The sequence below is a fragment of the Bubalus kerabau genome, chromosome X (genome assembly GCF_029407905.1).
Source record: "Bubalus kerabau isolate K-KA32 ecotype Philippines breed swamp buffalo chromosome X, PCC_UOA_SB_1v2, whole genome shotgun sequence".
Lineage (NCBI taxonomy): Eukaryota > Metazoa > Chordata > Mammalia > Artiodactyla > Bovidae > Bubalus > Bubalus kerabau.
Window position 1 is genome coordinate 100409177 of NC_073647.1, and position 53830 is coordinate 100463006.

The window sequence follows — 53830 nt, forward strand, 5'->3', positions numbered from 1 at the left end:
CTCACGTCCTTGAATAGGACATAGTTAGGAGGCTGGAGAGATAAGAAGACTGAACATAAAGAGATGACTTGGGGATGATAATTTCTAAAAAGCAGACGAACAGTAGCATCTCTGGGACTGAAGGTTCAAGAGAAACGGGCTAAAGGCAGAGCTTTCTGAGTGGGGTAGGATTCTGGAGAACCAGAATCAGAAGAACTTCCCATTGCCTTGGCTGGAGGTGGGTGCAGAAGTGAGAAGGGAAATGCGTGCCATGTAGGACCTGATGGGTGAGATGGGCCGTGTGTTACAGACCAGTGGACAGTTTAAGGCATTGAAGTAAATGGACATCATGTCCTCTCTTGAGGGACCCCAGACTCTAGGGTTCCGTGAGGATATTTGTGTGTGGGATAAGGGGTTAGGAATTTGTTAATTTCTTTTTTAAAAAGAAATACAAATGCCCAGCTACATCTCATTTTATTTTATTTGTTTTATTTTTTGGCCGAGCCTCGAGGATCTTAGGATCTTAGTTCCTCAACCAGGGCTTGAACCCCAGCCATGTCAGTGAAAACACCGAGACCTATCCACTGGACTACCAGGGAATTTCCTGTGAGTTTCATTTTTTAATGTGCAAGGAGTTAATTTCCAAACCTGATTCTTTTACCTCTGCATCTTCTATCCCATATCTCTTTGTCTCATGCAGGCAAGTGAGGGCATCTCTTGGAAAAGGATGCAGACGTGTGTTACTTGTTCAAGGATCCGTATGCTACTGTCATTAAAGGAAGGTCGTTCTGAACGTTTGCAAACACCCACTCCCGCGTGGGCCAGTGCTGACAGCTCCTGCTGGAGCAGCTGTGAGAAAAGGAGGGCTTGCAGCCCAGAATGAGGCCCTTCCAAACCCAGCAGCCAAGATAGTGCTGGTGAGGGGGCAGAGCGGGGAACCAGGAAGCTGGAGTGGGGACTGGTGTGTGTGCCCACAGGGGTGGGCATGGGGTTGACTTCAAACCTTCCAGTCGTGGGAGGGGCAGCCTGGGTTCCTCTTTAAACAGAGATGATGGTAACATCCACAAAGTGGCTGACCCCGGGCCGATGGAGAGTGGACACTCGGTAAGCACCCACTCTCTTCTCCTCTCCTTTGGACGGTCCTCTGGGCTCATATCTTTGTGTGACAAGACTCTCGCCTCCTGATACGCTTGGAAGTCGGTGGATAGCTGATCAAACTGGGGAGCTGCCAGAGTCCTCCCTCCTCTGCCAAGTCCTGCTTCTGATGCGGCCCACCTGGCTGCCTTCTGCCTGGGCAGGTGAGATGGAGGCAGCAGATGGGAGAGTTATTTTTAGCCTTCCAAAGAGGATGATGTCTGTGACTTTGAAGGCCACATACCCGTGGCGCTGCTTATCAGACATATGTTCATCCACCCAGCGTGCAGTGAAGAAGAAATCTCACTAGGAAAGGGCCAGAAAGCTCTTGGACCAGGCACAGCACCAGCACCCTATGGTTGACCTCAGCCGGGCCCCCAGGGTGAGGTCCAGCCTGTGGAAGCCGACTCTCGAAGGGGCCGCCTTTCCACACGGCTCTGCAGCTCTGAGCCCACCATCCTTCCCCGCACTTCTCATTTTCAGGTCCTGGTGAATTGCTCCCAATCTCCCCACGTATTTTCCTGACACCCCACGGCAGTGTTAGCCCCCCGTGCAGGCCGCCCCTCTGTCAGTCGTCACACACTATTTTTCACACACACTTTGTTCACACACTCTGACGATCACCTGCCTCCTAAACCGCAACCGAGACCTTGCCGGGCCAGGGCCCTGCCGGATTCCTGCCTGCAGGGAGGGGGTCACCTTACAGAACTGGGCGCCTGCTGGGTGTTTGTTGAAATGAATGAATTATGTGAATTTGTCCATCAAATGTGACGACTAAGACAAGGAGGAATCTGTCAAATTTGTGACGGCTCTCCATCCCCTTGGCTCCCCCAGAGGACTTTCTGATATTGCATTGATTGCTTTAAAAAGATGAAAATGCATTCAAATGACTTTGGTTTTTGAGAATTTCACAGCCACCTGCAGAAGCCACTGCACATCTGGGGGATCCCCAAGAGAAAGATGAAAACCCTTGTGCCTCATCCTCAGGTTGGAGGACACTTGTCTCAGGACTTCCCTGGTGATCCAGTGTTTACAACTCCACACTCTGATGCATGGTGTGTGGGTTCAATCCCTGGTTGGGGAACTAAGATCCCACATGCTTCCCAGCCAGAGAAAACGAACAAATAGTTTGCCTTAAAAAAAAAGAAGACCTTTATCTCAGGGTAACCGGCTGTCACCCACATGACACACCAGCAAGGGACACAGGAGCTGGTCAGCCGGGAGCCTGGGGCGAGTCACCCTGGCAGAAGCCCCTGTCCTGGGTCACTCGTGGGCTGGGGACAACTGGCTCCCACTAAAGAGGTGCCTTCACAGCGGATTAAAGCAGTCCTAGGAAAGCTGCAGCTCTAGGAATTTGGGGTCAACCCAGGGGCCCCCCAGAGTTCAGATTTTCATCTGATGTCTTAAGCCTTCTCTGCCCTGCGCTTGATGAACACTGATTGGATTAAAGTGTCCCCAAGGCTGGGACTGGTATATACCCTTCTTCTCCACAAAACTAAGACTACGTACCTTTACTTTCCTCTGGGCTCTCATGGGGATGCCCTACTGATACCCAAGGGGTCAGGGAAGAACCGAGTGGCTGAAGGGGGTCTCCGCTATGTTTGGTGGCCTCCACTCTGGACGTGTGTGGCTTTTCTGCTCTGGTTGCTGAGCAAGGAGGCTGCGCTGTGGACTCATGGATAAACTGACTCAGTCTCCATTGCTTCTGATGGATCAAGGTTCACTGGAATTAGAGCTTCAGAGATGCTCCAGGGAAGATACTCAGAGAAACTAGGACCATTTTAATGGGAAGGTAGGCAGAGAATCTAGGACCATTTAAAGGGGAAGGTATGTGGAAATGGGGCTTCCCTGATGGCTCAGTGGTCAAGAATTCAGGAGATACAGGAGACATAAGTTCAATTCCCTGGGTCAGGAAGATCCCCTGGAGAAGGAAATGGCAACCCACTCCAATATTCTTGCCAGGATAATCCCATGGACAGGGGAGCCTGGCGGGCTACAGTCCATGGGGTCACAAAGAGTCGGACACGACTTAGCGACTGAACAACAACAAATGCAGATATGGCAAGAAAAAGACGAATTAAGCTCCAGCCTGGACTCTGAAGGATCCTCCTTGTAAAATCTTGGAGCCCGATTTTGAATAACCTGGTGGTCGTGGTGCCAGCAGCTGGGAGAGGCTGGGGGGAGCGGTGAGATTTGCCTTTTGTCCTGTCCCTGGATCTTCCTCGTTGCATCACCAAAATGAGATACCCAGGGCTCTGAGAACATGCTGCTTCAGAGTTTGAAATTACAGACTCGTGGCCACCCAAATGGCTATTTGCAGTAATAACTACTCTAGCACAGGTTGGAAAAGCCTAGTAAACGTTGCCCTGGTTTGAAATCTTCCCCTGATCCCCACCCCAGCACCTCCCCAGTGCAGAACAGGTTGAGAGGCATAGGGACTATTTTTTGTTTGTTTGTGTTTCAGAGCCAAGCTGTCTGGAACCAGTGTCTGGAAGAGCCTCTGCCCCATCCCAGCAAGTGTACCCAGCAATCAGCAGCCGCTGCCGGACCCGGGGCTGCCTGGATAAACATTTACTGTGAGATCCAGAGGGACTATCAGGGGCGGGCCAAGGATGTCACTGTCTGAGCCTCTGCTAGTCGCCATCGGTCCCACGATGACCTGGCTCATTGACCTTTGAAAGTGTTAGTCGCTCAGTCATGTCTGACTCTTTGTGACCCCATGGACTGTAGTCTGCCAGGCTCCTCTGTCCATAGAATTCTCCCAGCAAGAATACTGGAGCGGGTTGCCATTACCTTCTCCAGAGGATCTTCCCGACCCAGGGATCAAACCTTGGTCTCCCGCATTGCGGGCAGATTCTTTACCGTTTGAGCTTCTAGGGAAGGGGAATTCAAATACACTGGGAAGGAGAGAGAACAATCTAAATCAGAGACTCTCAACTGTGTCTGCACTTTAGAGTTTCCCAGGAGCTTTTGATAATTCAGATCCCCAGGCTGTGCTCCAGAGAGTTAAGTCAGAACCTCTGCGTGCGGGACTCAGCCATCCTCTCCAACCTCCCCCAGTAGATACAACACTCAGCCTTGGTTGAGAAACTCTGACTTAAATGTGCATGTGAGGTACCTGCCAGCCATCCTACCCATGGCTTACAGCCCCATGGTGAGGACATGACTCTTCTATTCCATAGAGAGGCAGGTTCCTTGTGTTTTTCATGCCATGAGTTACAGCTCTATGCTGAGTACAATTCTGGGATTTAATGATCATGTGAGCAAGGTCCTGGAACTTCATCTAATTCAACCAAAGCAACTGGACTTTATGGATAATTGAAGGGATTTTCAAATAGCATGTTGACCTAGCGAGGCTATACTTACATCCAGACTATCGGACCTCCGCCCTGGATGACTCCCCTGCGTTCCTCTCTCTGTGGATAGTTAACCATTCACCAGTGGCCCTGCCAGAAATCCAGGCATCGTTTTGTTATCTCCTTACAATCCCTCTGGCCTTGGGCCGCTCCCAGGTCTCATAGGTGCTGCTTCCAATCTTCCTCCAGGCCCTCTGCCCCTGCTTTGGGCCAGTTCTTCCTCTCCCCCTATTACCAGCACCTCCTGAATGGCCTCTATCTCTGGTCTCATTCCCTTCTCTATCATCTGCTTGCTTTCAGATGATCGTCCAGAAACAAACTGCCCTTGTAGGCCCCTACTTTTATTTTATTTATTTATTATTTTTATTTTGTTATTGGAGTATAGTTGCTTTACAACGTTGTGTTAGTTTCTACTGTACAACAAAGTGAATCAGCTATATGTGTACATATATCCCCTCCATCTTGAGCCTCCCTCCCACCCACTACAGGCCCCTGCTTAAAATCTACCAAGAGCTCCTCTCACTGCTTTTCTAAGAAAGCTTATGCATCTGGGCATGCCCTTTGGTGCTCTGATGGCCAAGCACTTTTCCTGCCCCATCTCCCATCACCTTAAGGATTCTATATTCCAAACACACAGAACTCTGCTTTTTTGACAACATGTGGGATTTTAGTTCCTCAACCAGGGATTCAAACCATGCCCCCTGCATTGGGAGTGAGTCTTAGCCATTGGACACCATGGAAGTCATGTTCATGAGACTTTGCTTAGGCTGCTCCCTCTGCCAGGTATTCCTTTCCCTCTGCTGTTAGATTCCTTCTTACTTGTCTGTTAATAGCCTATGAGCCGGATCCTCCCTGTTCCCCAGGCCCCTCCCCTGTGTACATCGCTCAGCTGAAGCACTCTCAAATGTTGATGCCCTTCTGCTTCTTCCCATGAGTCGGTGAGCTCCTTGAGGGCAGGAGCTGGGTCTTCGCGTTGCTGGTGCCTACATAGTCAATCTAGATAGCATATTAAAAAGCAGAGACATTGCTTTGCCAACAAAGGTCTGCCTAGTCAAGACTATGGTTTTTCCAGTAGTCATATATGGATGTGAGGGTTGGACTATAAAGAAAGCTGAGCACTGAAGAATTGATGCTTTTGAACTGTGGTGTTAGAGAAGACTCTTGAGAGTCCCTTGGCCTGCAAGGAGATCCAACCCGTCCATCCTAAAGGAGACCAGCCCTGGGTGTTCATTGGAAGGACTGAGGTTGAAGCTGAAACTCCAATACTTTGGCCACCTGATGCGAAGAATTGACTCATTGGAAAAGACCCTGATGCTGGGAAAGATCGAAGGCGGGAGGAGAAGGGGACAACAGAGGATGAGATGGCTGGATGGCATCACCGACTCAACAGACATGGATTTGGGTAAACTCCGGGAGTTGGTGATGGACAGAGAGGCCCTGCAGTCCATGGGGTTGCAAAGAGTTGGACATGACTGAACGACTGAACTGAGCTGAACTGAACACAGTCTCTGGCTTAAAGGAGGCCTTTGTGGCTAAGGCTGAACTGGTGCCATTACACCCCTCCCCTTTCCCCTTGTTGATCTGAGACCTGGCTCAGACTCGCTTGGCAAGTGCAAAGCTCTGAAACAGGAAAAGTGCGCCTTGGGCCCCTTCCATCTCTGTTATCCAGTTGTTCCCTCTTTCTCTGGGGCCTCTCTTAACTGTTCCCAGCTCCTTTATTTTCCAATTCTGCATCTCCCTATCAAAGGAACTCTCAGATTCTTTCTTTCTCTATCAAAGTTTCCTCGTGGAATAAGTACATTTGCTCTGAAACACAAATAGCTGTTCCCTTTCTCCACGTATCCGTATTTTAACAAAGTCAAAGAAATTAATTTCTAAGTGTGAAAACATCAGCCCATAGGAGGACAAGTCGGAGGGAAAAAACAGAGGGTGAGACAGCCTTCTGTGGAGACTTTCTTCCAAGATGGTCATGCATCCTTTTTTTTAACCAGAGGATGGATTTTAGGGCTGAAGTTGACTTATCGTCTGCCGTACAGAGAACAAATAGAGGAGAGAATGAAAGCAAGCAGGCAACTGGGAAGGCAGCAGGCAGAGCCTCACTGAGGCTGCGGGAGGCAGAGCAGAAGGGAGACAGTTGTCATCAGGGAGTGAAGAGAAGCGAGCACGGGGTGGGAGGGACTGGGGGAACTGCTCAAGACCTAGACCTCCAGCCCTGGGCAGAACCTTTTAGGTGGATCCCCGCAAGACTCCCCCGACCGAGGGAGACAGCGTTCTGGGTGGGAGTCCTATGATGAGCTACAGCACACTCTGCTTCCACAGTCTCATGCTGGCCATGATTCATGTCCCTGGCGACTGCAACTGCGGTGACATAGAGACCCTCATGGTGGGTAGTTTGGCGCCCCAAGGGACCGAGTACTTCCTGTTGATATCAACCGCTGTGCAGCTTTCTGGTGGACAAGTTGCACGTTTTCCCTGGGGTAGAAGTGCAACAAAATATATAGGAGTCCCCTTTAGGCTTGTAGCCAGCAGCCAGTGGTCCTTGGGTCCGGCCATCACGGTATGTATTCCTGCCTCATGGTCCTGCACCCAGAAGTGAGTGTGGCCACTCAGTGAAGGATGCTCAGACCTACCTGACACCTGCTCTCTCCTTCGACCACAGCAGCTGCGGTTTCCTCCATCCCCTTCAGAGGCAGGAGATTTAAGCTGGACCACAGCAGAACAGGTAGCAGCCACTTAGCTTCAAGGGGCTCCAGGGGTCTCCCTCTCTCCCTTCCCTCATATTAGCTTGCTTAAGCCCCTAATTCCTTATTAGGAGTCGACCTTTGGTCTCAAGGGACTTCCCAGGTGGCTCAGCAGTAAAGAATCCATCTGCCAATGCAGGAGACGAGGGTTTGATCCCTGGGTCTGGAAGATTCCCTGGAGGAGGAAACGGCAACCCACTCCAGGACTCTTGCCTCGAGAGTCCCATGGACGGAGGAGCCTGGCAGTTTACAGTCTGGGGGGTCAAAAATGAGTTGGACACAACTGAGTGACTGAACATGCCCTTGGTCCCAAGACATCACCTCTTGTGAGGGTGCAAAGAGCCTACAATCCTCTTCAGATACTTGGGTTCCATGTGCTCTTGCCAGATCCCTCCTTTCCTCCAAGAGGAGGCCAGCGGGAGGTGGTAGAGGATGGGCAGCAGGCAGTGCTGAGTGGGAGGAGAGCACAGATGTCAGGGGACGGGGAGAGAGCGCGAGGACCCAGCTCACCCCTTCCCCATCAGTCCCGAGCCGCAGTGATCGCGGTTTCTAAAAACCCAGCCGGGACATTTGGGTGATGAGAGATTTTTGTACCCATTCCAAACTGAGGGGGAAGTCTTGAATCTGTAGTTTGGACGTTGAAATGGTATAATTTCCAGGCCATTTGGACGGTTTATGGGGTCAACGGGGTATTTGAAACTGGAACTGTTCTAGAGAATCCAGGCTGGCCACTGACCACACTGCGGTGGTGGGTGATTGGTGGGTCCCCCTGGCCACTGCCTTCCGCTGACCTTTGCCTCATCCTTTAGTCCAGATCACTCAGAGGATGGGGACAAACAGGTCCACCTTGGGGTCCTGCCCTGGTCAGATGGACCCTCCTTGGGGCACAGGCCCTGGCTCAGCTCTAACATGAACCATGGTTTCCCCAACTGCTCAGGGAAGTGGGGTGAGGATCCAGAAGCTTCTCAGCTCTCCTTGTCTTGAGGTCTAAGTGTGGTGTTTTTCTTCTGCGGGAAGGAAAAGAAGGAAAGAGGGAGCGGAAAAGAGGACCGGGTGGGGCAGGAAACCAGCAAAACACAAACAGAATGGGAACACACCATCCAAAGTCCCTTCTGGATTTCTTGGAGGAGACTGCGAGGGTCTGGTTTTCAGCCAACAGCTTGGAGGCCAACGCTCAACGCTCAAAGCCAGAATTGAGCTGGCTTTGCCTGTCATGGGGAAGAGGCAGGGGTTCTCCAGTCGGACAGGATATAGGATGGGTAGGATGACATTGTGAAATACTCCACGTCTACATCTATACCCAGGGCTTCCCTGGTGGCTCAACAGTGGTAAGGAATCTGCCTGCCAAGGGAAGATCCCCTGGAGAAGGGAATAGCAAACCACTCTAGGACTCTGGTCTGGAGAATCCCACGGGACAGAGGAGCCTGGCGGGCTCCAGTGCATGGGGTTGCAAAAGAGTCGGACACGACTTAGCGACTAAACAACAACATGTCTACTCCCACCTCGGCTTGGAGACCAAGGGAAAGGTCTGAACACCTCATTGGCAGGTCTCATCTCTTCCCAAAGACTTGTCTTTGTGAGTTAACCTCACCCTTGTTGGAGGATCTGAATCGTGTCCACCTTCATTCTCCCCCAGGAGGCCTGCTGGTGCTGTTCGTGTAGCAAGAGCTCAGGAAACTTGGCTGGGGCCTCATCACCTTCCCTTTGGTTGCAGAGGTTGTGGTTCTGAAGCTCGGAGGGACCTCCCAAAGACTGTGCTCCGTTCAGAGCCGCGAGGCCGCGTGATTGTAATCAGGTGGGAGCGGAGCCCTCAAGTCCACCTGTGTTTCCCAGTGACCTTGGCAGAGGCACCTCGTCTCTCTGCCACGCCCCTCTGTCCAGCTCCCAGGGCTTCCTGGGCACACATAAGCGCTCCCACCAGTGCAGAAAATGCTCCAGACTCTGAGATGACACATAGGCTGTCCAGGTGCAAATGACTGCTACTCGACTGCTTCAGACACCCTCCCTTTTCCCTTTTAAGTTGTCTTTGAAATGAAACTAAAAAAGGGATATTTGCACAGAGGTTTCCCTCAAGGCCATTTCTAATACACCTGGTAATCAGCCCTGGCTTTCAAAAGTATGGTTATGATTGCCGTAAAATTATTGCATCATTTGACTAAAATCCTTCTGTGAATGTTTCTGATAAAAATTTCTAATTAAAAAATGTTTTCTAAGGAGACTGTTTTCCTCCCCTTTCATCTGAGGGGTGGGGCCATCTCATTGTTGCTGGTTATGGAGATGATAGAAGGCTTCCTTGACTGTTTCCCACACCTCTTCTTCTGAAGACCTCAAGATGATTTCAGGATCCAGGAGAAATTCGTTTTGCATCTAGGATGAAATTGAGGCACTGTGGATGCGGTGGGGTTGCTGTAAAAGGTGTGCCCCCAAATTATGCAGTGATCAGTCCTGGGGCTAGAAAAAAGGCATCAATCTCCTTTATCTTCCTTTGCTTTTTAGGAAAGTTGTTGTTTAGTTGCTAAATCTTCTCCAAGTCTTTAGTGACTTCGTGGGCTGTAGCCAGCTAGGCTCCTCTGTCCATGGGATTCTCCAGGTAAGAATGCTAGAGTGGGTTGCTGAGCCCTCCTGCAGGGAATCGTCCTGACCCAGGGATGGAACTTGGGTCTCTTGTGTCTCCTGCATTGGCAGGCAGGTTCTTTACTGCTAGCGCCATCTGGGAAGCCCAAAAATTATGAAAATCTTTTCATCAGCTTTATCGCAGTGTAATTTACCTGCAATGCATGCCTGCCAAATCTCTTCAGTCATGTCTGACGTTTTGCAACCACATGGACTGTAGCCGGGCAGGCTCCTCTGTCCATGGGATTCTCCAGGCAAGAATAATGGAGTGGGTTGCCATTTCCTCCTGTAGGGGATCTTCCCAACCCAGGAATCAAACCCATGTCTCCTGCATTGGCAGGGGGTTCTTTACCACTAACGCCACCTGGGAAGCCCCAAAGGCTGGCTTGTTAGGAATGGGATGGTAGTTCATACAAGTGAATGCCAATCTCCCAATTCATCCCATCCTCACTCCTCCCCTTGCTGTCCATACTTTCCTTCTCTATGTCTGTCTCTATTTGTGCTTTGCCAACAGGTTCCTCTGTACCATTTTTCTAGATTCCACATATATGCGTTAAAATACGATATTTGTTTTTCACTTTCTGATTTACAGCATCCTGTAAGACAGTCTCTAGGTCCATCCACATCTCTGCAAATGGCATAATTTCATTCCTTTTTGTGGCTGAGTAATATTCCATTTTATATATGTACCACATCTGTTTTTTTTTTTAATTTTAAAATACTTTAACCAGGAACTTCTTTCTTTTCGTTTCCATTGGATCATTTCTTTTTAGATTTCACGTATAATGGATGTCACACGATAGTTCACCTTATCTACCTGACTTATTTCACTTAGTATGACACTTTCTAGGTCCATCCATGTTGCTGCAAATGGCATTATTTCATTCTTTTTAATGGCTGAATATTTCATTGTATACATGCACCATATCTTTATGCACTCCTGTGCGGATAGACATATAGGTTGCTTCCATATTGGAACTCTTATTTAACTGGATTTTATCTGATCTATCCTTAGTGTTGCCAAATTTAGTAAATAAAAACACAGCATTCCCAATTAAATTTGAATTTCAGATAAATGGCAAATACCTTTAAACCAACTTATATTTTGTGTTACTTATACTATGTCCTCAATATTGCCTGGGGTACACTTATACCATGAAACTATTCATTGTTTATCTGAAATTCAAATTTGCCTGGGCAGCCTGCATTTTGTCCATCAACCCTATCAGTTTGCTGAGATGCCCCCACTCCTGGAAAAAGTTTAGCTGTTGGTCCAGCTGTGGCTTGCTTGGAAGCAGATACTGGGTGGGAACAGGGTCTGTGTGGAAGTACAGCCCCTCTGAAAGGCTGGGGAGGCAAACTGAAAACAGTACCCCTTCTGTTCCAATAAAGAGGCAGACCAGATTCTGTTTATTCAGTCAAGTTCACAGCCAGAGGTGGAAATAATATACAGGTCTAGAAACGTGTTCTTGGCTTCAAGACAAGGGATCTTTAAAAGCAAAGGAACCATTAGATGCTGATTAAAATGTTGGTATTTGGCCAGGACATCATGCATTTTCCGTTTTCGGGCAGCAGTAGATGGGAGAAATTCAGTAGAGAGGTAGGAAGGGAGAAGGTCTGAAGACAGAGGACGGAGGGTGGAAAGTGTTGGGACAGGCTGGTCCAGACTCCAGGAGACCCAGAGTCTCAGCATCTGCATGGAGCTGGGACTATCCCCAGGGGAGGGATGGCTGTCCCAGCTGGCTATCCCCAGGGCAGGAGGGACAACCCCAGCACTGCGTGTAGATGTTTTCTGCATGAGGGTTCACACACAGGCACTGAGCTACCCAACAGGATAGGTACCCCTCACAGCACCCTCAGATGGCAGATTGTTAGCCCACCGCATGGCCAGGGCACACAGAATTCACACGCATTCCAATAGATCCTGGAATCAGTCATCTTGTGAATTTCACCAGGCTATTGCATGATGTATTTCTTACATTAAAGGTGTCTGTTTCTTTGATGCAAACATTTGTAATAAGCCCGTCTTTAGGAACTACCTCCAAAACTAACAAGTGGTTCAGGAACTTTCCTGGCGGTCCAGTGGTTAAGACAATCGCCTTCCAATGCACGGGGTGCAGGTTCCATTCCTGGCTGGGGAACTAAGATCCCACATGCCTCATGGCCAAAAAAACCAAAACACAAAACAGAAGCAATATTGTAACAAATTCAATAAAGGCTTTAAAGATGGTCCACACACACACACAAATCTTAAAAAAAAAAAAAGTGGCTCAGACCTACCTTGACTTCCAGGGATGCCTACTGTCTCAGACAGCCCTCAAGAACTCTGTGCCCCCAGCGTTCCCACCTCAATTAAGTCATTGCAAAACAGTCAAGATGCTAATTAAAGTCAGGTTTATGTTCATGGTCAGCTGGGTGTGCCTGAAATGGTCTTAGGTCCTCCCCATTGGCTCTCCCAAATCTCTGTTTGCTGACTCTTCAAATTATGTGTTCCCAAATTACTTATTCCTTTATATAGGAACAACTCTCAGTGTGAAAGAAGATGGTGAGGAAGTGGTAGAAGACCTGAGAGTTGGTGCCCAACTGGGGTTCACGTTTCTGTATAAAAAGGAGCCTGACCCCAGAACATAGATTTCAGAGTCTGCAAGTCACTCCAGGTTTGCAGCACAGTCCAGAGTGCAAGGCTCTGGAGCTTCCACTCTCGGGGTTGATCCTGGCTCTGTCAGGGTCTAGCTGTGTGACCTACAGCAAGTTACCTGACCTCTCTGTGCTTGGTTGTCTCATCAGTGAAAGAAGGATAACAGTAATATCTTCCTTACGGGTTTGCTATGAGGCATGGAATAACAAATACATGCAAAGTGCTTATGACAGAGTCTGGCCCGAAATGAAAGTTAAGTTAGAGTTAGCTTTAATAATTGGAACTTACTGGAACTTCCCTGGTGGTCCAGTGGCTAAGACTCCGTGCTTCCAAGGTAGGGGCCGGGGTTTGGTCCCTAGTCAGGGAACCAGATTCCACATGCCACAACTAAGGGTTCACATGTTGCAATGAAGATAGAAGAGCACATGTGCCACAACCGATGCCACACAGTCAAATAAATAAGTTAAAAACAAACAAAAAAAATCATGCAGAGTTTCTTTTTTAAAAAAATAATAAATGGCCCTTACTGTCTACCTTCAGCTGTTTGCTCCGGCCCTCCAGTTCTGCACCTAGAAGGCTACCAGCCAGGTCTCACCTGATTTAGGAAGACTTGGGGGAGTGATGGCTTTTTCAAACACTCTCTCAAGGAAAGAACACCATTCCCGGAGGATCGGTGATGAATTATTTCTATAAAACCATAGCAAAATGAGCTTCCCTTGTGGCTCAGCTGGTAAAGAATCCGCCTGCAATGTGGGAGACCTGGGTTTGATCCCTGGGTCAGGAAGATCTCCTGGAGAAGGGAAAGGCTACCCACTTTAGTATTCTGGCCTGGAGAATTCCATGGACTGTATAGTACTTGGGGTCACAAAGAGTCGGACACGACTGAGCAACTTTCACTTTCATGGCAAAATACCTTCTGAAGCACTTGTATTTGAAGAGATCAAGAAAGCCTGGGTTTTGGGCAAGTGATCTGGGGAATTTTTAGGCATTGTTTGTCAATAGCATCCAAAGATGCTGGCGGTACCCGAGGGGTGGCTGGGGCTACAGCACCTTAGGGGGCAGACGTAGGATCTCGTGGGGGTTGAGTTAGCCTGGGGAGTTCCTGCGGAGGCAGGAGCTGTGCTACAGGCTAGAGCAGGGATTCCCAAAGCGTGGTCCCTGGACGAGCAGCATCAGTGTTCCCTGAGAACACGTTAGACATGTGAATTCTTGGGCCCATCCCAGACCTATTTAATTCGAAACTCTGGGGATGGAGACAGAAATCATGTTTTAACAAGTTCTCTTGGTGATTCTGGTGCTAAAGTCCGAAAATCTCTCTGGTCTATAGAATAAGTAAAGCCAAGGTTCAGATAACTGAGGTGAAGTCAGAGCCAAGAGCTTGGAGGAGGGTGAGATGGAATTCGAGCCAAATCAGAGAGTGGAATTTCTGGGAAATTGCTCTGAACACCCGTGGCTATTTTCAGGCAGGCTTTATCTTCTGCAGGTGCAGCCTGGGGATGGGTTGGGCTAACGTAAAGGGCCAGAAGCAAAGTGCATCGGTAGAGAAGCGTTTGCAGGTGTTCCTGCAGGTCATTCTGATTCTTTTGGTGTGACAAGCTGCGGACTGTCACTCTTTCTGCATTCAAAAGATTAGTTCTTGTCAGTGCTTTTCTGAGCAAGCTGGCCTGGCTTGAAAATAACATGTTAAAACCAGAATTTTGCCATCAGATTGGGGCCTTTAGGTCAGAATCTAGACCTCTTCTCCAGGGCAGGAATCGATTCTGCAGTCTTCCTGATAAAGGGTCAAGGATCTCCCTCCAACACTGTGGCTGGTTAATTCCATTAATTAATTCCATTTGTTGCAAAGTCTTTCCTTTGGATGGCTCAAGGCACCTATCACCTTGCATAGAGTAAGCTCACACATACTAATTGAAATGTGAAAGCCTGATATTGAACAGATATCTGATCCATGTGACTCTCCCTCCTGCCTGGAGCAACATAGAACATGTCTGCTCCTGCTTCCATTCAGAGATGCCCGAATGCTTTCCATGGCCTCTTCTCCAGGAGGAATGTGTCCTGAATTTCTTCCAAGGTCCTAGTGTGAGGTGGATTTCAGAGACCCAGAAGGCTCCAAGTGCAATGACTAAGGAGCAGAGATGTGAAAGAAGGGTCCAGGCAACAAAGCTGTGGATAAAGTGAGAGGGAGTAAGCTGGGGAATACAAGGAATGGGCAGAGGTCAGAGTAAGGGTGGGATTGATGAGGCAAGCTAGCAGCTAAGCCCACGGATGCTGGGTGACTGCTGGGGAGCTCTTTTCTGTGGGTCCTGTATGTCTTGCCAAGGCTAGGAAGACTTGGGTGGGAGCTGAGTAGGACCAACCAGGCTCAGGTTGAAATTACGGTCACTCAAACCCCCAGGTCCTCTGTCTGTGAATTGATGCCAAGCCAGCAATCCTGTGCTTCCCCATTGGTATCTTGGACCTAACTTCAGGGCTTTACCTAATCCTTACTAAATTTAATCTTGTTTATTCTAATCAGCCGAAACCATTTGAACTTTGTTTCTGGAATGTGTTATCTGTCCCTTTCAACTTTGTCTCATTCGTCAAATTTATAAACTGACTTTGATCTCAGTGTCTAAATCGTCGACAAAAAATGTTGACCAGAGGCCATTAGAGACTGCCTTTTCAATCAAAACTATATTAACCGTCACAATTGGCACAAGCGACTATGGGCTAGCTATTTGTTCTATTGGACACCTTAACTATGTGTTCATTTATTTGCTTGTCCATGGGCAAAATGCTACTTGGATGATGAAGGGATCTTTTTCTGACAGTGCTGGGCAGAGGACTGGGTTCAAAATGCCTATGGCAGGGCCACTGTATCCGCAAGCCCTTTTAAGGATTTATCTGACTTGAGGCAGCACTAGGCTACGGTCTTTTACACCATGGGACCCCTCTCCTCCTCCAGCTGCATCTGACTGGAACTGACTCAAAAGCAGGTGACTCATGGGCTGCCCATGGCCCAGTGGACTGGCCCAAACCAGTAACTACTCCCAGGAATTTGAATTAAGACAGGTGGCGAGGCCAGGTGTTTAACAAGAGGAGCTGAGGCTGACATATTGCCCACAGAGGCAATGAAATTATTAATCTGGAGTAATAAAGTGTCTGACTCAGCAAACTATGAGAAGATAATAACTATGAGGAAGTTCGGACTTTAATTTGTAGATATGACGAACCAGTATAATTTGGGGAACTCTTTTGCTACGAAACACCTAAAAGTCTTGGCTATGATAGAACAAGTACTCTTTTCAATACACAGTTGAGCTTATAGAAAAGTAAAAGAAATCCCCAAGGCCAGAAATGTAGAGCAAACAGAAAGCCAGACTGGTAAGTATGGGCTTCCCCGGTGGCTCAGAGGTAAAGAATCTGCCTGCAATGCAGAAGACCCTGATTTGATTTCTGGGCCGGGAAGATCTCCTAGAGAAGGGATAGGCTACCCACTCTGGTATTCTTGGGCTCCCCTGGTGGCTCAGTCAATAAAGAATCCACCTGCAATGTGGCAGACCTAGGTTCAATCCCTGGGTTGGGAAGATCCCCTGGAGGAGGGCATGACAACCCACTCCAGTATTCTTGCCTGGAAAATCCCATGGACAAAGGACTCTGGTGGGCTACAGTCCATGGGGTCACAGAAGAGTCGGACACAACTTAGTGAGTAAACAACAACAAATAATGTGATCAAAGACACAGCAGTCCTGAGAGGAGGCCAGCTTGTTCTGAGACCTGGTAATGGATAGGAGTTTGGTCTGAACCCCCTCAGAGAAAAAGCCTTGGACCCGCATCAAGCAGAGGGGTTGGAACTGAGGCTCTTGCCTAAAACTAGAGTCATTTACGGGCAACATGCTCAGTAAAATAATGGACTAAAAACAAAAGTCCACTCATCAGCAGAAGGAGCCAGCAAAGATGCTTGTCTTCTTTGGCTTGGGTCTGGATGGGAAAGAGTACCCCCTGAGAATCTGTAGTCACAGCCTGTACCTTGCCTGAGTTTGGTTCTAATTTATACTATCTGGGTGGTCCAGGAATCCTCAGGCTAAGACATTAACATACAAATGGCCCAAGGCTGATGATACCTCCTGGGAGACTGGCAAAAGCAAACACAAAATCCCACTGGAAGGACACACCCTGACACAGGATTCTCACAGATGGAGTTCTGTCGAATACGGGCTCAAGAAATTTAAAACTCACACGGAAACAATCCATAATGAACATGTGTCCGTGGATATGACTAAGAATTTTGGAAAATGTAAGAGATATGAATTCTTAAAGGGCTTCCCTGGTAGCTCAGCTGGTACAGAATCTACCTGCAATGCAGAAGACCCTGGTTTGATTTCTGGGTCGGGAAGATCTCCTAGAGAAGGGATAGGCTACCCACTCTGGTATTCTTGGGCTCCCCTGGTGGCTCAGTCGATAAAGAATCCACCTGCAATGTGGCAGACCTAGGTTCAATCCCTGGGTTGGGAAGATCCCCTGGAGGAGGGCATGACAACCCACTCCAGTATTCTTGCCTGGAGAGTCCCAGTGGACAGAGGAGCCTGGTGGGCTGCAGTCCATGGGGTCACAAAGAGTCAGACATGACTGAGCGACTAAGCATAGCACGTGAATTCTTAAAAACAGATGCTTCAAAGGATTAAAGACATTAATGAAGTAATAAAAATGCTAGAAAAGAGAAAGATAGTGAAAAGATAGTGGGCATATTAAATGAAAATATGGGCACTGAAATGGAAATATAATAATTGTTTGAGAAAGCAAAATGACATACAAAAAGAATAAGCAAACTGAAAGCTTTCAGAAATTGCCCAGAATTTATTGTAAAAATTTAAAGAAGTATAAAATATTAGAGATGTTAAGAGACATGGGGGATAAAGTAAAACATTTCTATGTATTATATTACCTAATAGAAGTTCCAGCCTGGTGGGCTACAGTCTACAGCGCTGCAAAGAGTTGGACACGACCAAATCGACTATGGGCACACACGCACATGCCTAACACTATGTCTACACCAGTGGGTTCTTGATTAGTATTTGATGGATATATTCTAATTGAATTGCCATTGAAAGCGAAGTTGCTCAGTCGTGTCCAACTCTTTGTGACCCCATGGACTGTAGCCTACCAGGTTCCACAGTCCATGGGATTTTCCAGGCAAGAATACTGAAATGGGTTGCCATTTCCTTCTCCAGGAGATCTTCCCGACTCAGGGATAGAATCCAGGTCTCTCCCATGGTAGGCAGACGCTTTACTGTCTGAGCCACTGGGGAAGTCCCGTTTGGCCCCATACTCCTGCTCTTTTTTTTTTTTTTTTTTTTGCTGTTGTTGACTGTTAGCAGTGAGCAAGTTTATCCTGATCCTTCTTGACACTTCTTTCCATAGTACAGCATCGATCAGCATGCTTTCTTCACACCTTGCCCTGGAGCAGTAACAAGCTCAAGAAGTCGTTTGCCTATAGCATTTTTCTCCTTGGTCTGTGTTGCTCAATAACCTTGATTCTTCAAAATACATTGTGGAGTTGGCTTCCTGGATTCCAGACAGCCCTTACTTAACCATACCACCCTGGAGAAAGTTCCTTGATTTCTGACACTTGCAATCAGATGGGAGGAGTACTGAGATCCTCTGAGGATGGAGACTGACAAAGACTTCTTTGTGCCGCTCCAGTGTGGCTTTGTGTCTCGTGTTGGAGTGCTGAGGGCTGGGACCTGTTCTTACCTGGGCAGGAAGATGTCTTCCTCAGTTACAGGAAGACGGCTGTCTGAGCTCAGGGCCCAAGCACATGATGAAGGGTACCGTCTATTTGGCGAGGGCAGCAGCCTGCATGTGATACTTTCATAAATCAGTTTCAGAGACACTCACTGCAGCTAGCAGATGGAGGAATCACAATTGGTTGGAGTGTGATCTTGAAATGGCATGAGTTTTTTCCCAATCACTACTTGTATTTATAAGTGTAGCTGTTCCCCCCTCAACTGGTGAGTGCACTCCTTAATGACTTCTTGGCTGGGTGCTGACTTTCCTGTCACTTTGACTCATTCGCCCCATCTCTTTCCAGCATTTTAGACTTCAGTCTTAAGCACAATATGATACTGTCCCCTTCCTCCTCCTGGGCTGGCCAGAGTGTTGGCTCACGACTGCTTAGAGAGCAGGAAGAGGGTGCAGTGAGTTTCTGAGACCCTTTCTTCTTTTCTCTCTCCTAGAAGGGGCTGAGGGGCAGGAAGCAAGGGTGGAGGAGGCAGAGGTTTCCTTACCTGACCAACCCCGTGTCAAGTGGGGAAGTTCCAGACTGGCTTTTCTGGGAGTGATGTTCAGCTTCGCCCTGGGGCCTGCCTGCTAACCACAGACTCCTTGACACCTAAGCACAGGAGTCCCTGGGGTTGTCACTGTATCCTCTGGCAATCGCTGAGCACTGGAACGGATGGGTGTTACCTGCCTTCCTTTTAGGTGCTCTATGCCAGGGGCATAGCTCATGCCATTTCTCCTGAGAAATCTGTATGCAGGTCAAGAAGCAACAGCTAGAACCAGACATGGAACAACAGACTGGTTCCAAACTGGGAAAGGAGTTTGTCAAGGCTGTATATTGTCACCCTGCTTATATAACTTATATGCAGAGTACATCACGGGAAATGCCAGACTGGATGAAGCACAAGCTGGAATCAAGATTGCAGGGAGAAATATCAATAACCTCACATATGCAGATGACACCACTCTTATGGCAGAAAGCAAAGAAGAACTAAAGAGCCTCTTGAAAGTGAAAGAGGAGAGTGAAAAAGCTGCCTTAAAACTCAACATTCAAAAAACAAAGATTATGGCATCTGGTCCCATCACTTCATGGCAAATAGATGGGGAAACAATGGAAATAGTGAAAGACTTAATTTTCTTGGGCTCCAAAATCACTGCAGATGGTGACTGCAGCCATGAAATTAAAAGACACTCGCTCCTTGGAAGAAACACAATGACAAACTTAGACAGCATATTAAAAAGCAGAGACATTACTTTACTGAAAAAGGTCTGTCTAGTTTTTCCAGTAGTCATGTATGGATGTGAGAGTTGGACCATAAAGAAAACTGAGCGCCAAAGAATTGATGCTTTTGAACTGTGGTGTTGGAGAAGACTCTTGAGAGTCCCTTGGACAGCAAAGAGATCCAACCAGTCCATCCTAAAGGATATCAGTCCTGAATATTCATTGGAAGGACTGATGCTGAAGCTGAAGCTCCAAAACTTTGGCCACCTGATGCAAACAGTGGACTCATTAGAAAAGACCCTGATCCTGGGAAAGACTGAAGGCAGGAGGAGAAGTGGATGACAGAGGATGAGATGATTGGATGGCATCCCTGACTCTATGGACATGAGTCTGAGCAAGCTCCAGGAGTTGGTGATGGACAGGGAGGCCTGGCATGCTGCAGTCTACAGGGTCACAGACTTGGACACGACTGAGCGACTGAACTGAACTGAACTGATGCCAGGGATCCCCTCTCTGGGATCTAGTGGCTGATGATCTGAGATGGAGCTGATGTAATAATAATAGAAACAAAGCACACAATAAATGTAATGCACTTGAATCATCCTGAAACCATCCCCATCCCTGGTCTGTGGAAAAACTGTCTTACATGAACTCAGTCCCTGATGCCAAAAAGGTTGGGGACCACTCTTCTGTGCTATATATAGAGCCTTCTCGTTCAGCTGGTTCTGGCCAATCCAGTGAGCCTCCCACCTTCAGAAATCTCTGGTCTAGAAATGGTTCATAACAGTAACAGTTGGTGGTGAAATTGTGTCCCCCTCAAAAAAGATATGTTGAGTCTTAAACTCTAGTACCCCAGAATGTTCCATATTTGGAAACAGGGTCACTGCGGATAGAATTGGTTAAGAAGAGGTCTGGAGGTTGGTGGATCCCTAATCTGATGACTGATGTCCTTGTAAGGAGACCAGATGAAGGCACACACAGGGAGGACAGCGCAGATGACGGAGGCAGAGATGCAAGTGGTGCAGCTATAAGCCAAGGAACTCGAAGGCTTGCTGGCAAATCAAAAGAAGCCAGGGCGAGGCAAGGAAGGATTCTCCCCTGCAGGTTTCAGCAGGAGCACGGTGCTACCCACACCTTGATTTCAGACTTCTGATCTCCAGAACCGAGAGACAATGAATATCTGCTGTTTCACGCTGCCCTGTTTGTGGTTCTTTGTAATGGCAGTCTTGGGACGCTGAGCTGGTACCTCTGCTCACAAATGTAAAGGAACACATACCAAGCGCCTTCTCTGTGGTTCCCCATGGATGGAGGAGGGGGCTGAAATGCCACTGCACCTTGTGTTTAGGCTTGCAGAACGTTCTCTGAAGAGTTTCTCATCACCCTCCACTCCTATCATTTCTCCAGCTCTGTCACTGGCCAGTGGGGGGATGAGATGCCAGTCTTTCTTCTTTTGGCCGTCTCTAATCTAACCACCATCTCCAAGTGGTTCTCTTGGAGTTCCCCTCTGTCCTCTTTGGGGCACAGAAGCACCCTTCCGTTCACTGCAGTGTCCTTCAGGTTGTTGCCCCTGTCCCTCAGGCTCTCTTCCTATGACCTCCTATGTCTGATGTGGCTGGCCTTTCTTGCCCTCACCCTGGGTCCTGGCCATTATCCTGGGCAACAACGCAGCCCCATTCATCCCCTTGTTCCCTCTTCAGAACAGACCTTCGACTTCTCTGGTGGCTCAGATGGTAAAGCGTCTGCCTACAATGCGGGAGACAGCGGTTCGATCCCTGGGTCGGGAAGATCCCCTGGAAAGGAAATAGCAACCCACTCCGGTACTCTTGCCTGGAGAATCCCATGGACGGAGGAGCCTGGTAGGCTGCAGCCCATAAGGTCGCAAAGAAGCAGAGTCGGACACGACTGAGCGACTTCACTTCTCTTCTGCTTCACCAGAGGAGGAGCCTGAACCGGCTGTGATGTGTGGCTGCCCGCTTCCGATCCTCTGGTGAGAAGGCAGATGACTGGGGCAGGGGGACCTCTAACCCAACAGGACGAATGTCCTTCTAGAAGAGACCGTGTGAAGGCAGAGACAAGTCCCCAGGGTCTCAAGCTGCCACGGAAAGAAACTCATCTCGCCTTCAGGCTACCTCCAGGGAGGGCCGGACTCGGCCAATCCCAGGGGGCAAAATGAGAGCCGCATTCCAGTCTCCTTTCCAGTCAATATTTGCAGCGCGGGAATCCTGCTGCTGTGAGCCCCCAGGGCTGACCTGGGAGTGGAAAGGGTCCCAGTTCAGCCTGAAACGGAGGTGGGTGTGGAGACAGGGGCACACGAGATGGCCTTGCCCACGTGTGTCCCCCGCCCCCGCCCACATATGTGGAGGCTCTGCCTGGGAAGCGGACAATTACCCAAGGTTTGGCTTCCCTTGGCTCTGGCATCTGCAGGGACCCGATGCTCCCAGACCACCTGGAGAACAAGGGGCAGCACTGTCTCAGAATCAGGAGTGGCCGCCCGCGGAGGCGGTTTCGGAAACGGCTGCCCGTTGGGCTGGCTCTGGCCACAGGGTCTACCCTGCCCGACACCGCCTTCTCTCCGTGTGTCTCATTTCTGACCAGCTTTCCATCTTCTCTTTCTTGTCTCCATCACACATGGAGTCACATGGGCCGACTTCTTCATGTCTGGCCATCTCCAGGGTTGCCAGCAGGCCGGTGGGTGGGCAGCCCTGGACTCAGCGTCCAGCTCCCACCAGCCTGGGTCAGAACCTCTTAGCACCACCACCCCAGCGCAGGTGTGGGCAGGGCAGCCTCCTAACTGACAGGTCTGGTTGGAGGGCTTGCTTCGCAGCCATGCGTCTGTCGGTCCTCAGCGTCTTCCCTTCCTAAATCAGCCCTCTGGACAGGCCTTTTACTCAGTGTAAATTCCTCGGGGACAAGAGAGGCAACAAGAGGGCAGTGCGTGCTGAAAGTTCGGAGAAAAGGACTGCAGAAAGGGTGGTGAGGCTGCGCGTTGAGTAACCTGGCCCTTTGTGTTCTGTCTGGAGGGGTGGGTCCTCAGGGACTCCCTGGGGACCAAGTCCCGGAAACCACCTTCCAGCTCGGCCCCAAGTGTGCGTGCTCAGTTGCTTCAGTCGTGTCCCACTCTTTACAACCCTATGGATTGTAGCCCGCCAGGCTCCTCTGTCCACGGGATTCTCCAGGAAGGAATACTGGAGAGGGTTGCCATGCCCTTCTCCAGGGGATCTTCCCGACCCAGGGATCAAACCCTTATCTCTTCTGTCTCCTGCATTGGCAGGTGGGTTCTTTACCACTAGCGCCACCTGGGAAGTCCTGCCGCATGACGTGTGTGTGTAATGCCTTTCACTGAGGGTGATGTGTGGAGGCCAGCACACTGGTCTTCCCCTTCTCACACCTTATGGAAAGAGGCACCAGGTAGAAACCCCCACATCTGCGGGAACTGACAATGGGCCCACCCTCAGACCTGGACACCCCAGGATGGTCCAGTGCAGGCTGGGGAGGGGGTGGAAGAGAGCTTCCCAGAAGTCAGTGGTTGGGCAGGTCTCAGCAGGGACTAGAGAGGGTGGAGGATCAGTATAAACCACCTGGAGATTTAAAACATGACAAACAGTTTCCACCTGTTCTCCTGTGACTCTTATGGTTTCTGGCCAGGAGGATGGGCAAGTCCATCCTGAAAAGGTTCTCTCCAGAGCGTTCTAAATCTCTCACCCACTTCCCACTTTCCTCTTGGAGAACTACCGCTCTACATATGTCATCTCTGAACTTTTTTGATTGGGTACCCCATGATTAAAAATTTTAAGTTATGTCCCCTCGATATTTGGGTATTTATTAATTAAAAAATGACACCCGTGTACTTCTGTATTCATACATTGTTGTTGTTTTAGTTGCTACGTCATGTCCAACTCGTTGAGACCCTACAGACTGTAGCCTGCCAGGCTCCTCTGTCCATGAGATTTCTCAGGCAAGAATATTGGAACGGGTCTCTGTTTTCTTCTCCAGGGGATTTTCTTGATCCAGGGATTGAACCTGTGTCTCCTGCATTGCAGGCAAATTTTTTACCACTGAGCCACTTCGGAAGCCCATTCATATATTACAGTCATGATAAAGAAAACACAAGAATAGAGATTAACAGAAGGCATGCTTAACAATAAATAAATAGAAATGGGGACTTCTCTGATGGTCCAGTGGCTAAGACTCTGCCCTCCCAATGGAGGGGACACAGGTTGAATCCCTGGTCAGGAAACTAGATCCCACAAGTGGCAACTAAGACCCAGCACAGCCAAATAAATATTTTAAAAAATAGAAATGGAACTTCCAGTATTTTCTTATCAACCCCTAACTCACCTGGTGCTCCTCCCCAGGGTGTAAGTAGCCTTTTGGGAGACCACTGCTCTTGGTTCCTATTTGTAGCTCAGGGCCTGGCACTCAGTAGGACAGATGAGTCTGAATGTGTTAGAACTCGATCTTGAAGAACATGATTATTTAGAAAATATGTAAGTGGAGAGAGGGAGCACACTGAGAGACTCACAGATAAACATGATGATTTATTGACTTTTTAAAGTGGAAACATTAAGATAGGACCTTACAGGGAGGACATAGCATTCAAGTCATAATTGATTGCTTGGTTAATTAAGTTAAATATTTTTATTTATCTCTCATCTCCATTAGCATAGAGCCCCCATCTTTACACATTCTAATAGCTCAATAATCTCCTGCCTGGCCTGTGAGGCGGGTTCTGACAGGGAGACAATCAAGGGGACCAGGGGAGCACTCTGGGGGGAGGGATTCCGTGAGGAGTCACCCAGGACAAAGGAGCCCCAAGTCCCAGCTATTAGTTAATTGGGTGCTGGGGAAAACAGGCTTGAAGGGCTGAGTGAAAGGGATTATTACAGGTTCCTAATGGCTGGAAATTGATTTAACGCAGCACTGCATTTGCACGCAAGCCAGAAAGTTGGTAATAATCCACAGTGGGACTTTGCAGGAAGAGGGATGGAGGGTTTGGGGCCACTGAGTAGCCTCTGCAGGGGTTTCTTTGAACTTCTTTCCTGCCACTCCAGGAGCCTTTCTTAGGGGAGCACAGAGATACATTCCAAACAGGAGAGCGTTCTCATAGACTGCCTTCAGGAGCTCCACACGCTTGACAACAGGAGGCGAAGACAGACAAACAGACACACATTCAAACTAAGGCAAAGAATGATGGTTGCAGACAGAGACAGGGAGACAGGCAGAGGCTGATTGACACAGATAGAAAGACAGAGACAGACAGACTGAGAGACAGAGAAAGACAGACGCACACTGAAAGAGAGCCAACAGACATAGAGATAGTGATGGGGAGAGAGAGTCAGAGAGAAACAAGGTTGGGGGTGGGGAGAAAGACAGAGACAGGTTGGGACAGAAAGGGAAAGACAAAGACAGACGGATGGAGAAAGAGACCCAGAGAGATGCAGATACAGAAGGATACAGAAGCACGGGAGAAATACAGAGACAGAGACAGAAACATAGAGACCCAGACACAAACGGATTGTCAGAAACAGAGAGAAACAGAAAGATACAGACAGTAAGACAGAGACAGACAGTGACAAAGATAGGCAGTCTGAGACAGAGACTGAGGTAGACAAAGACAGAAGGTAGAAATTAGACAGGGATGCAGACAGACATAATGGAGACAGAGATAGGGGAAGACAGAGAGAGCGGCAGACATACAGAGAGGGAAAGACACAGACAGGGATAAATCCTCATCATTGTCAAGGACCACGTGGTATCCCATAGGGGTACATCTCCTTTAGTGTGGCGTTTAGTTTGCTGTTATTTAGCTTGATGGTTTCCTGTAGCGTTACCATGACTATACATTTTGCCCTGCCTCCCCATCTCCCCATGCCTTTACGAAGAGGCTAACAAAATGAGTATCAACATGGGAAAAGGTTTCTTCCTCATCCTGAGCAGTCAAAAAGAAAACAAAAAAAAGTGAAAAAATAGAGACAGGTATTGGCTAAATTGCCCAAACTGGCAAATGGCAACAGTCAGGGTTTGTGAGAGTTTAAATGTTTAAATGAGTGTATTTCAGCTGTCACTGTTTGTACATTATTGAACATCTTTCTACTGTAAGCAGCAACAAGCAATTTAAGGATTTAAAGCTAGTTGGGTAGAAAAACAAAAGCAGATCTTTCAGTCAAGGTACACTTGTAGCTAAGTAGTCTCTGAATTTCCCAACTGAGGATACCTCTGTTTAGATGAATTGGCATCTTGGCATTCAGCTCGAGAAAAAGGAATTTCAAATTGCTTAGAAAGTTTATATAAAGAAATTGAAATTCTTACTGAAAAAAAAATATTAATAATAAATTTTACCTTTCAACTGAATCATGACTTACTCTTCTCCCCAGTTATTTTGAAACACAAATAAAATGAAGTCTATTGTTTGTAGTTGGTTAGGTATACAGAATATAAGGGAACACGAGAAAGGGTAGGAGGCTGCAAAATTAAGGGCAAACATTGAAGGATGCAACAGCAGCTTCCTGGTTAAACCATTTCATATAAGTAACTGTCATGTAAATATTACTCTAATACTAGTATGTGGATTTGTGATAACAAAGCCTTTCAAATCTCCTTAAAGAGTAAAAGGAAGGAATGAATGGATAAAGTCAAAAGGAATTTGTTCACTGAACGACAATGGATAAAATCTAATTGGGAAGAGAAACATAAACCACCAGTAAGGAAAATTCTGATTTCAACTAAGTAAAGCATTAAAATCTGGTGACTATTTTTTTTTAAATTTAAATTTATTTATTTTAATTGGAGGCTAATTACTTTACAATATTGTATTGGTTTTGCCAAACATCAACATGAATCCGCCAAACACCAATACAGTATACTATTTTTTTTATTTGTTCATCTTGTATTAATTTATCACACTCTTTCCAAGCATGTATTTATTATTTATATGGCTTCTTAAATAGAGTTTTCCATTCTTTGACCTCAAAATGACTCAATGGAGGGAATGGGATGGTGACAATTTGTAAGTGAAGAGTAATCAGAAACTAACAAATTCAAATCATGACTAGTGTGCTTCTCCTTTTGTGACAAAAACAATTTTTATCTTACCCTTTTGATTACTAGTGTGGACTTCTCGTGATCCCACTTCCAGATGCCAAATAATTCCCATTATAATTCAAAACCGTTCCTTTCCAGAGGTTACCAGACCTGTTTTTAAGCGGGAAGGAGTCTTTCCAAGTACAATTCCAAGGTCGAATGTTTCTGAAGGGCAAAGGCCATCAAGGTGCTTAAAGAGTGCATTCTGGTGCATAAATAATTCATGACTGTGTGCCGCAGAAAAAGTCTGTCTAGTACCGAGATGTCCTCATAGAATCAATCTGCTGCCTTCCACTCCACCCCCAATATAGGGTTGTATAAGATTTGAGACATCTTTCTAGGGTTAAAACGCTAGGAAAGTCAAAATAAAGCCAAACTAACATCAAGATATGATATAAAGTCAACTAACCTAAGAATATTGAGGAACAACCAATAAAGAGAAGATCATCAGTGTAGCCTGGGTGCGTTCACAGAGTGAGAGATCATGGGAACCAAGTACTACACACTCAGTGGCAGGGAATGGGGAAAGGGAAGCAATCCAAAGGAAGCTAGCGGTAGTGGTGGTAATGAGTGGGGCAGAGTGGCTCTAAACACGCGAACTGAAAGAGAAACCAAACTGTTTCTTTAACGTTCCTTTAATCAAGCTAAAGGAAATGCATATTTTAAAAGAGTTTCCCTAACAGTGGTAGAGTAGGTAGGTTCACAGGTTGCTCTCTCAAGTCAACTGGTCTTTGACTTGGCAGAAATGATGGGAGGGGGCATTGATGGATGGTAAACCAGGAGGACAGGTTGCCACTTTAACAGCACAAATAAGTTCTAAAGGTGTTGGGGGAGCAGGGCTTTAAAATTTCTCCTCTTCATAGGCTCAGGTAAACAACCTCAAGTATTATGAGCTACAGTTCAACAAAGACTCTGACAGAGTTGGGCCACCAGAGGTGGGCAAGTCCGGTTGGTCCCGCAGAAGGAGCTGGCATCTGGACAAAGCTGGTCGTCCCTGACCCCAGGGAAAGAGCTGCTCACCTCTCTGAGATTTTGTTTTCAGGAGTCCTCACTGAGGAAAACGCCCCTCTCTGGGGAGGTACAGGAAATTACAGGTCACATATATGGGGAAAACCACATCTTCGTTCTCCAGATTCACCACCTCTAGCTCTTCATCCTTTCCCAGGGAAAGCACTTGGAATTCTGTCTGCTTCCGGAAAATGGCTCTTCCAGCCCTGTCCAAGGAGGCCAGGCGCAAGCGGAACGCGACCTTTCTCTGCCAGAGTAAGCTGACCCCGAGACCGCAAGATTTCTTCAGCGCGCTGTGCTTGAAAATGATGCGCCGGTTGGCATAGCACACCACCAAGTCCCAGCCGAAGTTGAAGCCTGCCCACCGCCAGGTGCGCTGCGCATCCCTGAGGAGCCGGCCCCCGCACCGCATGCTGGTCCTCTGGAGGTCGGACACGAAGACATCCACGGGCCCGAGGTCTCTGGTCTGCTCAGCCCGGAGGAGGGCAAGCCACTGCTCTTTGTACACTGGGGCCAGCCACGTGGCAGGGATCAGTGCATCCTGGTCGATGATGCGTGCTGACGGCAGGTCGCAGATTATGTAGGCAAGCCGCAGCTGCTGGAACGCTGGCACGAAGGCTCTGCCCTGCTCGGTCTCCAGGAAAGCGGTGCCCTCTGACTCCTGCCTGGACCTGGCAAACCACGAGTCGGCGTCAGGCAGTAGGTCTCTGCGGGGGCCTCTCCATGTCGGCTGCAGCTGCAGGAACATCCACTTTTTCAGCGTCGTGTACACATCCATCTCTACCTCCATCACGATGAGCTCTGAAGAGGCAATGACCTCTTTCATGAGATCCAGGCTAATTTCTCTCAATAACTCCTCACTATGCTGGGTCATTAGATTGTCCAGCAGCCACTGAAGACACATGGCCCTGATGTTCTGGAGTCCGTAGCTCTCAGCAGAGCAGTAGTAGCTGCACACGGTCTGATCACTGACCGTCTCCTTCATTACCTCCCCGCACTGCTGAATCAGCTTGTCCAGCTGCAGCATGCTGGCTGTGGCCAGCATGGGGACCACTCGACCGGGTGGGATGAGCACAGAGTTTCGGTACAGGAAACCTAAGGCCTCGTGCAGTGCCTCACAATCAATGTTCTCGTCAGGCATCTGCAACTCTACAATATCCATGGTTGTCTCACGCCACGCACCACTGAACATGCTAGCAAAGTATCCTGACTGGCACAAGTAGACCTTGTGCAAGTTCCACTCCTCCCCCAGGGCACGGATCTGCACGTCACTCCCTTCTCCTCTCAGAAAAAGTGTCTTATAAATGGACTCGAATCTGTCTTTTGCTCTCTTCCTGTGGGTCGCTTTTGTGAGCTGCCCTTCTGGGCCTGTCTTCCGCTTGTGGCGCCCTTGACTAGTGGTGGGTCTGGCATTTTCCCTCTCCTCCCCTTCCTCTATCACTGCCCCTGCTACCTCTTCGGCCTCCTCCTCCCCCTCAGGAGCACCTGGCTCCTCTGGGGCATGCCCCACTCTGTTCGAGGGCATCCGACTCTCTACTGCTCCCATGGCTTTTACCTCATGGGTACAGAGGGCAAGCTTCCTCACCAGACGCAGCTGCCGCTGGCACTAGCTCAGCCCATGGTGTCGTGGGATACGGTTGATGTTTGTGACGTCATCTTGGACGCCACGCAAAGCCACGCCCACGAGGCTTTCCCCGACCCCTCCCACTCCCCATCACAGGAGAAGTGCACTCTGTACCAGGAATTCCACTCTGTGTATCTTTCCCTCCAGGGATGATTTCTCTGGGGCTCCCTTCATAGGATAATGGTGGAACAGAGGACTTTGTGTATGAATTTTCCCCATGAATTTTAAGAACATAATTTCCTCTTCCCCATTTGAAATACTTAGTGATCACTCCTTTTTTTGGATAATTACATCTTGGTTCCAGCTCTGTGCTCTATGCACCTTAATTTCTGTAATTATTTTCTTAGGGTATCCCATCATTTGTGGCTGTGAAAACATTTTCTGTGATAAAAGTGGCAATGTTTGCCCAGTCTTTGCTTTTGTCTCTATTTTAGACACCAGCTAAGCATGTAACAAACTTAAACAGTGAAAGAAATGAGGAGGGAATGAGATGGATTTTGATTTTTGAGGAAATTAATAATATTAAATACTGACAAGTGTTACATGCTACACAGATTATACGGTGTAGAGAGAGTCTGGACCTTTCAATGACAAGGAAAGTACAATACAAGGGAAAAAACTTTGAAAATGGTAAGTCTCTCAGGTCATTTGACCTTGCCTAAGTAGAATGTTTGGGGCTTCCCAAACATTCCCAGTGGTAAACAATCCACCTGCCAATGCAGGAGATGCATGGGGCATGGGTTGGGAAGACTTCCTCGAGGAGGAAACGACAACCCACTCCAGTATTCATGCCTGAAAAATTCCATGAATAGCAGAGACTTGCAAACTAGTGTCCATGGGGTCGCCAAGATTCTGTCCTATTCAAATCATGTGAGTAGAATGTTTACACACTTTGAATAGGACAGGATAACCTTAAATCACATTTTAAATATTCTCTGTTAGATGGCTATAGAAAGTTGATAAGAAGGTCTATATAATGCTTCAGGTTCAGTGGTGCTTGGCATGAGACAAACATGAATACTGACTCTAGAGTTGTGACATCTTATGGTGAATGGTGAACAGTGCCGCCAGATTCGTGGTCTCCGAAGGAGAAGATTTAACTCGGGACCAAAGACAGTCTCAGTCAAGACAGTCTCAGTCACTTGGAGCATTGTGTAGATTTTATCTAAAGTGAAAGTGACAGAAAAAGCTTCAGACATAGACATCAGAAGGGAGCAGGAGAGAACCCACCTCACTAGTTTAAGCAAGGCTTTATACACTTCTCAACTAGCTGCTGAGAATAGATAAAAGATACCTCAAGACTGCGAGAATTTTTCCAGACCCTTTCCTCTAACATACCTCCTGGGATGACATCAGCACGAGATCAGCCAGAAGGAACAGGTTAACCCAGAGCTACAGCTGTGGAAGTTTTTACCCAGACCTTCTCCCATAACATATATCCAAAGCTTAAAAAAAAAAAAAAAAAAAAAGGCATGTCCTTGAATAAGAGATACTGCTGCCTACGAGGCCTACATATCTATAGGAAAGACTGTGAAAAAGAAAGAATGTTTATCTCCTCCTTAAAGGGGCCTTAGGCTTTGACTCCTTATCAACCTGCCTAAGTTAAGTCTCTCATTTCCCCCTTTTTATTTTAGGAGAATATTGTTGCTGAGGGGAAAGGGGCAGAGAAATCTGTCAGTACCTGCTTCCTGCAGGTGAGGGGCACTGACCCTAAGTGGTTGAAGCAACATATTCTCCTCCAATATTTTGGCCACCTGATGCAAAGAGCTGACTCATTGGAAAAGACCCTCATGTTGGGAAAGATTGAAGGCAGGAGGAGAAGGGGATGACAGAGGATGAGATGGCTGGATGGCATCACTGACTCAATGGACATGAGTTTGGGTAAACTCCGGGAGTTGGTGACAAACAGGGAGGCCTGGTGTGCTGCGGTTCATGGGGTCGCAAAGAGTTGGACATGAAGGAGTGACTGAACTGAACTGAACTAGGTTTGTCACAGCTTTCCTTCCAAGGACCAAGCATCTTTTAATTTCATGGCTGCAGTCACTGTCTGTAGTCATTTTGGAGCCCAAGAAAAGAAAATCTGTCACTGCTTTCACCTTTCCCCCTTCTATTTGCCATGATGTGATAGAACTGCATGCCATGATCTTAGTTTTTTTGAATGAGTGGTTTTTTTTTTTTTTTTTTTTTTTTGAGGTTTAAGTCAGCTTTACACTCTCCTCTTTCACTTTCATCAGGAGGCTCTTTAGTTCCTCTTCACTTTCTGCTATTAAGAGTAGTATTATCTGCATACCTGAGGTTGTTGATATAGGTGACTGGTTTTATCTCTAGGATTTCTATTGTTATCCCATGGTCTGTATTTCTGTTTTGGTGCCAGTACCATACTGTTTTGGTTACTGTAGCTTTGTAGTGTATTGTGAAGTCAGGAAGCCTGATTCCTCTAGCTCCATTTTTCTTTCTCAAGATTGCTTTGACTGTTCCGGGCCTTTTTTTTTCTTCCAAACAATTTGTAAACATTTTTGTTCTATTTCCATGAAAAATATCATTGTAATTTGGTAGAGATGGCATCGAATCTGTTAGTCAGTTTGGGTAGTGTAGTCATTTTCCCAATATTGATTAATCCACTCCAAGAACATGGTATATCTCTCCACCTTTTTGTGTCATCTTTGATTTCGTTTATCAATCCTTATAGTTTTCTGAGTACGGGTCTTTTGCCTCCTTAGGTATGTTTTCTTCTTAGGTATTTTTATTATATTTTAAATGTGATGTAAAGTGGGATCGTTTCCGTAATTTCTCTTTCTGATCATTCGTCATTAGTGTATAAGAATGCAAGAAATTTTGGTGTATTCATTTTATATCTGGCAGATTTACCAAATTCAGTGATAAACTCTGGTAGTGTTCTGGTAGCATCTTTATGATTTTCCATAGTTAATATCATCTCATTTACAAACAATGACAATTTCACTTTTTTCCCCCCGTTTTTGATTCCTTTTATTTCTTTTTCTTCTCTGATTGCCATGGCTAGACTTCAAAACTGTTTTGAGTGGTAGTGGCGAGTGTGGCCATCTCTGTCTTGTTCCTGGTCTTAGACAAAATGCTTTCAGTTTTTTGCCGTTGAGACTGATGTTTGCTGTGGGTTTGTCTTTTATGTCCCTTATTTTGTTGAGGTAGGTTCCCTCTGTGCTCACTTTCTGGAGAGTTTTTAATCATAAATGGTGTTGAATTTTGTTGAACATTTTTCTGTATCTGTTGAGGTGATCATATGGTATTTGTTCTTCCATTTGTTAATGTGGTGTATCACATTGATTGATTTCCATATATTGAAGAATCTGTGCATCCCTGGAATAAATCCCACTTGATCATGGTGTATAATTCTTTTAATGTGTTGTTGATATATGTTCTAGAGAGGCTTTTTATCATAAATGGATGTTGAGTTTTGTCCAAAGATTTTTCTGCAGATACTGAGATGATCATAGGGCTCTTACTCTTCATTTTGTTACTGGGGTGGTATATCACTGTGATTTTTTGTGTGTGTGTGTGTGGATAATGAAAATTCCTGGCACCCATAGGACAAATCCTAATTGATCATGATTTATGATCTAATGCATTATTGAATTTGCTTGACTAGTATTTTGTTGAGAATACCTTCCTCTGCAGTTTTTTGGAATGGTTTCAGATGGATCAATATCAAGTCTTCTCTAAATGCTTGGTAGAATTCACCTTTGAAGCCTGGGTCCTTGATTTGTGGGCGTTTTAAATTTCTGATTCAATTTTAGTATTGGTAACTGGTGTGTTTTTATTTTCTATTTCTTCGTGGTTCAGTCTGAGGAGATAGTACCTTTCTAAGACTTTGTCTTCCTCTTCTATGTTGTCCATTTTATTGGTGTATAGTTGCTCATTGTAGTGTCTTATCGTCCTTTGTATTTTGTAGTCTTGGTTGTAGCTTCTTTTCTATTTCTGCTTTTATTGATGTGGGCCCTCTCCCTTTTTTTCTTCATGTGTCTGGCTCAACGTTTATCGATTTTATTTATGTTTTCAAAGAACCAGCTTTTAGTGATAACACTAGTGACCGTTTCTACTGGCTTCTTTTAGCTTCTAGATCATTTATGTCTGCTCTGATCTTTAGGATTTCTTTCTTTCTACTATCTTTGGGGTTTTGTTTGCTCTTCTTTCTCTAGTTGGTTTAGCTGTAAGGTTTGGTGGTTTATATTAGATTTTTTTTTTTTTTTGTCTCCTGAGGTAAGTTTGTGTCACTAAAAACTTCCATAATAGAACTGTTTCTGCTTTGTCCCATACATTTTGGATTGCCATGTTTTCATTTTCAGTTGTCTCTAGATATTTTTTAGTTTCCTCTTTAATCTCTTCAATGATCCATTGGGTGTTTTGTAACAGAATTTTTTAGCCTTCATGTGATTCTGTTGTATTTTCTCCAGTTTTCTTGTTTATTTTGGTAGTTGATTTCTAGTCTCAGAGCTCTGTGGTAAGAAAAGATGTTTGTATGATTAAATTTTTCTTAAATTTACTGAGGCTTCCTTGTGGCCTAGGTTGTGATCTCTTATAGAGAATGGTTCATATTCATACAAAAAAGAATGTGTAATCTCTTGCTTTCAGATGGAATGTGCGTGCTCTCTCTCTATGTGTGTGTGTGTGTGTGTGTGTGTGTGTGTGTGTATATATATATATATATATATGAAAGCAATGGCACCCCACTGCAGTACTCTTGCCTGGAGAATCCCATGGATGGAGGAGCCCGGTAGGCTGCAGTCCATGGGGTTGCTAAGAGTCAGACAGGACTGAGTGGCTTCACTTTCACTTTTCATTTTCATGCATTGGAGAAGGAAATGGCAACCCACTCCAGTGGCCTTGCCTGGAGAATCCCAGGGACGGGGGAGCCGGATGGGCTGCCGTCTATGGGGCTGCACAGAGTCGAACACGACTGAAGCGACTTAGCAGCATATATATATATATATATATATATATATATATATATATATATGATAAGATAAAATTAAGAGCATTTAATATGTAATGTGTTAATTCAGGCCTGTGTTTTCTTATTCATTTTCTGTCTGGATGATGTGGGGTTGATGTAAGTGGGGTGTTAGAGTGTCTTAGCATTATTGTGTTAGCATTGATTTTTCATTTTATTTCTGTTAGTATTTGTCTCATATACCTAGGTGCTCCTTTTTGGGTATATATATTTGCAATTGTTATATCTTCTTGTTGGATTCATGCTTTGAACATTATGTAGTGTCCTTCTTTGCCTCTTGTAGCAGTCTAAAGTACATATTGCCTGATATAAGTATGGCTTCTCCAATTAATTTTTAAAAATTTTCCATTTGTTGGAATACCTTTTTCAATCACCTCACTTTCAGCCTGTATGTGTCTCTAGATCTGAAGTAAGTTTCTTGTAGGCAGTATATATCCAGGTCTTGTTTCTGATCCAGTCAGCCATTCTGTCTTTGGTTGGAGCATTTAATCCATTTATATCTAAGGTAATTATAGATAAGTGTTTTTCTCGCCATTTTGTTACTTGTTTGGGATTTGTTTTCCTTTTTTGTCTTTTGTTCACTTCTCTTTTGGTTTGATGACTATAGTTAGTGTTATGTTTCTATTCCTTTTTTGTGTCTATATCTATTATACATTTTTGGCTTCCAGTTATCATGAGGCTTTTTTATATCAGTCCATATATATACATGATTGTTTTAATTTGCTGATCTCTTAATTTTAAACACATTTTAGAAACCCTGCATTTGTACTCTCCTCCCCTCACCATGACTGTTTTTGAAGTCATATTTTGCATCTAACTGCTTTGTGGATACCTTAACTGCTTACTAGGATGACAGTAGATTATACTCTTTTTTTTTTTTTTTTCTAATTCCTTTTAACCTTCCTACCAACTTTGTGTGGATAATTGCCTACCTTTACAGTATGTTTGTCTTTATCAGTGAGCTTTTTCATTTCCTCATTGTTTCCAGTTGTGGCCTTTTCTTTTTTCTTAGAGACGTTCCTTTACCATTTGTTGTAAATCTGGTTTAGTGGCAGTGAATTCTTTTAGGTTTTGCTTAGTCTATAAAGCTTTTGATTTCTCCATCAAATCTGAACAAGAGCCCTGCTCAGGAGAGTAATTCTCAGTTGTATTCTAGGTGGTGGTTTTCTCTTTCCTCAGTTTAAATGTATAGGGCCACTCTTGTCTGGCTTGCAGAGTTTCAGCTGAAAAATCAGGTGATAGCCTTATGGGAGATTCCTGGTTTCTTATTTCTTGCATTCCCCTTGCATCTTTTAACATTTTCTCTTTATCTTTAATGTTTTTCATTTTGATTACAATTTGTCTTGGTGTGATTTATTCCCTTTGGGATAATCCTCTAAGGGACTTCCTGCAACTCCTGGACTTGGGTGACTTTTTGCTTCCTCATGTTATGAAAGTTTTCAGCTATTATCTCTTCAATTATTTCCTCAGGCCCTTTGTCTCACTTTTCCTTATGGGGCCTGCATAATGTGAATATTAGTGCACTAGTCCAGAGGTCTATTAAAGTGCCCTCATTTCTTTTCGTTCTTTGTTGTTGTTGTCGTCATCCAGCGGTAGTGATTTTCAGTACTCTGTCTTCCAGCACACTGGTCCATTCTGCAACATTTAGTCTACTGTTGATTCCTACAGTAGGTATGAATCCTACTGTAAAAAATTCCTAAGTTATTTTTTATTTCACTTTTGTTCTTTATGTTTTCTAACTTTTGTTAAAAACTTGTGGCTTCTTATCCTTTGCATTCATTCTTCTGAATTCTTTTGTTATCTTATTATCATTACTATGAACTCTTTTTCATGTAGATTGCCTATCTCCACTTCACTTAGTTCTTCTTCTGGGGTTTTATATTTTTCCCTCATCTGGAACATATTCTTCTGCTGCCTCATTTTGCCCAAGTTGCCATTTGTGTTTTCATATATGTGGTAAGTAGCTACATTTCTTGATCTTGGAGAAGTGGCCTTATGTAGGAGAAATCTTATGTGTCTCAGCCATGTACTCCCCTCTCAGCACTCGTGTTTTATGATCTAGGGGTTCCCCCTAATGGGGCTGCACATGTCCTTCTGTTGTCGCAGGCTGACTACGTAGATGGTCTGGTAGGCTTGTTTGACCCCAAGTCCTGTTGGTTATGAGGGCCTGCTTTGTGCAGATGGTGCTGGTTGCTATTCATCAGAACTTGGTCACAAGTGCTTGGCTGTAGAGCCCAAGGTGGCTCTGGGGCTAGTGCTGACTCGCTGGTGAAAGGAATCAGGATCCCAAAGACTTTAGGGTTGTTTCCACCCAAGGGCAAGTGAAGTCATATCCTGAGGACCGTATTGGACTACTACTGGCAGGCAGGAGTCTGGTTATAGGCCCAGGGATCTCAGAACTCATTTCAAATCTTTGCTGGATGAGGGAGTCCTGACAGAGTGGGATTTGGGGTCCAGGAAGTCCTACACTTTGCGTTGGCCTGATAGTGGACAGAGCCAGGACCCAGCTGTCCCCAGGTTATGGTCTGGCCTACTATTGTCAGACTCAGTCTGCAGGATCGTAATTTTCTTGTTTCTGGTGTCTGCTCCTTTGTGGGTGTGGATGCTCTAGAGGCTAGTGCAGGCTTCCTGGAGCAAAGGGCCAATGCCTGTCCACTGATGAGTGGAACTGGGTCTTAGCCCTGTGGAGGGCAAGGCCATGCTTTGGGGCATGTTTAGATGACACTATGGAAGTCTTTAGACATCCTCTCTGCTGCTGAGGTATTGTGTCCCCATTCAGTTTGCTTTTTGGCCTGATGTGAACCATGCTAAAGCTGAAACTCCAGTACTTTGGCCACCTCATGCGAAGAGTTGACTCATTGGAAAAGACTCTGATGCTGGGAGGGATTGGGGGCGGGAGGAGAAGGGGACGACAGAGGATGAGATGGCTGGATGGCATCGCTGACTCGATGGACGTGAGTCTGGGTGAACTCCGGGAGTTGGTGATGGACAGGGAGGCCTGGCGTGCTGTGATTCATGGGGTCGCAAAGAGTCGGACACGACTGAGCGACTGAACTGGACTGAACTGAACCATCACTGTTGCCTACAGGCTACAGGTGGGACTAGGTCTTGGAGCTAATGAACCAAGGACAAGGTGGAAGCCACCAGCAGCAGTGTTCAAGTAGTTTACTGTTCCTAAATATGTCTGTCATCAGTGTGCATGTCTGAAGTGTGAGCCATAACTGAACCCTGCCTCTCCAGGAGACTCCCCAAGAGAAGCAGGTAGTTCTGGCCTAGGCTCCTGCCAAATTACTGCTTTTGTCCTAGGTCCCTATGTGCATAATATTTTGTGTGCACCTTTTAAGAGTAAAGTCTTTATTTCTCCCAGTCCTGTGGGGTCCTGTAATTAAGCACCACTGGCCTTCAAAGCCAGATTTTTTTTTTTAATAATCTCATCTTTCCAGTGATGAACCGCTGGGCTGGGGAGCCTGATGGGGGGCTCAGAACTCTCTTTCCTGTGGGGAAAACTCTGTAATATATTGTTATCGTCCAGTTTGAGGGTTGCCCACCTGGGACATATGGGATTTGATTATATTGCCAGTTCACCCCTCCTATGCATCCCCTTGTGGTTTCTTCTTTGTCTCCTGTTGTAGAAGATATTTTCTGGAAGGTTCCAGTCCATTTCATTAATTGTTGTTCTGCAGATAGTTGTGATTTTGGTGTGCTCATAAGAGGCAGTGAGCTCAGAGACTTTCTACACTGACAACATGGCTACCCTCTCCAATCATCTGTTGATGGGCCCCTGGATTGCATTGATTCCTTGGCTATTGTAAATAGTGCGGCTATGAACATTTGGGTACATGAACCTTTTCAAAATAGTATTTCACTTTTTTTTCTTTCCATATATACCCACAAGTGGATTTGCTAGATCATACAGTAGTTCTATTTTCAGTTTTTAGAGGAATCGCCACACTGTGTTCCAACAGTGACTGCACCAGTTTGCATTCCCATCAACTATGCTGAAGGATTCCCTTTCTTCCACACCCTCTGTAGGACTTATTGTTTGTAAATTTTTGGATAATAGCCATTCTGACCAGTGTGAGGTGACACTTTATAGTTTTGATTTGCATTTCTCTAGTAATTAGTGATGTTGAGCACTTTTTCATGTGGTATTTTGCCATTTGTATATTTTCCTTCAAGAAAGGTCTATTTAGATCTTTCGTCCATTTTGGGGGGGTGCTGGGTACTCAGTTGTAGGAGATGTTTGTATACTTTGGAGGTTAATCCATTTTCGGTAGCTTTGTGGCAAGGATTTTCTCCCATTCTGAGGGCCGTCTTTTCATTTTGCTTATGGTTTCCTTTGCTATGCAAAGGTTTTTTTAGGCTTAATCAGATATCACCAATTAAAATTTATTTTGATTTTCTTTACTCTAGGATGTGGGTCAAAAAAGATCTTGCTGTAATTTATGTCAGAGAGTGTCGTGCCTACGTTTTTCTCTAAGAATTTTATAGTATCTGGTCATACATGTAAGTCTTTAATCCACTTTGACTTTATCCTTGTGTAGCATGTTAGGGAGTGTTCTTATTTCATTCTTTTACATGTAGGTGTCCAGATTCCCCACCACCATTTATTGAAGAGATATTATTTCCTTCATTGTTAACTCCTGCTCCATTTGTCATAGATTAGGTGACCAGAGGTGAATGGGTTTATCTCTGGATTTTTTATCCTGTTCCATTGGTCTATACTTCTGTTTTGAGGCCAACATCATGCTGTTTTGATTAATGTAGCTTTGTCCTGGACTCTGAAGTTATGGGGCCTGATTTCTCCAGCTCCGATTTTCTTTCCTAAGATTCCTGTGTCTATTCAGGGTCTTTTGTGCTTCCATACACATTTCTAAAAAGTATTATAATTCTTAGAAAACTGCCATTGCTAATTTGATAAGGAATGCCTTGAATCTATAGATTGCTTTGGGTAGTATGGTCATTTCCCCAATATTGATTCATTCAATCCAAGGAGATGGTATATGTGCAAAGAAATAGAGAAAAGCAAGAGAATGACAAAGATTAGAGATCCCTTCAAGAAAATTGGAGATATCAAAGGAACATTTCATGCAAGGATGGGCATGATAAAGGACAGAAACGGTAAGGACCTAAAAGAAGCAGAAGAGATTAGGAAGAGGTGGCAAGAAAACACAGACAAACTAAACAAAAGAAGGTCTTAATGACCCAGATAACCAAGATGGTGCGGTCACTAACCTAGAGCCAGACATCATGGAGTGTGAGGTCACTTAGTGTGGTGTGTGGGCCTTAGGAAGCATTACTATGAACAAGTGATGGACTTCCAGCTGAGCTATTTAAAATTCTAAAAGATGATGCTGTTAAAGTGCTGGACTAAATATGTCAGTAAATTTGGAAAACTCAGCAGTGGCCACAGAATTGGAAAAGATGAGGTTCATTCCAATCCCAAAGAAGGGCAATGCCAAAGAATGTTCAAACTACTGTACAATTGTGCTCATTTCACTTGCTGGCAAGGTAACCCTCAAAATCGTTCAAGCTAGGTTTCAGCAGGATATGAACCCCAGAACGTCCAGACGTCCAAGCTGGATTTTGAAGAGGCAGAAGAACCAGAGATCACATTGCCAACATTTGTTGGATCATGGAAAAAGCAAGGGACTTTGAGAAAGAAATATCTACTTCTACTTCATTGGCTGCACTAAAGATTTGACTGTGTGGATCACAACAAACTGTGGAAAATACTTAAAGAGATGGATATAACTTAATGAAACTATGAGTCATGCCATACAGGGGCATCCAAGATGGATGGGTCATAGTGGAGACTTAGTGGAGAGTTCTGATAAAATGTGGTCCACTGCAGGAGGCAACAGCAAATCACTCCAGTATTCTTGCTTTGAGAGCCCCCATGAAGAATATGAAAAGGCAAAACAATATGACACTGGAAGAAGAGCCCCCCAGGTTCGAAGGCATCCAATATGTTCCTGGGGATGAGGGGAACAATAGCTCCAGAAAGAATGAAGAGACTGAGCCAAAGTGGAAATGACACTTAGTTGTAGATGTGTCTGGTGGTTAAAGTAAAAAAAAAAAAATCTGATGGTGTAAAGAAAAGTATTGCCTAGGAATTTAGAATATTAGGCCCATGAATCAAGGTAAATTGGAAGTGGTCAAGCAGGAGATGGCAAGAGTGAGCACTAAAATGGTTGGAAGTGGGCCAATTTAATTCAGATAACCATTACATCTACTACTGTGGGCAAGAATCCCTTAGAAGAAACGGAGTAGCCTTCCTAATCAACAAAAGAGTCTGAAATGCCGTAGTTGAGTGCAATCTCAAAACAACAGAATAATCTTGGTTCATTTCCATGGTAAACCATTCAACATCACAGTAATTCAATTCTATGCCCCGTCGACTAATGCTGAAGAAGCTGAAATTGCTCAGTTCTATGGAGACCTGTGAGACCTTCTAGGACTAACACCCAAAAAAGATGTCCTATTGGTCCTATTCTAGGGGACTAGAATGCAAAAGTAGGAAGGCATGAGATACCATGAGTAACAGACAAGTTTGGCCTTGGAATACAAAATGAAGCAGGGCAAAGACTAACAGAATTTTGTCAGAACACACTGGTAATAGCAAACACCCTCTTCCAACAACATAAGAGATGACTCTACGCATGGACGTCACTAGATGATCAAAACCGAAATCAGATCGACTATATGCTTTGCAGTCAAAATTAGAGCAGCTGTACACAGTTGGCAAAAACAAGGCCTGGAGCTGACTGTGGCTCAGATCATGAGCTCCTTTTTGTAAAATTCAGGCTTAAATGGAAGAAAGTAGGGAAAACTGCAAAGCCATTCAGGTATGGCCTAAACCAAATCCTTTATGGTTATACAGTGGAGTTTACAAATAGATTTAAAAGATTAGATCTGGTAGACAGAGTATCTGAAGAACTATGGATGGAGGTTTGTAACACTGTAAAAGAGGAAGTGACCAAACTCATCCCAGGGAAAAAGAAATGTAAGAAGGCAGAGAAATTGTCTGAGGAGGCTTTACAAATAGTTGAGAAAAGAAGAGAAGCAAAAGGCAGCGGGGTGGGGGGGCAGTGAAAGATACACCCAACTGAGTGCAAAGTTCCAGAGAATAGCAAGGAGAGATAAGAAAGCCTTCTTAAGTAAACGATGCAAAGAAATAGAGGAAAACAATAGCATGGGAAAGACTAGAGATCTCTCCAAGAAAATTAAAGGTATGAAGGGAAAGTTTCATGCAATGACGAGCACAGTAAAAGACAGAAATGGTAAGGACCTAACAGAAGCAGGAGAGATTAAGGAGAGTTCCCAAGTATAAACAGAAGAACTATATAAAAAGCTCTTGATGGTCCAGATAGTCATGATGGTGTGGTGACTCACCTAGAGCCAGACATCCAGGATTGTGAAGTCAAGTGATATCATATGCTCTAGGTCCATCCACGTTGCCTATTGACTGTAGGAGTTTCACAGCATCATCTTTTAGGATTTGAAATAGCTCAGCTGGAATTCCATCACCTCCACTAGCTTTGTTGGTCATATGCTTCCTAAGGCCCACCTGACTTCACAGTCCAGGGTATCGGGCTCTAGGTGAGTGACCACAACACCATGGGTCATTGACTGATATCTGGGTCATTGAATTTTTTTTTGTATAGTTTTTCTGTGTATTCTTTCCACCTCTTCTTAATATTTTCTGCTTCTGTTAATCCCATACCCAACTTCCAGATGTAGAAGCTAGATTTTGAAAATGCAGAGGAACCAGAGATCAAATTGCCAACATCCGATGGATCACAGAAAAAGCCAGTGAATTCCAGAAATGCATACACTTCTGCTTCATTGACTACACTAAAGCCTTTGACTGTGTGGATCACAACAAACTGGGGAAAATTCCGAAAGAGATGGGAATACCAGACCACCTTACCTGTGTTGGGGATTTTCTCCCCAGGACTTGGAAGTGACGAACCTGAAAGAAGGACACTTGGACAGTCTCTTGCAAGGACTGACAAGTTTATTTCTGCAGTCAAGCTTTTTTATAGAAGCAGGAACAAAGAGCTTAAATATATGGTCAGCAGAGTGCATACGGAGTTAACACATAATCAGTATAAACATTTCAAGGACAGCGCGCTCTAAATGACTCATGGGCTTATCCCATGACCCGCTTTCACAAGTAACATCCCTATTAACTCTTGGCACCGAGCATAACCCAAGGCAGGAGATGTTTTTCTGTCCGCAGTGCAAAGCCGGGTATTTCTGGCCCTTCGCCATTTCCCCAAGGACTTTCTCCTTTTATGGCTATTTTACACTACGCTTCCCAACAACCTGCCTCTTGAGAAACTGGCTACAGCTGGGACCTGACACAGAACAACAGACTGGTTTAAAATTGGGAAAGGAGTACATCAAGGTTATATACTGTCACCCAGCTTATTTAAACTCTATGCAGAGTACATTATGCAAAATGCTGGGTTGGATGAAGCTCAAGCCAGAATTAAGATTTCCGGGAGAAATAGCAATAACCTCAGATATGCAGATGACACCACCCTAATGGCAGTTTATTTTATGCAGGTCTTTTCCTTCTCGTGTTGTTCTTGCATAGAGAAAGAAGTTCCTTTAGTGTTTGTTGTAAATCTAGTTTGGTGGTGGTGAATTCTCCTAACTTTTGCTTGTCTGTAAAGCTTTAGATTTCTCCATCAAATCTGAAGGAGAGTCTTGCTGGGTAGAGTATTCTTGGTTGTAGGTTCTTCCGTTTCATCACTTTAAATATATCATGCCAATCCCTTCTGGCTTGTACAATTTCTGTTGAGACATCAGCTGATAGCCTGATGGGAGTTTGCTTGTATGTTGTTTGTCATTTTTCCCTTGTTGCTTTTAGTATTTTATCTTTGTCTTTAAATTCTGTCAGTTTGATTACTATGTGTCTTGTTGTGTTTCTCCTTGGGTTTATCCTTCCTGGAACTCTCTGTGCTTTGTTGACTTGGTTGACTATTTCCTTTCCCATACTAGGAAAGTTTTCAACTATTATCTCTTCAAATAGTTTCTCAGGTCCTTTCCGTCTCTTCTCCATCTGAAACCCTTATATTATGAATATTGGTGCATTTAATGTTTTCCCAGAGGTCTCTTAGGCTGTCTTCATTTCTTCTCATTCGTTTTTCTTTACTCCGTTTTGCAGCAGTCATTTCCACCATTTTGTCTTCCAGGTCACTTCTCCGTTCTGCCTCAGCTATTCTGCTTTTGATTCCTTCCAGTGTATGGTTCTTCTGCTGTTTTGTTCTTTAGTTCTTTTAGGTCTTTGGTAAACATTTCTTGAAAGTGAAAAGTGAAAGTGAAGTTGCTCAGTCGTGTCCGACTCTTTGCGACCCCATGGACTGTAGCCTATCAGGCTCCTCGTCTATGGGATTTTCCAGGCAAGAGTGCTGAAGTGGATTGCCAGTTCCTTCTCCAGGGGATCTTCCCAACCCAGGAATCAAACCCGGGTCTCTCGCATTGCAGGCAGACGCTTTACTGTCTGAGCCACCAGGGAAGCCCACAAACATTTCTTGCATCTTCTCAATTCTTTTTCTGAGATCCTGGGTCATCCTCGCTAACATTATCCTGAATTCTTTTTCTGGAAGGTTGGCTATCTCCACTCCAGTTAGTTGTTTTTCTTGCGGTTTTGTCTTGTACCTTCACCTGGGATATAATTCTTTGCCTTTTCATTTTGATTAACTTTCTGTGATTGCGGTTTTCCTTCATGAGCCTGTGGGACTGTAGTTCTTCTTGTTTCCTCTGTTTTCCCTCTGGTGCATGAGGCTAAATTGCTGTTGTTCAGTCCCTCAGTCATGTCCAACTCTTTGCGACCCCATGGACTGCAGCATGCCAGGCTTCAGTCTTTCACCGTCTCCTGCAGTTTGCTCAAACTCATGTCCATTGAGTCGGTGATACCATCCAATCATCTCATCCTCTGTCGTCCCCTTCTCCTCCTGCCCTCAATCTCTCCCAGCATCAGGGTCTTTTCCAATGAGTCGGCTCTTCAGATCAGGTGGCCAAAGTATTGGAACTTCAGCTTCAGCATCAGTCCTTCCAATGAATACTCAGGGTTGATTTCCTTTAGGATTGACTGGTTTGATCTCCTTGCTCTCCAAAGTACTCTCAACTTCCTGATGGGAGCGACTTGAATGGGAAAAAACAGGATGCTGATCTAGTGGACAGGGCCATACTCAGTAAAACTTTAATTCAGTTCTCTGTTGTGCTGATGGGTGGAGCTGTGCTCCCTCCCTTTTGGTTGTTTGTCCTGAGGTGACCCAGCCCTGGAGTCTACAGGCTCTATGGTAGGGCTGATGGTGACCTCCAAGGGGGCTTCTGTCAAGGGGCACTGCCAGGACTGCTGCTGCCAGGGCTTCAGTCCTGGTGGTGAGCCAATGCTGACCCATACCTCTGCAGGAGACCCTCCAACATTAGCAGGTAGGTCTGGTTCAGTCTCCTCTGGGGTCACTGCTCTTTTCCTGGTCCTAGTGCACACAGGATTTTGTATGTGTGCTCCAAGAGTAGAGTCTGTTTTCCCCAGTCCTGTTGAAGTATGGCAATCAAATCCTGCTGGCCTTCAGACTCAGATTCCCTGGGGATTCCTAGGCCCTTTGCAGGACCCCCAGGCTAGGAAGCTGGATGTGGGGCTCACAACCTTGACAACAGTGTGAGAATTTCTTTGGTATTACTGTTTTCCAGTTTGTGAGTCACCGACCGGGTGGGTATCAGATTTGCTTTAACTCAAGGTTGCACCCCTCCACCATCTTGGTGTGGCTTCTTCTTTGTCTTTGGATGTGGAGTATCTCTTCTGGTGGGTTCAGCATCCTCCTGTTGATGGTTGTTCTACAGCTAGTTGCAGTTGTGAGGTGCTCTCACAAGAAGAGATGTGTGTATGTCCATTTGTGCATGCATGGGTGCATATGTGTGATAGATTCAAGGGATTGGGTTTGGTAGGTAGAGTGCCTGAAGAACTAGGGACAGAAGTTTGTAGCATTCATATTATAGGAGGCAGTGACCAAAACCATCCCAAAGAAAAAGAAAAATGGCAAAGTGGTTGTCTGAGGAGGCTTTACAAATAGCTGAGGAATGAAGAGAAGTGAACAGGAAGGGAGAAAGGGAAAGTTATACCTAACTGAATGCAGATTTCCAGAGAAGAGCAAAGAGAGAGATGAAGGCCTTCTTAAATGAACAATGCAATGAAATAGAGGAAAACGATAGAATAGGAAAGACTAGAGATCGCTTCAGGAAAAATGGAGATATCCAGGGGCCATTTCAACAAGGGTGGGCATGATAAAAGACAGAAACGGTAAGGACCTAACAGAAGCAGAGGCGATTAAGAAGAGGAGGCAAGAATACACAGAAGAACTATGCAGAAAAGGTCTTAATGACCTGGAAAACCACGATGGTGTGGGCACTCACCTAGAGCCCGACATCCTGGAATGTGCAGTCAAGTGGATTTTAGCCAAGTGGGCATTACTACGAACAAAGCTAGTGGAGGTGACAGAATTCCAGCTTGGAGCTAATTAAAATCCTAAAAGATGGTGCTGTTAAAGCACTGCACTCAATAGGTCAGCAACTTGGGAAAACTCCGTAGTCTCTACAAGACTGGAAAAGGTCACTTTCCATTCCAATCCCAAGGAAGGGGAATGCCAAAGCATGTTTAAACTGCCATACAATTGAGCTCATTTCACTTTCTAGCAAGGTTATGCTCAAAATCCTTCAAACTTAGGCTTCCACCAAGAACTTCCAGATGTACAAACTGGGTTTCAAAGAGGCAGAGGATCCAGAGATCAGATGGCCAACATTTGTTGGATCATGCAGAAAGCAAGGGAATTCCAGAAAAAAAATCTACTTCTGCTTCATTGCATACCCTAAAGTGTATGGATCACAGCAAACTGTGGAACATTTTTAAAGGGATGGAGTACCAGATCGTCTTACCTGTCTCCTGAGAAACCTGTATGTGGGGTCAAGGAGCAACAGTTAGAACTGAACATGGAGCAACTCACTGGTTCAAAATTAGGAGAGGAGTGTGAAAAGATTGTATATTGTCACTCTGCTTATTTAGCTTATATGTAGATTGCATCATGCAAAAAGCCGGGCTGGGTGAATCACAAGCTGGAATCAAGATTGCTGGGGGAAATATCAACAACCTCAGATATGCAGGTGATACAACTGTAATGGCAGAAAGTGAAGAGGAACTAAAGAGCCTCTTGATAGACATCGCATAGGTGTAAGAATCAATTTTAAGTCTCTAGCAAGTTAACTTGAATCACATACAAAAACACTATGCTTCAACTTCTCCCCCACACCCACCTCCCCCAGCCAACATTTTATGTTATTGATGTCACAGTTTACATCTTTCATATATGGTGGTGTAGTGTCAGAGTTTATTTTTGGGGGCTCCAAAATCACTGCAGATGGTGGCTGCAGCCATGAAATTAAAAGACGCTTACTCCTTGGAAGGAAAGTTATGACCAACCTAGATAGCATATTCAAAAGCAGAGACATTACTTTGCCAACAAAGGTCCGTCTAGTCAAGGCTATGGTTTTTCCTGTGGCCATGTATGGATGTGAGAGTTGGACTGTGAGGAAGGCTGAGCGCCGAAGAATTGATGCTTTTGAACTGTGATGTTGGAGAAGACTCTTGAGAGTCCCTTGGACTGCAAGGAGATCCAACCAGTCCATTCTGAAGGAGATCAGCCCTGGGATTTCTTTGGAAGGAATGATGCTGAAGCTGAAACTCCAGTACTTTGGCCACCTCATGCGAAGAGTGGACTCATTGGAAAAGACTCTGATGCCGGGAGGGATTGGGGGCAGGAGGAGAAAGGGACGACAGAGGATGAGATGGCTGGATGGCATCACTGACTCGATGGACGTGAGTCTGGGTGAACTCCGGGAGTTGGTGATGGACAAGGAGGCCTGGCGTGCTGTGATTCATGCAGTCGCAAAGAGTCAGACACGACTCAGCAACTGAACTGAACTGGACTGAATCCATCGAAAAATTAGAGTAGATTTTCATATCTCTGATATGTTTGCCTTTTAACTTCTATACTAGAGTTTAAAGTGATTTGTGCACCAGTACTACAGTATTTGGTGGTGGTGGTGGTTAGTCACAAAGTCGTGTCCAGTGCTTTTGCAACCGTATGGACTGCAGTCCACTAGACTCCTCTGTCCATAGGCTTTTCCAGGCAAGGATACTGGAGTGGGTTGCCATGTCCTTCTCCATGGGATCTTCCCGACCCAGAGGTTGAACCCATATCTCCTGCATTAGTAAGCACATTCTTGTTTGGTGAGCCACCAGTGGAGCCCCGTTACAGTATTAGGCTTCTGAATTTGACTATATTCTTACCTCTACAGTGAATTTTATGCTTTTTCATAAGTTGTCATGTTACTAATTAGCATCCTGTTGTTTCAGATTGAAAAACTCCCTTTTGTGTTTCTTGCAGGGCAGGTCTAGTCGTGGGGTATACGCCTGCAGTTTTTGTCTCTCTGGGAAGGGCTTTATCTCTTCTTCATCTCTGAGGAATGACTTTTCTGGGTAGAGTATTCTTATTTGGCAGTGTTTTTCTTTAGCACTTTAAATATAGCTTCCCAGTCTCTCCTGGCCTGCAAGTTTTCTGCTGAGAAACCCCAACTGCTAGCCTTATGGGCGTTCCCTTCATGGGAAGATTATTTTCCCTCTTTCTTCTTTCAAGGTTTTTCTCTTGTCTTTGATTTCAGACATTCTTATTACAATATGTCTTGGAGAATATCTTTCCAGATTGAGTCTTTTGGGGGGGACTTATGAGATTCATAAACTTAGATGCCCAGATCTCTCCCCAGATTTGAGAAGTTCTCATCATTATTTTTTTTTTAATTTTATTTTATTTTTAAACTTTACATAACTGTATTAGTTTTGTCAAATATCAAAATGAATCCGCCACAGGTATACATGTGTTCCCCATCCTGAACCCTCCTCCCTCCTCCCTCCCCATTCCATCCCTCTGGGTCGTCCCAGTGCACCAGCCCCAAGCATCCAGTATCGTGCATCGAACCTGGACTGGCAACTCGTTTCATACATGATATTTTACATGTTTCAATGCCATTCTCCCAAATCTTCCCACCCTCTCCCTCTCCCACAGAGTCCATAAGACTGTTCTATACATCAGTGTCTCTTTTGCTGTCTCGTATACAGGGTTATTGTTACTTCTTTAATTAAACTGTCTGCTCCTTTCTTCCTTTTCTCTCCTTCCAGGACTCCAGTCATGCATGGATTCTTTCTCTTAATGGTATCCAATAATTGACTTAGGCTATCTTTACCTGTTTCTTTCTCTTTTTTTCTTTTTGATTCCTCTGGCTTGATAATTTCAGATAACCTGTCTTTGAGATCACTGGCTTTTTCTTCTGCTTGGTCGAGTCTGCTGTTGAAGTTCTCTATTGCATTCTTCAGTTCCATCATTGTACTCTTTAACTCTTGGACTTCTGATTGGTGTTATTTCAATGGTTTTGATTTCTCTGTTGCACCTCTCATTTTGTTTATGTATTATTTTCCTCATTTCATTTAGTTTAAAAAAAATCTGTGTTTTGTTTCAGTTCACTGAATTTCTTTAAGAGGATTATTCTGAATACTTTGTCAGACAGTTCATCGTTCTCCATTTCCTTAAGGTCAGATATTGGAACTTTATTCATTTCCTGTCATGTTTCCCTGATTATTTGTGATCTTTGTGTCCTCGTGTTGGTGTCTGCTCATTTGGAGATGTCGGCATCTCTTCCAGTGTTTACACGCTGGCTTTGGCAGAGAAAGTCCTTCACCAGTCACCCTGTCCAGAGATTCAGATCACTCTCTTTGCATCAGTTTCTCTTTTTGCACATGTTAAAATAGATGATTTTAGAGATTTCTACATGCTAAAATAGAAGACTAAAGACTTTGGCTAGTAAGGCCAATGTCTGGGCTTCCTCAGTAATGGTTTCTATTGAGTGTGTCTTTTTCCTGTGTTTGGAATTTGTTTTCATATATTTTGTATGTCTCCTGAGGTTCTTTTTTTCCCCTTGAAAACTGCATATTTTATATAACATATTACGGCAACCATGAAAATCATATGTCTGATCCTCAGTCCCACCCCGGTTTTTGTCACTGTTATTGTCATAGTTCTATTTGTGTGACGATTTTCTGAAATAGTTATGTAAAGTCTGTATTCTTTGTCATATGTGGCCACGAAAGGCTCTGATGGTTAGCCAGTGGTCTGTTAACAACTGGACAGACAGAGATGAGTTCCTTAAATACCTGGAATCAATAAGTTTCCCAGTGTGCCATGGGGCTCTGTGTACCTGTTAGGACTTACCTTCAACCCTTCAGTCACAACCCTTCATTGACAATCCTGCCTTAGCTTCCACTTTCTCCTTTCAAGGAGCTTCAAGGTCAGCCTGAATAAGACAGCTTACAGTCTTTTCATGTCTTTCCTGATCACAGGCACAATCTTATGCACAGCCTTCTACATCCCCAGGAATATATGGGAGCTTATCAAAGCTCTACATGGACATATCTATTCTCTAATTTTCCTTTTAACATTTTGGTTATCCTACTGTCTTCTCCACCTGTTTATCTACTTCTGGAGGCAGTTGTGGTCCTATTGCCTCTAACAGTTTTTGACGATTGTCCCTGGGGAAAATTTGTTTCCCATCGGGTGAGCTCTGAGTCAGACCAAATAAAGACAACCTTGTGAGTGATTGTCCACCGGGGCTTCCAGGGAATCACCAGACAGGTCAAATAATAACAATTTTCTGGGAATGGGTCTTGGATGGAATTCCAGTCCTGTTCTGTTCTCTCTGGCAGCTACCAGGCTGTTGGTGTTCACTGCAGTTTCAGGCTGTTGTTTCTCAAAGTTGCCATGAAGCTGGGGACGGAATGGAAACGGGACAAGTTAAAACACCAGAAAGCTTGCAGTTTGATTGCCAGTTTTCTCATTACTTTTAAGAAATAGATAATTTCCCAGAGGTTGTTCCTCTTCTCTTTTAACCAATGTCATCTTCAATTTGGGCTTGAAAGAAGGGTAGAGGTTCTCCAGGAAAACAAGGGGGTTTGAGTAAAATATTCTTTGCACAGGGACAGACGTTTCATGGGAAAATTTGTATGCAAGAAAACCTGAGGAAGGAAATAGAATGATGTGAATTCCAAGATAAATAAAATCTGAGCCCTCTCGGAATGTGCAACAGTGAACAGAGGGGACTTTTCCTGTTTCATGCCTGTTTTACGCTCTTCTTTCTAGGCACTTCCCCCTGTATCGTCTTGACATCGGGCCTCTTTATACATTTTCTATGTAAGAGGCACCAGCTGATACTCAGGCTTGCCTCTTTGGTGTTCAAGAGGGGTGGGAGACAAATGAATAGAAAAAGAAGTTGTCTCATCTTGGAGACAGTGTCTGCCACAAACTTCAAAATAACCCGTACCTTCTGGATCTCTAGAATAATAATGACTACAAAGACAGTGGTGATGATGATAATATAAATAACAGCTAACACCTGCCTAAGTCTTCCTACTTGCCAAGGACTGTTGAAAATGTTGATTGGTATGGAAATAATATATAGCCACAAGGACACTGTGGGGTAGATACTGTATTTTACCCAATGTGAAATGAGGGCCAAATACCTTTATTCCTCTCCCTATTCACAAAATTCCTGTGAATTCCAAATCATATCAAATCAGGTGTACTGTACTGGCTACTCCAGTACAACGCCACACGTTGCAGTTGCCTTTCAGAGATACGATTTTCTGAACGGGTACACAGTTATTGGTGAAACTGTGAAAGAATAAACACAATACAATGTTTCCTTGATTTACATGATCATTTCATATATAATATAGAAATGTCAGTCCATATTGAAACTGTGTAAACTGTATGATTTGCGGTTATCCACAAAATGGAGTTTGTTTCTACCTTGGGATGCATTTAAATGGCTTTTTCACTTCAACTTGTATTCAGTAAGCTATTTGATGACCATGTTATCTTCCACTTAAGGGATGTTCTGCACATCCCTGATCTTGATCACCAGTAATTCCCTCCCATCTTTTTTTTTCTTTCTTTCTTTTTTAGAGATTGGTTTGTGGTCTCCGACCTCCACTCTCTCTCATTTTTTAATTTTTTTTTGGTTTTTGGTCACACTGCACAGCAGACAGGATCTTAGTTCCCCGATCAAGGATCAAACCCGTGATCCTTGCCGTGGAAGCTCAGAGTCTTAAACACTGGACCGCTAGGGAATTTCCGCCCGCCCCACCCCACATCTATCTTTTGACATTCAAAACCGCCCATACACATTTCCAAAACATGCACTAGGTTTTGGAATTATCACTCTTTTGAAAGTACTGCCCTGGACTCTGTCATCAATAACTGCAAATCATGTCAATTTCAAGCATTGCAATGTCCCAATAAATACTTCCTCTCTCCAACCCACTTCCCAAGTGCCCTGAAACTGACAGTTCGACAACCCCCAATGGGACCTACTCTCCATTAGCCCTGCAAATTTTTACTGTTCTTCACACTTTTTATGTCCTTGTTTCCCTCCTTACCCAGTTTCAGGCCTTTGATCAATTATTAAAATACCTCTCCTATGTATAAATAACCTCAAATCTCCCTCCCCACCCCCCCCCACCCCCCGCCGTGTCACCCACCCTCTACCTCATACCAAAGTTCCATTTCTGTCAGATCATCTCCATACCTACTTAAAACCTGCAGGTCTCCAATGCCCAGTTGAATGTAGCTAGAGAAACCGTGATGAATGGTACCATCTTAAATCCATGACCATGAATCTCAAGTGGGTCTTTAAAGTTGTCTGAAAATAGTACTACACTTTCCTAGTCCAGATCTTTCCAATCGTGGCTGAATATTAGAAAAAGATATAAGAGCTTTTAGTAATACCAATGCTCTGACTCTGTGTCTAGAAAGTCTGCATTTAATTGGTAGTACAAACCATTAACAGCTCTCCAGGTGATTCTTTTGTTTGTTTTTTGGTATTTGGTTGAAAAAAATCTTGTCTTTGTTCTGTTTCATTGAGATATATTTGACATACAGCACTATATAAATGTATAGTGTCCAGCATAATGACTTGATTTATAGATATAGTGAAATCATGATCACCACAAGTTCAGTGGTCAACTACTATTTGAGAAGGGAGCCAAGAATATTCATTGAATATTTAATGGAGTAGTCATTCTTCAATAAATGGCGCTGGGGCAATTGGATATGTAAAAGAATGAAACTAGACCCCTATCTTTCTCCAGGTAATTCTACCATGAAGCTGGAGTTAAGAACCAATGCCCTAGCTCATTCATTCTCTTGCTCTCTTGGATGACCCTTTCCTACATTGTCTCTCTCCTCATACCTCTGTCATCCTCTCTCCTATCCTCATTCACTGCCACTGACTTTGTTTTCCACTTCACTAAAAACATAGAGGCAATAAGAGAAGAACGTCTACAAACTCCCACTGTCATTGCATGCCACCTGTGCTCATGATACTTGGCACTTCGTCCAGTGTTTCAAATGAACTCCAGGGCTTCTATCTAAAGCCATTTCATTCCGCTCATGCACTGGGGTCCCACTCATACTTGACAGTTTCCCAAGGAAGTTGCTTTAGAAATTCTCCCACCCACTCCCTCTCTTTCCTTCTTTTTCTCTTTCATTCTTGTCAGTAAACAGACATGCTGTAACTTCCCCCACTTACGCCCCCCAGCTGCCATACCATTTTTCTCTTCCTCTTTCTGGCAGATATCCTTCAAATGCATATCTATTTTCACTGTCTCCAAATCCTTTCCTCCCATTCTCACATAAACATACTCCACTCAGGCTTTCTCTCTTAATTCTCCACTGAAACTGCTTGTATCAGGGTCACAAACGACCTCCCTGTTGCTAAATCCAATTGCTGTTTCCCTGGTCTTCATCTTACTTGACCCTCTCAGCTGCATTTGAGGCAATTGATCACTGCTTCCTCCTTGAAACTTTTTCTTCACCTGGCTTCTAGAGAACCATTTTTTTTCCTGGTGTTCCTCCTACCTTCTCAGATTTTGCTTGTCTTCTTTATCTTGACTTCTGGATGTGGTTGGCTGTGAGCTCCATATTTAGGCTTCTTGACATCTCTAGTTACTCTCACTCCCATCGAGAGTTCATCCTGGCTAGTGACTCAGAACCCTGTCTGGAGCAGGGGTTTTTTGTTTTGCCCTTTTTTTTTTTTTTTTGGATTGTGATAAAGTTATGGCCAATTATTTATTCCAGATCCTTTTCTCTGAGTAAAAAGACAGAATCTCACAAGGGAAAATGGACAGACAAATTCTTAACCTCTTTGTCTTTTCTCTATATTGCTACTATAGTTATGACATGACACATATTATTACATCATATTGCTTTATACTATATATGCTTGTGTTTTCTTTGTTTTCTTCAATTTTTTATATGATTGGTGCTTTTGCCAATTTCCTTTTTACCCTTTCTGCTCATTTGTAAGGTTCTTAGCCTATCTCTTTTTTTAAATGTAGTTGATTTACAATATTATATTAATTTCAGGTGTATACAGAAACATTAATTCAAAAAGATACATGCATCCTAATGCTCACAGCAGCGGTGAAATTCTGCCATTTGCATCTACGTGGGTGGACCTAGGGAACATTATACTTAGTGAAATAAGTCAGAGAAAGTCAAGTACTGCATGATATC

General features: G+C 45.0%; 1 protein-coding gene and 1 long non-coding RNA gene across 2 annotated transcripts; one reads left to right on the forward strand and one right to left on the reverse strand.

Annotated features, from left to right (window-relative positions):
* Positions 1 to 2600: 2600 nt before the first annotated feature.
* On the forward strand, positions 2601 to 4091 carry LOC129638804 (uncharacterized). The gene is made up of 2 exons (XR_008708027.1): positions 2601 to 2905; positions 3578 to 4091. It is a non-coding gene; the product is annotated as an uncharacterized LOC129638804 (long non-coding RNA).
* Positions 4092 to 27137: 23046 nt separating this feature from the next.
* On the reverse strand, positions 27138 to 30587 carry LOC129639597 (germ cell-less protein-like 1). Its single transcript, XM_055564727.1, has one exon. It carries the CDS (start codon positions 29072 to 29074, stop codon positions 27569 to 27571), a length of 1506 nt encoding a protein of 501 aa, XP_055420702.1. The 5' UTR covers positions 29075 to 30587; the 3' UTR covers positions 27138 to 27568.
* Between the last annotated feature and the right edge of the window lie 23243 nt (positions 30588 to 53830).

Bases quoted from the DNA above. Each gene is read 5' to 3' on its own strand.
- LOC129639597 (XM_055564727.1), bottom strand. From the start codon at position 29,074: ATGGGAGCAGTAGAGAGTCGGATGCCCTCGAACAGAGTGGGGCATGCC.